Source organism: Mauremys reevesii, linkage group 7 (assembly GCF_016161935.1).
Source record: "Mauremys reevesii isolate NIE-2019 linkage group 7, ASM1616193v1, whole genome shotgun sequence".
NCBI lineage: Eukaryota > Metazoa > Chordata > Testudines > Geoemydidae > Mauremys > Mauremys reevesii.
In genome coordinates this window covers 68,720,422-68,792,510 of record NC_052629.1, presented here as the reverse complement: position 1 = coordinate 68,792,510, position 72,089 = coordinate 68,720,422, and the positions used below count along the sequence as shown (strand labels likewise).

At 46.1% G+C, this 72,089-nt stretch overlaps 1 protein-coding gene and 1 pseudogene across 1 annotated transcript in view; both read right to left on the bottom strand.

The window, feature by feature from the left end:
- Positions 1-18,621, bottom strand: part of LOC120368795 (cytochrome P450 2H2-like) — a 21,088-nt gene extending 2,467 nt beyond the window's left edge. The window contains exons 1-7 of the mRNA XM_039481346.1: positions 18,442-18,621; positions 14,476-14,638; positions 10,088-10,237; positions 4,596-4,756; positions 3,505-3,681; positions 2,997-3,138; positions 1,063-1,250 (exon numbers count right to left, since the gene is read on the bottom strand). Of these exons, the coding sequence (XP_039337280.1) occupies positions 1,063-1,250; positions 2,997-3,138; positions 3,505-3,681; positions 4,596-4,756; positions 10,088-10,237; positions 14,476-14,638; positions 18,442-18,621 (1,161 nt within the window). The remainder of the gene's footprint in view (positions 1-1,062; positions 1,251-2,996; positions 3,139-3,504; positions 3,682-4,595; positions 4,757-10,087; positions 10,238-14,475; positions 14,639-18,441) is intronic.
- A 10,400-nt stretch (positions 18,622-29,021) lies between these two features.
- On the bottom strand, positions 29,022-47,243 carry LOC120368574 (annotated as a pseudogene).
- Between the last annotated feature and the right edge of the window lie 24,846 nt (positions 47,244-72,089).

The window sequence follows — 72,089 nt, the reverse complement described above, 5'->3', positions numbered from 1 at the left end:
GAATCAAGCAGAGGGAAGAATTCAATCCACATTTTTTAACTCCCAGGTTTTTGACCTAATGAAAATACAAAGTGGAACAGCTTGACCCGGAGGACTTGAGAACAGAATAACCAAAATGCTGGTGATTAGGGCACTCAGCTGGGAGGGGGAAGAACTGCGCTTGAGTCTCTGCTTCACTGAATATTTTAGTATTGATACGAAACTGAATAGCTTCTACAAGAGAGATTGAGGCATCACCCCAGCATAGTCTATAGCCTGGTGCTTAGGATACTCACTGGGGAAAATCTGAGTTCAAGACCTGGCTCCAGAGGGGAGGTACAAATCTAGGTCTCCCACATCCCAGGAAAGTGCCCTATCCACTGTTAAAGCGTTAAAGAAGGGGGATAAAACCCACACCAAGATTTTCGAAGTAGATCAGATTTTTCCAACTTGCTGACAAATTGCAAAGATTTTCAGAAGCTAAATGAATATTTTTTCTGATTTTTTTGGCTTACTGGCTGAACTGAGCTCAGTAACTGGCATCATCCGACTAACAGTAAGAGCCCGACTCAATTTTACAGAAACCTCAGCCTTGAAGCGTGGTTTGTTTTGTGGTGTGTATTTATCTGTACTGGTTTGCATTTAATTCCAGAAATGGGCAAACGTGCGGGGAGCTCTGATCCTTTTAAAACGTATTTATTCATTACTCATTTGCATGCACTATTTTGTTTTGATTTGACCGAACAGTGTCAAGACGTTTCCCCAGAAACACCTCCCTTTGGCCTCAAAAAAGAGGGGAATGATGGCACGCATTGGTGTGATACCAAAATCTTAGCTGCACATCATTGCTAAAATTATTCTCTATTCCATATCTTACTGCTACGCAACTAGGCTCTCAAACTTCTTCCGGATGGAAACCCTGACCTGCAGACTATGAAAGTCTGTTCAGCTGCATAGAGAGGCTTGGAAAGTTTCAATATAATTGGTACGTTCCTGGCAATTATTTAAAACTCCCACCACATAAAAGCCGGCCAAACTATTTCTATTGCGAACGCAGAACTGGCCCTTTCACCGAGAACTGACCTTGGGGATAATGTATTGTCTGAAATGAGTGTCTCTATTCACAGCACGTGGGAAACCAAGAGGGGCAAGAGAGACGAATCTCTGGATCTCATGTACAACAGCATCTGTGTAGGGCATCTGGCTTCGGTACGCCATGCAGGGGCTTCGGCTTCGGCCAATCACACGGTCAATCTCTACGTGAACCTTCTCTGTCATCAAATTAATGAGATTTAACACCAAGACTAAAGAACAGGATTCCCATAGATTTGCCCAACAGTCTGTTGCTCTGCCCCCAAAACACAAGTCTCAGCAGATGGACATTGGGAATATAACAAAACAGGTCAAATTTTCTGTTACAGAAACTACTGTACTTTGTATCTATGAAAAAGGGCCAACAATGTAATTAGACGGCAGTGATATTGCTCATACCTGGTACTGTTACTAACTAGAGCACAATGTAAAATTATCACCAGTGCATCTAAATATCTACTAAGCAAGAGAGTCCCAAAGCATCTCCCACCGCAAGGCCATTTGTTAATGTGCAGGGCCGTCCTTACCCATACACAAAGTATGAGCTGTGTAGGGCACCAGAAAATTTGGGGCGTGTTGCTCCAGCCCCTGCTCTGTCTCTTCCTCAAGGCCCCTGCCTCTGCTCCGCCCCACCTCTTCCTGCCCCAGCCCCGCCCACACTCCCTGAGGACTCCAAAACTGGTCGGGCCTGCACTCACCGGTAAGTGGAGCGACCCGGCCCAACCTGCTCTGCTCCTCTGGCTCCCAGACGTGCCACCGGCGAGTGCTGGGGGGCAGTTCCCCCCTCCCTCCAAGCCTGGGAACCAGGGGAGCAGAGCAGGCTGGGGCCAGGTCACTCCACTTTCTGCAGGAAGTGGCCAGTCCCCCTCTCCCCCGTCCTCCATGGAGGCCTGGGGCCAACCCCCTCCCTCCCGTGAAGGCCTGTGGCGGGGCCACATACAGCGCCCCCCTCCCCCGCCCCCGCGGAGTCCTGGGGCCCCACACAGCCCCCCCAGAGGGGCTGCATGAGGCACGAAAATAGCTAGGGACGGCCCTGCTAATATGAAGTTGGAATTAGCACTGGATACAGATTTTTTTTAGCACTGGCAGAGCTTTGATTTAAGCCCGTACATGATCCTGTCCTCTACAAGCCCATTAAATCCAAAGGCAAAACAACTAACTTTGCCTTCATTCAGGGGGAAAGGGCCCATTTGACAGCCCCGGAATGTGAAAGCATCTGTTACCCACAGAACAGACACAGCCTGGTCAGTGGCAGGGCAGGCTTCTCTTTTACAAACACTGCAATTAAACACCCATGGCTGGCCATGTCAGCTGACTCAGGCTCGCAGGACTCAGGCTACAGGGCTGTTTAGAGGTTGAGGCTCAGGCTGGAGCCAAGGCTCAGGGACCCCAGGAAGAGGGAGGGTCCCAGAGCCCGGGCTCCAGCCCAAGCCAAAACATCTACACAGCAGTTAAACAGTCCCGTAGCCCAAACTCTATGAGCCAGACCCAGCTGACCTGGGCCAGCCATGGATGTTTAATTGTAGTGTAGACATACACATGCACTTCCCTTATCAGAGAACCTGAACACTGATCCGGATTTGAGAGAGGAATTCAATCACAACAGCCCCATTCAGCCTTTGGATCCTCTCCTCAGATGGCCAATATGGGGACAAGTAATGCCCACGGCACTGCTGTTTTTTGGATGAGAACTTCAGCCTGCAGGGAACTGGAGTAAGAAAGTCTCCCAACACATCTTCAACTCACTTGACATGAACCAAAGAACATCCACCACATGGCAGTCATGCAGGTCACTGCCAACCCAGGCCAGATGTGATCTGGTGATTTAACGGGGGAGGCTCTGCTTACATTTACTGATCTATAGAGCCAGGCACTCCTCACATCTCCCCAAGACTTAACATTTTGTGTGTGTGTGTCACCGTTACCTTCGATTTCAGGGTATTTCATAAGAAGCTTGAGTCCATGTTTCAGGGTGTCACTAGTTGTCCCTGTTCCAGCAAAGAATAAGCCTAATGTTCTTCTTAACAAGCTCTCAGTGGTAAATTCCGACTGGCTGTGATGTTGCTCCTGCAGAAAGGTTTGGTACAGATGGTTGATAATTGATTGATTGTAAAAGCATCGGATCTATTGTCACAGGCCAAAGAAGTCTCATTTTCTACCCAAAATGTGACCCACCTGGCACCGCTTTACAAATCCTACAGAAATGGGCCAGAGTACAGCAGCATTATTGCACTGCTTTGGGCCATTTCTGTTCACTAAGGTGGTTTTACATGAGTGAGGTGAATAGGGCTTTCCTCTTTATATTACAATTTCCTTGTCTCCCATTAGGGGCTTCTGAAAAGCCACGTACTCTATTGTTCCTTAACAAATAAATAGCCCTGATATGTATAACCCACTCCCCAGTAAAGGGGAAGGGCTGTGGCTATCACCTACCTGTTTTACTTTGATGAGGAAAGCATCGATGAAGTCTCGAGGGCAGCTGGGCTCCAGGGACTCTCTGTGCATCTCCACTCTCTCCAGAACAAACTTTCTCAACTCCTCAAAATGTTTAAAGATTCTCTGGTGAGGCCCAGGGATGTAATGCATGAGAGTCGGGAAAAAATTGTACAGCTGTAAAGATTGAAAGAAAAAAACATCTTGGTTTTCCTGGGCAGAGAAGCTTCCTTCATAATATTTACTCAAATGACTTAACTATAGCAGCACAGACTCTTCTGTGACATCTTATTTTCTAAATGGATTCTGAAGAACTTTGAAAACTTTACCAACTCCCATTACCCAATGCGTATATATTCCACACAAAAACTTCAGTGACATTCAGTTACATTAGCTAAAAGACTCTCCCTTATTTTCAAAATAAAACCATCTTCAGTAGACACATCTTGTTTTTGAAAAATCACACTGAAGTGCACTATCTGAACTCTGAACACAGATTTTCTCGGCAGGTGGTAGCACATTATAGATTTTCAAAGGGAAATTTATTTTAGTCGTGCTGAGGTTGAATTTAAAAGACTCACGTTCTCTGCCAATGTAACACCATTGATTTCAAATGAGTTATGCCAGCAGACAGTTTGGCCATTCATTTGATACATTTAGTGAGGTTTTCAGGAAGGGGGCATGGAGGTAAGTGGCTGTGAGCTGGAAGTGAAAAGGAGTTTATTTTGGAGGTGAGAAATATGATCACATTCACTGTCATGTTGCTTATGTGATAAGGCATGTGACATGTGATTGGTGTGGACATTAACATCTTAACTGGCATCTTCCTTGATTTTTACCGATAATGTTGACAGTGAATATCCTTAAGCAAATTAAATTCTAAGCTAATGACATGTTTTGTGTGGGAATTTCAACAATACTTAGAAACAAGTTTGAGGCTGGGTTTGGTAGTAGCTGCAGCCTAGCAAGAAGGAGACCATTATGGGAATCTGAAATAACACTTGTTTATGGAAAATTAATAGTTAAAGAAAGAAATTTCTGTCCCCTCCCACAATAGAAAGGAGAAGAATAGAATAACCCCCTGAACATACCGCTGTCCAGGGAGAGCGCTGGAGCTTGTTAATTTCATCTATGAGATTTATTAAAGTCACAAACTTCTTATCTTCATAGTCAAACCGGTCCCCAAAGACGATTGAGCAGATGACATTGGAGACGGCATGGTTGAGGAAGAGGGTGGGGTCAAAGGACCGCCCTGGAGCAAAACAAAACTAAAAAGAGTCATTTTTAATTCAGTGTCTTCACCCTCCACATCAGAGTCACTGGCAGCATGGAGATGTTGTGGATCTCCAACCACAGGGAAAGACTCAAGGTAGGACTGACAGCAATATTCCCTGGAGAGGGTGGGTTAGGGCTGCCCTAATCCCCCACTCTTAGCTCTCACATGCTAAATTAAACACTTGCCACTTTTTTTCTTGGCAATCAGTTTAACTCTGTCTGCTCTACTGCTTTCTGCCTGGCACACTCTGGTCTGACCAGGGGCCATCAGTGCCTCTCTGAGTGACACCTGCCTGTCTGACTTGGATCCCATTTCACAGAAAAGATCCCAACCCTTTCACAACAGGATCCTGCTTAGAGGGCTCTGCCTGAGCCACTTCTTGTGTTGTTGTAGCATCATCACTAACTCCCAGAGCGCAGCAATCTCCCCTTGGCACTGCCAGCCCGGGCCGTGCAGTGCAAATACACAGTTGTTGTGCTAGGGAAGGAATGAAGGCTCCCAGCACAACAGCAGGGGGATGGGTCTGCTTTCCGCCTTCAGAGTGCACTAAGCAGGCCCCACAGCTCAGCTAACACAGCTGGAGAGGCTGAATTTCCCACTGGCTCACCAGTGACATCTTAGCTTCCGTTTCAGGTTCTTCCTTCCTCATAAGCACAAGGAACACACAGGGCTGGTAACTGAGAGCTAACCTGAGGCTGCAGCATCAGAGGGAGCAGCATAACATTCCTGGGAATTATCGGCAAGAGTTCACCCCTCTGACCTGAGACCACAGTGCTCATGGGGAACATCCAGAAGCAGCATTTTCTTTATGCACCAGACCCCTGCTCGTGTTCCTCACCGTCGATTCTCTTTGACTCATTTCCAACAGCAATAGCTGCCCCTTGGCTCAGGGTGCACAAGTAGCAGCAGCAGCAGCACTAATGTAGTACTAATGGTGGGGAAGGGTCTCAGTGCATTCTCCTCTTCCACTTACAATTCACCAGACGGGAAGAGCCAACTTCAGTTTAGCCCTTATTGTTGCATTAAATATTGCAAGAGGCAGGATGGTTTGCTGCTATGGCCTGGGTCTCAGGAAATCTGGGAATAATTCCCAGCTCTGCTGCAGACATCCCAGATGTGACCTCGAGCAAGTCACTTCATCTCTCTGTCTCAGCTTTCTATTTCTTAAATAAGAGAAACAATCCTGTAATTATTTGGGCTCCTCGGAACTGGAGTACACCAAAGCCCCAAGGTACCAATAGTGCCCCAGGCATACTAGGATTCGGAGGCAAGCACTTTAGGTCTTGTAGGCGCTAGCCCTAGTGGGGCTCAATAGCTCTGGTTGGGTTGCAGGCTCTGGGGTGGGGCCAGGGATGAGCGGTTTTGGCTGCAGGAGGGGGATCAGGGCTGGGGCAGGGATGTGGGAGGAGGTTTGGGGTGCGGGGTCCCGGCAGCACTTACTGTGGCTCCCAGGAAGTGGCCACCAGGTCCTTGTGACCCCTAGGTGCATGGGTGGCCAGGGAGGCTCTGTGCACTGCCCTTGCCCTAGTGCCATCTCCTACTTTTAATGGCCCAGTCAGCACCAGCTGCCAGGGTCCCTTTTCAACTGGGAATTCTGGTTGAAAACTGGACGCGTGGCAACCCTACCAGTGACCTGCCCCCAGCTGCAATGTCTGGCAGCTTGTTCCACATGGAACTCTGTCCACAGTTCCTGGGGGTTCCTCTCTGCATACAACCTCTCCACAGCTCCTTGCTTGCCATGTGGCTGCTGCTTTCCAACATAGCCTGGCCACTTCCTGTTTCAGGATCTTTCCCCTGACCTGACCAGGGGAAAGGGAAGTGTCAAGTGCAGTTGGGAGGTGGCCAATGGGACTTGTAGTTCCCTGCTTAGCAGACCCATCATACTGCTCTCCTCTCTGAGGAAGGATGCATCCTCACACATAGTGCTAGTCCATGTGGCAGTCTTGGTGCCAGCAGAGGGCTGTGCTCTTCCTGTGGCCTCAGGTCCTCCGGTATGGCTGGGTCGTTTGTGTTTTGCTCACTCATTGGCTCGCCTCAGCCCAGACTACAGACTTCCTTCCCCGGTACTGGTTCTACCATCTCTGTTATAGGTTCACCTCCCACTGTTGCTGGTTCTCTTTGTTGTCCATTTTGGTTCCTTCTGATAAGGCCACACCTGGCTATGCCATATGATGGTTTGCCACTACTCAGTGAGACACATGCTAATGTTCGTCCTGGCCTGGTCCTCTCCAGTGCTTTGGGAGTCAACCTCTTAGCTGACTGTGGCTCTCTCAATTATTGTCTTGGCCCTGCTGCAGCAAGTTGATCATATCTTCAGCTGGGTAAGGACCCAAGTAGGTTTTAGCCTGTTGTAATGGAGGACAAAACTGTTTCCATTGAGGACAGTGGATTGTGCACAAAATACCTCTGACGCCTGGCTGACCACCCTGTATGAACCCATGTACTTTTGCTGCAACTTAGCACTCAAACTCCTTTCCCTTCTGTGGACCCAAACCAGTTCACCCTCCTGGTATATCTGGGCAGTCCCCCTTAAATCTCAAGGCTCCTTCTGTCTCTAGGTGGCCCTGGTGAGGCTTTACTGCTTGGGCAGCAGTGCTGAAGATGCCTGTCAAGTGCTAGGTACTCTGTGGGACTAGTATACTCATCTATCTTGGCTACCCCATCCAGCAATTCTGCTAGAGGGTGGTACATCACATTATATGGTGTGTACCCCAGGGACGACTGCACATTAGTCTTGTAGGCCATCATGACCTAGGGAAGAAAACTGTCCCACTTCTGTTGACTGGCATCTACAACATAGCTGCAAATGTACAGTTCAGATGCTCCACCTGGCAGAAACCTGGGTGTGGCTGGTCATGCCTACTGCTCAGAGCAGGAGTTGGTAGCCAGCATTAGGTGAGTAGGAGACCAGGGTCAGACCCAGAGGCCAGGTGCCAGAGCCAAAGTCAAAAGTCAAGAATTGGAGCCAAAGGTCAGAGCCAGGTTACTTGGAATGAGGCAAGGCAGGAGCAGGAGCTATCACAACCATGGGCAAATGCTTTGAGCAGCCGCCAAACTGTTGCTGCAGCTGGGCTTAAGAGCTGGTCCGCTGTCTCTTCCCACCAGTCAGGTGGTGTAGCTAATCAGGCAGCCTATCACAGACCAGCTGCCCTTGTTAGGTTTCCCAGAGACTGACTCTGCTGCAGCCCCTGATTCCTGACACCAACAGCCTGTCTGACCATTGGGTAGTAAGGTGTAGTACAGGTCTTATTTATCTCAAGGAGGTCACATACCCCTTAGAATAAGCATGATTCAAAATTTTCACCATTGGTCGGTATGCAAGGAGTGAGGTTAGCAACCATTTGTGCTTATCGATCAGGCAGTTGATGAGCCTCTACCCACTCAGAGAAGTAGCCTGCTCTCACAAGGGTGTGCTGACTGACTCTCCCAGAATAACCATAGTTACCATTTGCAGAGGGTGGCTTTTCTGGGTGGTAACTCTAGGTGTAGGATGATCTGTCTTATGGCCTCATAGGTATAACAAGACGTCCATGGTCCCTAAGCGACCTGCACCATCCAGGCCATCAACTTCAAACCCTTTGGCTAAGCTTCTCCATCCCCAAATGTCCCTGTAATGGGGTCAGCACCTGCCTCTCAGGAGTGCCCCCTTTTCTCTGGCCAATATGCCTCCGATCACAATGGTTTTTTGGGGCAGCACCCTCCTCTTGCAGGGGGCCCCCTTTGGTTAGTTGGTTGGTTTGTTGGGTGTGAGCCTGCATTTGGCTTTTGTTCTTATCTCAGGCTGGCACCCACCTCTCAACTGCCCTCTAGGCTCAGTCTCCTGGACAGAGCATCAGCATTCATGTACTGTTACCGTGGACGGTGTCTTGTCTGGTGCTGGAACTGAGCCAGCTGTCCCAGCCACCAGCACAATTGTCCTTGGGCATCATGGAAATTATGAAGCCCCCTGAGGGAACCATGATCTGTTCTTCACAGGAATCCTTTCCACAGCAGGAAGTGGCAAACATATTTTGTGAAGGTCACCACTGCCAGCAACTCTGCATTAGCCATGGAGTAGGTCTGCTCTGCTTTGTTCAGCATCTTGCTGACATATGCAATTACTCTTTCCTTGTCTCCATATGGCTGAGTCAAGACAGCACCAATACCAGCTTCACTGGCATCTGTATCTAGAATGAATGGTAGCTGGGGATCTCAGTAGGCCCGTATTGTTACAGACATGAGCCTCCACTTTAGTTCCAGAAAGGCTTCTTGGCAGGGCTAGTCCACTCAGACATCCACCTCGTCTCTGCCAGCTTGAACAGTGGCTGTGCAATTGTGGCAAAACAAATAATGACTCTCCAGTAGTATGAAACCAGACCAATGAAACGCTGCTCCTCAGTGACAGGACTCGGCACTGACCAGGACTGGACGGCTTCACCATCAACATCCCTTAGGATCATATGCCGCAGGTAATTTACATTGTCACACAAAAAAATTGCATTTTGCTGAATTCACCTTTAAGTTGGCTTGGAGTAGCCTCTCCAGCACAGCTCCCAAGTTCTGCTCGTGCTTCTCAAATGACCTCCCAGTGATGATGCCATCAAAATACACCAGGCAAGATGTTTCCTGCATGTCTGCCAGGATGGCATCCAGATAGTCCCCTGCTTAGCAGATCCATCACACTTCCTTCCTCCACTTTTTATTTTTCATGTCTCTTTCAGATGTATGCTGCTTGCAGTACAGAACAGTCCTTCCTATCTGTTACTATTAGCATACACACAATAAAGCCCCAATCCTGGGATCTGTACTCACTACTGGAATATAAATAGTAATAATTAGTGGGTCACTTATAAAGCACTGTCCATTTACACGGTGGTTTCCAATCATTCCTGTGGGAGCCCATCATTATAGAATGTAGGTGCCAAATTTGTATCAGATGTGTAGCAGAGATGAAAATGAGAATAAGCAACTCTAGGCTTCGGTGTCTCATTAACGCAGCAGACTGAAGATAAATGGATCCACTCTTACCTGGTTCACTGTCTTAGCTTCTGCCAGCTCTAGACAAACCTTTTGCATTTGCTCACTGGCCATATATCAGTGGGTAGGGAACAACAGCCAGAAAAGGTCATCTTTAGACCTTTGCCCACATACTTTTATATTATATTAACACAGTTAGTTATATGTGCAGCTAAAGGCTTTAGTTAGAAGATGTTTGAACCAATATCAGTGTCTGAGCCACTGATCAATATTTTTAATATCATGAAAAAGAGAAAGACTTTAACTGACTCTTCAGTTCTAATTTCCAACAGAGATAAAGTTGATCCTCACCGTGAGTGTTTTTGAGCCTTTCCACCAGGAAATGGGCTTCCTCCAGGATTCGCTCTTCAGTGCTCTTCTTCCCCATCCCAAAATCCCTCAAGGTGGTGAGGGTAAATCGGCGTAGCTGCTTCCACGGCTCCCCACTGACCTCAGCAATACCTGAAAAATGGGAGAGAATGGGAAAGAAAGGAGGGAGGGGCCAGACTTTCAAACCCACCCACATGTTGTTTATTTGAAGTTTCATAGGAACATAAGATTGGGAGGGACTGAGTCCAGTCCCCTGCTATAGCAGTCCACCCTGTCATATAATCCGGTTCTCAAATTTTATTTGTATCTGTGTTCTGCTTGGGAGACTGTTACACGGTCATCACTCAGTACTTTATCTGTTTGATATGTTTATTTACCACAATATCCTACACATTAAACTCATTGCAGTTTCAGAGCAATTCTGAGGAAGAAAAATAATTCAATTCATTACTGTAATGAGGTGCAGCTGGGCCCCTCTAGCTTCTGCTCCTGCTGCACCCACAAACCAGCCAGAGACCTCTGCCTTGGTGTAATCACGGGTGCTCTTTATTTACAGTTTACTTTCCCACCACCTTGTAGCTACAAACAGCTTCAGTCTTGCAGCCAGCAGCAATGAGTTCCCCCTCCCTCTATTCTCTGGCTCCTCCCCTTTCCTTCTCCCTTTGGCTTCCTTCCTGCCAACCTTTACGTAGCCCCTAGCTAACGAGGCCAGCCAGGCCTCGGCTTACTCAGCCAGTTCCAATTCCCCTTTCTTGACTGGAGTGGATATGACAGAGGCCTGGCTCAGAGTTTCTTAGCCAGCACCCTGCCACAATTAACATGTCCAATACCTGTAGTTTGTTCTCTAACAGAGCTTGGCCCATCACAGCAATGAGAATTCTTCCAGTCACAGTAATTAGAGCAAAGTATATGTACTGGCACAAACTAAAAATTAGAAGTAAACTGGGAAACACATTAGTTTGCCAAATTGTAACCATTTGGGCTAAAAAATTTCTGTCTGTGTGCCTCAGGTTGAACGTTTTTTGAATATTTCAGCCAAAGTGTTCATTTCCACGAACAAGGTTAGGGAAAAATATGTTGTTCTGCCCATGTTAAAAAATGCTGGGGCCTTTTCTTTGAGAAACTCTAGCACTCCCATTTGTCAGAGCTGGGATTGAAATTTGGCTAGGAGCTGGCCTGTGTGTCAATGTGTGACTTTCCCATCCCATGAAAATCTACCCAAATGTCACTAAGTTATAAGCCCTTGAAAAACCACATTTCACACATTGTCTGTGGAGACTTAGAGTTTAGTGGCTAAAGTCTCCAAAGATACTGTCATCACTGCACATACACCAGCACCACTCAGCTCCTAGTGCTGGGCCGCATATAAATATGACAACCTACTGCTGTTATCAGTTACTCCATTAGCTCAAGTGGCAGAGGTCTTTGCAGTGGATCTAAAGGTTCCAGCCCTGGTGGTGACCCATGTAGGTGTCAATATGATGCCACATGAAGGAATTTCTGGTTTTTCAGTTTGCTATTTTAAAAACCGAGAGAATTACACACCAAAAACTATGTTAAAAGAACATTAAGGTTTGCATATACTCAGTAGAGACCTTAGGGTTTAGTGCAGGGGAGATCAAACTAGGGCCCACAGGCCAGATCCGGCCTGTCAAGGCTTTCAATCTGGTTTTTGTCTTCTCAGCTCCTTGTGTTGACTATTCTATGCATGCACCATGTTCACAGAGCAACTGAGCATGCTCTATTCCAGGACTAGAGGGGAAAGCCAGACTGTCCCTCTAATTGCAGCTGGGGGGGTGGGGTCAAGGAGACTGTAACTAAGAGCTGGGGAAGGGAGAGGAGCCTGGATCTGATAGGGCCAGGAGACTGGGACAGGGAGCTGGGAGGAGTGACTGGGACTGGGAAATGGCCAGGGAAACAGGAGGGATTGGGACCCAGTTGGCAGGGATGGAAGGAGAACTCACTCAGATCAGATGGGGAACTGGGGGATGAGCAGGTGCTGTGCAAGGAGACTGGGACCATGAATCAGTGTGAGGGTGAAAAGGGGAGATGGGCAACCTATCTAAGAAGGAGGCAGGGTGCAGGGGGAGAACTGGGACTGGCTTGGCAAAGAAACAGGGAAAAGAGTCAGCGAAGGGGGAGACTAGGAGAAGGAACCTGGATGGATGGGAATGACAAGAAGCCAGAGGGGGAAATTGGGACTGACTGGGCAAGGAGATGGGCTCTGGGGGTAGGGAGAAAGAGGCAGAGTTAGAATGAGGGCAGGGGGGAGACTGGGCCTTGGACAGGGAGCCCAGAGGGGAGAAATAGGATTATCTGGGCAAGGAGACTGGGGCTGGGCTGAGAAATCTAAGGAAGGCAAGGAGAATGGGACTGGGAAGAGGAGCCAGGGATGGGACGAGAAGGGACTGGGGACAGGGATATAGACTGGAGGGGACAGGGCAAAAGTGGTCAAGCTTGGGAGGAACAAGCAGAAGGGTCTGTAACTATTACAGAACACGCCCCTTAGAGACTGGAATGGAACCCGACATGCCTGAGAATGCAAGTAATGCAAAAAACCTACAGGCCTATATCCTGTACGACATTAGCTTCAGCAAGTTAACATAAGGTTTGAGGCCTATGAACTTTGCACAGATAAACGGCCCAACAGAAAACCCGGAGTATTTGGGGAGTTGAAAATACAGTTTAAAGGGAAGTTCTGACCTCAGGTAAATAATTCAACCACAGAAGTGTCCTGGCAATGAACTGACATACATAACAGGTACACGAGATACATCTGAGGCTAGCCTGCTTGCTTGCCTAGATATCTTTTCTTATACATTTCTCATTTTCTTATGGGTTTGATTATTTGTTTTATTATAATAGGTTTATATTAGAGTATATTTTAGCTGTAACAGAAGGGACCTGCAGGCCACATCCTGTATGTTGAGCTAAGGCAAAGTTATCGTACATATGTTTGGGATCTTTCACCTAGATAGACGGTGATGAGCCAAAGCATAAGGTCCATGTATGGCTGTGACCTTTAACATAGAGGATGCATTAAAGCAGGTTGGCAAAGGGGCTTTCCTAAGCCCAGAGTCTTTTAAACTTAAGCGGTACACCACAACTTGGAACTTGGAAAGAACCAAAATAACCAGTTAGGACAAAAATAACAAATGTGATACCTAACCACAAGAGACCACGGTAACGAATGGACATATATGATAATAAGTTGAGATCATTGATGTACCAAGCTATATGAAAAAGTCACCCCAACATTAGTAAGGTGAGGAAATACAAATAAGGAAAAGGGAAGAAATCCCCTACTGAATATGCATCAAACATAGCGGCATCAGCGTAACATATTATAAAAGTGGCATCCCAGCCTAGGGGTGGTAGGAGAGAGAGAGAGATGTAGCCCTTGAGAGGTGCCAGAATGATGGTCACTGGTAATGATGAGGAAGGTGATGGTGAGGAGGAAGATGATGGCTAACATTTCAGGTTATTCTACAAGGGATGGTGTGAGTATATGGATGTGCAGATGTACATTCTGTAGTATCTATATCTACCTTACTGAGTTGGGGTGTTTGTGACAGGACTAAATGTATTAATAAACAATATTTGTAAATATAAAAGAGTTCCTATACTGTGAGCATTGCAACTGTGCACATCAGGGTTCCCAACTGTATAATCTGGAGGATGGCATGGACTGCAGCCTCAGCAAGTTTGCAGATAACACTAAACTGGGAGGAGTGGTAGATACGCTGGAGGGTAGGGATAGGATGCAGAGGGACCTAGACAAATTAGAGGATTGGGCCAAAAGAAATCTGATGAGGTGAAGGTGAAGTAGGTGATGGGCTGGAGGGCCAGTTGTTGAGGTGTTATAAGGCGAGTGGGGAGCAACAGTGAGCTGCAAGGTGAGGGATTGAGGGCAAGTGGGGTGAGTTGTGAGAGGTGTGGGGGGAAATAGGGGATTTGGAGGGTGATGAGGTGAGTTTTAGGCTGGGATGTTGCCGGGGAGGGAGGAAGGTTGTGGGCTATGGCCTGTGATTGGAAAAAGGGGCCTCCTAATCTATTCTTGGACCAGGGCCCTCTGGGGCCATGTTACACCACTGAGCAGGGGAAGAAGGGGGTTGGCATCTCCAGCTCTGGTCTCCTGGCTGTATTCTGGCCCTTCTACTGTGCAATGGCCTAGTCACTGCCTCTCACTCACCTGCAGTGAGATGTTATGACCCATTCATGTCAGGGAGTTAGTGGAGTAACAGGGAATGGAACCAATCTTTGCTACTGTTCTAAATGAAACTCCAGCTACTTCCCCTTTTGTCATCTCAGTTGTGTTCCCCACATACAGAGAATATCAGCGCTATATGCTGATGTTACTGGAAATTTACCTTTTTTGTCGGGCAACCTTTCAAATACTGGCATACGACCTCTGTCACTGAACTCGTCTCCTTGATCAATCAGTGCTTCCTTCACAGCCTCCTGTCCATACAGCACCACAACCCGCTCTGAGCCCAAATATATTGTGAAAATCGGGCCGTACTTTTCACTGAGCTGTCAAAGTTAACACACAAAACCAGCACATTTTAACATAAATCCACTTAATTAAGAATAAGAATGTGAGCAGATCAAATTACAAATTAATGAAAGAGCTCATATGTGGCTAAGATAATACTTCTCAGAGTTTACTATTCTGACTTGGGAACTGCCTGACTTATGCTTCAGTTTCTAATCTTGATGTTTTGTTAATGCTGTGTTTTTCCTAGAGGGAAAGAGTGAGTGTGAAAGAAGGATCATTCTATCTGTGTTATATAATTATCTCATCCTGCTAGCAGTTGCAATTAATACAGGTCCTTTCATTTGTGAGCTCTAGCAATTTGCATTATTTAAGTAATGACGATTCAGTTCTACTCTGAAAAATGACTGTGTACAAATGACACTTCTAACACCACAGAACTCCTGCCTCCATTTATTCATAGTAACATCTGCTGACTTTATAATGACAAGACAGTTTTTTCCTTATTCCTGTCAGCCCTGCAGAGGCAGAGAGAGAGAGTGGAGTGAGAGTCTGTTTCCCCTTTTACATTACCAATAGACTTACTGCCTAATTTCCAATCCATTACACCTGTGCAAATCAACCCAATGGGGTTACATATCTCTAACTCTTTATGGTAGGATTTGATGAGAATGAGGGTGAACAGATGTAACTGGGGGCAGAGTTTCTCCTGTTTAACTTTTATTATTTGTGATGGTGAGCCAGAAGGAAAGAAACCAACTTGGCTGTCAGATCCCAGGCTGTAGATTGCCATTCGCATGTGAGATGATGATATTTGAGATGATAATTATAGTGAAACAATAGCATGGAGCAGAACAAAGCCATTTTTTCAAAACTGACCTGCAGTTGACACCTTACCATCCCCTTGTGAAGCAGGCAAATATCATTACAGGAATTTTACAGGTGGGGAAATTGAGGCAGAGAGCACTTAGGTGACTTACTTGGATGCACTCATGGGCTACATCTTCACTTGGGCTATAGGTTTGATTCCCAACTTGAGCAGACCTAGGGTAGGTCTACGCTATGGGATTATTCCGATTTTACATAAACCGGTTTAGTAAAACAGATTGTATAAAGTCGAGTGCACGTGGCCACACTAAGCACATTAATTCAGTGGTGTGCAGCTACGGTCCGAGGCTAGCATCAATTTCTGGAGTGTTGCACTGTGGGTAGCTATTGGGTAGCTATCCCATAGTTCCCACAGTCTCCCCCTCCCCTTGGAATTCTGGGTTGAGATCCCAGTGCCTGATGGGGCAAAAATCATTGTCGCGGGTGGTTCTGGGTAAATGTTGTCAGTCATTCCTTCCTCTGGGAAAGCAACGGCAGACAATCATTTCGCGCCCTTTTTCCCTGGATTGCCCTGGCAGATGCCATAGCATGGCAACCATGGAGCCTGTTTTGCCTTTTGTCACTGTCACCGGATGTGTACTGGATGCCGCTGACAGAGGCAATACAGCAGCACTACACAGCAGCATTCATTTGCTTTTGCATGATAGCAGAGATGGTTATCAGTTGTTCTGTACTGTCTGCTGCCATTGTAAATTGGCAATGAGATGACAGTTATCAGTCCTTCTGTACTGTACTGTCTGCTGCTGCCATAGGTGCCTCTGGCTGAGGTCGGCCAGGGGTGCAAGAGACAAAAATGGGAATGACTCCCCGAGTCAATTCCTCCTTTATGGTATCTAAAAATAGAATCAGTCCTGCCTAGAATATGGGGCAAGTGTACTAGAGAACCAGTGTATCAGAGAACCAGAGAGCACAGCCACTCCGTGTCAGATCCTGCAGAAATGATGTGCTGCATGCCATTTACAGGGGGTGCCCCTGCAACAACCCCACCTGTTGCTTCCCTCCTCCCCCAGCCTTCCTGGGCTACGGTTGCAGTGTCCCCCCATTTGTGTGATGAAGTAATAAAGAATGCAGGAATAAGAAACAGTGACTTGTTAGTGAGATAAAATGAGGGGAAGACAGCCTCCAGCTGCTATGTTAGTCCAGACAGGACATTAAGCGGTGTGGGGGAGAGGAGCCCAGCATCCCGCTGCTATAATAGTCCAGGCAGAACAGAATCTTTTCTTTACACATGAAGGGCGGGGGCTGATGGAGCTCAGCCCCCAGTTGCTATGATGAAGATGGTTACCAGCTGTTCTGTACCATCTACTAGGAATGACCAGGAGTCATTCCTATTTTTACCCAGGTGCCCCCAGCCAACCTCACCTGAGGCCAGCCAGGAGCACTCACGGGCTGATGATGAGAACGGATACCAATCCTTCTGCACTGTACCGTGTGCCACCAGGCTGCTGATGACAATGGATAGCAGTCATATTGTACTATCTGCCACCAGGGAGGGAGGAAGAGGATGCTGCAGTTCACTGCCGCAGCATCGCATTTACTAGCAGCATTCAGTAGACATAGGGTGACATTTAAAAAAGTCAAGAGACGATTTTTTTCCCTTTTACTTCTGGGGGTGGGGGTGGGGGTAAATTGACGAGCTATGCCCTGAACCACCCTGGACAATGTGTTTGACCATACAGGCATTGGGAGCTCAGCCAAAAATGCAAATGCTTTTTGGAGACTGCAGGAACTGTGGGATAGCTTGAGTCCTCAGTCCCCCCTCCCTCCCTCCATGAGCGTCCATTTGATTCTTTGGCTTTCCGTTATGCTTGTCACGCAGCAGTGTGCTGAGTTCCTGCTGTGGCCTCTGTCTGGAGATTTTTTTAAAATGCTTTGGAATTTCGTCTTCTGTAACGGAGCTCTGATAGAACAGATTTGTCTGCCTATACAGCGATCACATCCGTACGGTCCATTCTGGAGCTCTTTTTGGATTTGGAACTGCATAGCCACCCGTGCTGATCGGAGCTCCACGCTGGGCAAACAGGAAATGATATTCAAAAGTTTGCGGGGCTTTTCCTGTCTACCTGGCCACTGCATCTGAGTTCAGATTGCTGTCCAGAGCAGTCACAGTGGTGCACTGTGGGATACCGCCCGGAGGCCAATACCATCGATATGCGGTCACACTAACCCTAACCCGATATGGTAATACCGATATTAGCGCTACTCCTCTCATTGGGGAGGAGTACAGAAACCGGTTTAAAGAGCCCTTTATATCAATACAAAGGGCCTCTTAGTGCGAACGGGTGCAGCGTTAAATCGGTTTAACGCTCTTAAAATCGGTTTAAAGGTGTAGTGTAGACCAGACTCTAGTCATGCCAGCTCTCATTGAGCTAGCCCACTAAGAACTGTAGCATAGCCCCAGTAGCACAGAGAGTGGCATGGCTAGCTGCCCCAAGTACATACCCAAGGGGTACAAGTAGGTTTATGCTTAGGGTGACTAGCCCATGCTTCCGCAGCTATTACTATTTTTAGCACACTAGCTTGACAGCATAAGTCTGTCCATGTGAGCTGGGAATCAGACCCCAAGCTCCAAGTGTAGCCGGAGCCAGAGTCTGTTGCAGAGGTAGGAATAAAAACCAGGTCTGACTGCCCTTTCTCGACAGAACCCATTAGACCACTCCTCCCACAGTGTGATTGTCTGTACAGCTTGCCGTGAAGCTGGGCAGGTATATTCTGGATTACCTGTGACTTAGACACCTATATTAAAAGGCATAAGTTAACATGAACAGTTTATATCTAGCATTCAAGATTGATTATTTTTGTGGGGGAAAAATTAAGACGGAACTATGAGGAGTTGAGTGACATGGGATTGCCACTCTGTAAACGCCAGACATTTCATGGAGTTCTGCTTGAGCTAGGCTCTGCTTAACCTCCACCTACAACCAAACAATAGATGAGAAACAAATACTTTTACCTCACGCACTGATTGGGGCAAGTTCTTCATATTCAGCTGCAGTGCATTTCCTATGATGGGAAAAGCAACAGGGCCAGGTGGCAGCTTCCCACTTCCAGACATCTTTTTCCATGTTGAAAGGAAAAGAAGGCAAGAGATGCACACTGCCAGGAAAATAGTTATTGCTCCCAGAGGATCCATTACAGAGTGTAGCAATTATTCTGGGTTCTAGCAGGGAGTTCACTGGTATTTCAGATTCCACACTTTATATATTGTGTGGTGGAACAGAGCATGCAAGCCAATAGCCTCTCAGTTCTGCTTGGTAAACAGATTAGTCATTGTCCAGCAAAAGAGACCTGATATCAAACTAGGAATGAGCTCCTTTGAACCTTTATTTGTATATCATGTGTGTTTGCCCATCCAGCCTTTGTTCCCCATGTATTTGTCCAGAGAGGATAAAAGTTAATCACTGATGGGGGCAAGTTCTTCATATTCAGCTGCAGTGCATTTCCTATGATAGGAAAAGCAACAGGGCCAGGTGGCAGCTTCCCACTTCCAGACATCTTTTTCCATGTTGAAAGGAAAAGAAGGCAAGAGATGCACACTGCCAGGAAAATAGTTATTGCTCCCAGAGGCTCCATTACAGAGTGTAGCAATTATTCTGGGTTCTAGCAGGGAGTTCACTGGTATTTCAGATTCCACACTTTATATATTGTGTGGTGGAACATAGCATGAGAGCCAACAGCCTCTCATGCTCCAAAACATCTGTTAGTCTATAAGGTGCCACAGGATTCTTTGCTGCTTTTACAGATCCAGATTAACACGGCTACCCCTCTGATACTTGACAGCCTCTCTCAGTTCCATTTGGTAAACTAGATTAGTCATTGTCCAGCAAAAGAGACCTGACATCAAACTAGGAATGAGCTCCTTTGAACCTTTATTTGTATATCATGTGTGTTTGCCCGTCCAACCTTTGTTCCCCATGTATTTGTCCAGAGAGGATAAAAGTTAATCATAAAGTGAATCTCTCTAAAGCTGTCCAGATTTCCATGGACTTCTCCAGTTTTGATAAATATTGCATGGAGGCATGCTGTTAGCTGAAATATTACATACTTAAACTGACAAGCAGCAAAGAATCCTGTGGCACCTTATAGACTAACAGAAGTTTTGCAGCATGAGCTTTCGTGGGTGAATACCCACTTCTTCGGATGCAAGCCGAAGAAGTGGGTATTCACCCACGAAAGCTCATGCTGCAAAACTTCTGTTAGTCTATAAGGTGCCACAGGATTCTTTGCTGCTTCTACAGAACCTGACTAACACGGCTACCCCTCTGATACTTAAACTGACAAAAAAATTGGTTAACACATAGTTAAGGCTGTCCCAAAGTATATTGTTGTAGGCCATGTAATATGTAGCATTTATACTTTAGATGTCAGAACATATGAAAAGATACCAGCTTGTCTGGCAAGTAAAGAGAACGGCCAGGTGAAAAGCTGAGCTAGCACCCTGATCAGGTGACCATCTGCATCAGAAAAAAAACTGAATTAGCAAACTAATCATAGTGTTAGGCAAGAAAGTGATTACAAATATATAATGAATAGCTTTGTAGCAATGTATGTAAGGGTAGCACCTGGAAATGGGGGTGCACTTGCATTTAATCCTCTGCTATGCCCTATTTCATGGACTGGTCACTCACTGAAGCAGCAAATAAATGAAGCAGCACAGGCCTTGAGTGGCAGGCCAGTCCTCGCCCACAGACAACCTGCCAACCTGAAGCACAGGCCTTGGGTGGCAGGCCAGTCCTCGCCCACAGACAACCTGCCAACCTGAAGCACAGGCCTTGGGTGGCAGGCCAGTCCTCGCCCACAGACAACCTGCCAACCTGAAGCATATTCTCACCAGCAACTGCACACCGCACCATAGTAACTCTAGCTCAGGAACCAATCCATGCAACAAACCTCGATGCCAACTCTGCTCACATATCTACACCAGCAACACCATCACAGGACCTAACCAGATCAGCCACACCATCACCGGTTCATTCACCTGCACGTCCACCAATGTAATATATGCCATCATATGCCAGCAATGCCCCTCTGCTATGTACATCGGCCAAACTGGACAGTCTCTAAGGAAAAGGATAAATGGACACGAATCAGACATTAGGAATGGCAATATACAAAAACCTGTAGGAGAACACTTCAACCTCCCTGGCCACACAATAGCAGATCTTAAGGTGGCCATCCTGCAGCAAAAAAACTTTAGGACCAGACTTCAAAGAGAAACTGCTGAGCTCCAGTTCATCTGCAAATTTGACACCATCAGCTCAGGATTAAACAAAGACTGTGAATGGCTTGCCAATTACAGAACCAGTTTCTCCTCCCTTGGTTTTCACACCTCAACTGCTAGAACAGGGCCTCATCCTCCCTGATTGATCTAACCTCGTTATCTCTAGCTTGCTTCTTGCTTGCTTATATATACCTGCCCCTGGAAATTTCCACCACTTGCATCCGAAGAAGTGGGTATTCACCCACGAAAGCTCATGCTGCAAAACGTCTGTTAGTCTATAAGGTGCCACAGGATTCTTTGCTGCTTCAAATAAATGACATACTTTCTTCAGCTCAAGAGTCGGTCTACGCACCTGTGCGGGCTGGATAGTGAGGAAAAGAACCAATGAACAATTGTGTCCTTCTAGAACACTGAGTTCAGCGAAACTTAAACTTCTCAAAAACCAGGCACTGGAGGGTTAAGGTATTTTAAATGCAAACTTGTGAAAACCAGGCAATATAGAGTTAAGATATCACCCACAAAATGGTAACTCCCTCCCTGGGGCTGGGAATCATCTGCTGTTGCCGAAGGCTGGGTGGAGAGCTGGTCTCTGGGTCGGGGGTGCCCAGTTCACAGGGGCTGGGTTGAGAGCTGAGGGTCAGGGCTGCAGGGGGATGGGGTCAGGGGGTGTCTGGCTCAGAGGGGCTGGGCTCAGAGCTGGGGGTCAGGGCTGGGGGGGAATGGGGTCGGGTGATGCTCGGCTCAGAGGGGCTGGGCTTGGAGCTGGGGGCCCGGGCGGGGGGCGGGGGAGGTCAGGGAGGTATCCGGCTCAGAGGGGCTTACTATGCTGCTTACTCCCGCCTCCCCACTCTCACGGAGCCTCAGTGTGCTGCATCCAGGAGTGGCCCTGGACAGCGCTTCAGCGGCCTGCCTCCATGGGACCTGAGATCTCAGCCCCGCCCCCTTACCACGTGGCTCCAAGCGGGAGGAGCTCAGGCCCTGCCCCCTTACCATGAGGCTCTGAGTGGAAGGTGCTCAGGCCCTGCCTGAGCCAGGCCGCTTTAGCTCTGTCCAGGGCTGCTCCTGGATGTGGCGCACTGAGGCACCGGGGATGGGGGAAGGCGGAGGCGAGCCTCGGACATTCTCGTGGGGGCCCCTGAGGGGCCTGGGGCAAATTGCTCCATTTGACCCCCCGGGCGGTCCTGACTACAGTGGAGTAATAGACGGCATGCATATCCCTATTTTGGCCCCAGAGCACCTTGCCACAGATACATCAACAGAAAGGGCTACTTTTCCATTATCATGCAAGTGCTGGTGGATCACTAGGGATGCTTCATTCACATCTGTGTTGGCTAGTCAGGGAAGATGAGTGATGATCACATCTTTAAGAACACAGGACTATTCAGAAAGCTACAAGCAGGGACACTCTGTCCTGACCAGCTGATAACCATTGACGATCTTGAAGTTGCAATAATGATCCTGGGGATCCAGTCTACGTCTTACTCCCTCGGTTCATGAAGACATACACTGGCCGCCGTGAGAGCCTCAACAAGCAGCTCATCAGGTGCAGAATGACAGCTGAATGTGTGTTTGGTAGATTGAAAGGGCGCTGGTGTTGTTTACTTATCGGATTGGATCTCAGCGCAAAAAATATCCCAATGGTTATAGCTGCCTGTTGTGTCCTGCATAACATCTCTGAAGCAAAGGGGGAGAACTTGCCTCGGGGTGGAGGTGGAGCAGCTGTTTGCTGAGTTTGAACAGCCGGACACAGGAGCTATCAGACAAGCTCAATGCAGTGTTACACGACATAGGGAGGCTTTGAAAGGGCACTTTAACAGCGAACCAGAGTAAAGTGCTGTGGTGCAGCACAACCTGACACTGCAGTCTGGGAGCATGTTAGCCTGCCGTCTGGGAGCCTCCACCTCATCCTCAGTGCTTAGCAGTCCCACTTCTTTTTTCCTTGTTTTCTAATTATTATTATTATGGCCAAAAAAACCTTTTACTATTGGTTTTAATTCCCTTTGCAAGGTACAACTCTGCTTAACTTTTGGCAGTTCTCACTTTATCCCTACAATTTCTGACCTCCAAGAGGTAGTTTTCCTTGCTGATCCATCCTATCTTCCATTCCTTTTAGGCTTTCTGCTTTCTCTTAATCACTTGTTTGAGATGCTTCCTCATCCAGCTTCGTCTGGAGCCCTTCCCAGCAATTTTTTCACCCCTTGCTTGGGATGCAGCCTTCAGATAGTTTCTGCAACATTGTCTTCTCCACATTCAAATCCTTGAGTTCTTCAGTCCAGTCCACTTCCCTAACTAATTCTCTTAAGTTTTTAAAGTTAGCACTTTTGAAATCCAGGGCCCTAGTTGAAGATCAATTTTTGTTTTTCCATTCATTTAGTTTAAACTGAATTATCTTATGATCACTAGGGCCAAGGTTGTCCCCTACAAACAGTTGTTCCATGAGGTCCTCACTACCCCCCAATCCCAAATCTAAATTGGCATCATGTCTTGTTGGTTCAGTGACTATTTGGTGAATGAATCTGCACCTCCCAGCTTGGTCCTAGCCGTGGAACGTGTATCACAAAACTACATGTAACCCTTCTGCCCCTCTGAGTTGGCAGCAACAAGGGCCGGGTTCAGTATCCAGGGGTTCCGTTTCAATAACACAATGCAAAACCGGCTCAATCCCCCACCCAGTGACCTGGGACAATTACATACCACCCCACCCCCTTGGGTGCCTCTAGGAGGCAATACTTCCCCACTCGCAAGCACAGAGTCCGAGTGTAGCAAAATCCTTTTAATAAAGGAGGGAAACAATGCAGCATCATGTTGGAGAGACACCACAAACAGGATTATACACAAACCATAAGCAAAACAAAACCCACCTCCAAGTACATTTGGCAATGCCCTTTCCCCCTTAGGGTCTTAAGTCCAATCACCCCAAAGTCCAACAACCCAAAAGTCTCTGTCTCTGGTCAGTGCCACCCCAGAGTTCAAAAGTTTATCTGCAGAGTTTTACCCCACCCCAGTCTGGGTGGAAATGGGGGGGGGGCACACACAGGGTGTTAAGGGGCACCTTACATGATCCAAGACCGACTGCCCTGCCTCTCCATGGAGTTCTGCTGCAGCCTTCACCATGACTGGCTCCACTCCACCAGCTGTGCCATTCCTCCAGCCGAACTGTGAACCGCTTCAGCCGTCCCCGCAAACCGCTCCGCTCACTGTTCTGTGGGCTGCTCAAATGTACTGCAACAGCTCCACTCTGCCAGCCACTTAGCGATAGATTTTCAGGCTCCCCCACTAGTTAACACTGCACTCAGTGATCTCAGCTCAGTAAGCTTAGCGCTTTTAGTGATTTCAGCTCTTAGTGATTTCAGCTTGTAGTAGGGGAACCCCAGTGCTGGTGCACCATTGGCCCAACATGAATTCAGGTCAGCAGCCTCTAGATGGACTCCTAAAGGATTTAAAATTAGCTCTGCTCTTCAACAGTGGAGAGATGAGGATGTGCAATTGGTGTTCCACACCCTCAAAAGGGGCCAATACCATCAGGTACACACACCAGTCCCCAACCCCTCTCAATTCACTAGGTTTTGGCACCCATGTCCCTTGTCTAGCGAGTGCTATTTACTTGATGGTGAGATTCTCTGTCATAAGGCAGTTTCATAGTTCCTCATTCATATAATCAGGGTGACAACACTTTATTCCTCCTGCCCCAATAACAAAGAAATTGGGGAGCCCACAGCTGTGAAAATAACCATCCTAGGCTGCTGTGAACTATGCTAAGTGGAGTGGGTTTGCCAAGGCAAATGCCTGAAATTCCTTTCCCCACTCCAATGCAAATTCCTGAAATTCCTTTCCCCACTCCTAGTAATTTACCACCAGATGTCAGGGTAGAGCTCATCCTGACTCTGCTTACATCCATAAATATGAAAATATATAGAAGTGTTGAGATGAGTTGGAAAATTAATGAGGAGCAACTTTATTAACACCGTGCTTAGTTTAACTTGCATGAACTGCCAAGAATGACCTTGAGCGTATCACTGCAGACTACGTGGCTCTGGGAAGAAGGATAAAGGAGTTTGAGGTGCAAGTGGTGTTCTCGTCTATCCTCCCTGTGGCAGGAAAAGGCCAGGGTAGAGACCGTCGAATCGTGGAAATCAACGAATGGCTACGCAGATGGTGTCGGAGAGAAGGGTTTGGATTCTTTGACAATGGGATGGTCTTCCAAGAAGAAGGATTGCTAGGCAGAGACGGGCTCCACCTCACGAAGAGAGGGAAGAGCATCTTTGCAAGCAGACTGGCTAACCTAGTGAGGAGGGCTTTAAACTAGGTTCACCGGGGGAAGGAGACCAAAGCCCTGAGGTAAGTGGGGAAGTGGGATACCAGGAGGAAGCACAAGCAGGAGACTGCAAGAGGGGAGGACTCCTGTCTCAGACCGAGAAAGCGGGACAATCAGCGAGTTATCTTAAGTGCCTATACACAAATGCAAGAAGCCTGGGGAACAAGCAGGGAGAACTAGAAGTCCTGGCACAGTCAGGGAATTATGATGTAATTGGAATAACAGAGACTTGGTGGGATAACTCACATGATTGGAGTACTGTCATGGATGGATATAAACTGTTCAGGAAGGACAGGCAGGGCAGAAAAGGTGGGGGAGTTGCGTTGTATGTAAGAGAGCAGTATGACTGCTCAGAGCTCCAGTATGAAACTGCAGAAAAACCTGAGAGTCTCTGGATTAAATTTAGAAGTATGAACAACAAGGGTAATGTCGTGGTGGGAGTCTGCTACAGACCACCGGACCAGGGGGATGAGGTGGACGAGGCTTTCTTCCAGCAACTAACAGAAGTTGCTAGATCACAGGCCCTGGTTCTCATGGGTGACTTTAATCACCCTGATATCTGCTGGGAGAGCAATACAGCGGTGCACAGACAATCCAGGAAGTTTCTGGAAAGTGTAGGGGACAATTTCCTGGTGCAAGTGCTGGAGGAACCAACTAGGGGAAAAGCTCTTCTTGACCTGCTGCTCACAAACAGGGAAGAAATAGTAGAGGAAGCAATAGTGGATGGGAACCTGGGAGGCAGTGACCATGAGATGGTCGAGTTCAGGATCCTGACACAAGGAAAAAAGGAAAGCAGTAGAACAGAGACCCTGGACTTCAGAAAAGCAGACTTTGACTCCCTCAGGGAACTGATGGGCAAGGTCCCCTGGGAGAATAACATGACGGGGAAAGGAGTCGAGGAAAGCTGGCTGTATTTTAAAGAAACCTTATTGAGGTTGCAGGAACAAACCATCCCGATGTGTAGGAAGAAAAGTAAATATGGCAAGCGACCAGCTTGGCTTAACAGTGAAATCCTTGCTCGTCTTAAACACAAAAAAACAGCTTACAAGAAGTGGAAGGTTGGACAAATAACCAGGGAGGAGTATAAAAGTATTGCTCAGGCATGCAGGAGTGAAATTAGGAAGGCCAAATCACACTTGGAGTTGCAGCTAGCTGGAGATGTTAGGAGTAACAAGAAGGGTTTCTTTAGGTATGTTAGCAACAGGAAGAAAGTCAAGGAAAGTGTGGGCCCCTTGCTGAATGAGAGAGGGAACCTAGTGACGGAGGATGTGGAGAAAGCTAGTGTACTCAATGCTTTTTTTGCCTCTGTCTTCACAGACAAGGTCAGCTCCCAGACAGCTGCACTCTGCAGCACGGTATGGGGAGGAGGTGACCAGCTCTTTGTGGAGAAAGAAGTAGTTCGGGACTATTTAGGAAAGCTGGACGAGCACAAGTCCATGGGGCCGGATGCGCTGCATCCGAGGGTGCTAAAGGAGTTGGCCGATGAGATTGCAGAGCCATTGGCCATTATCTTTGAAAAATCATGGTGATCGGGGGAGGTCTCGGACGACTGGAAAAAAGCTAATGTAGTGCCCATCTTTAAAAAAGGGAAGATGGAAGATCCAGGGAACTACAGGCCAGTCAGTCTCACCTCAGTCCCTGGAAAAATCATGGAACAGGTCCTCAAGGAATCAATCCTGAACCACTTAAAGGAGGGGAAAGTGATCAGGAACAGTCAGCATGGATTCACCAAGGGCAAGTCATGCCTGACTAACCTAATTGCCTTCTATGATGAGATAACCGGCTGTGTGGATGAGGGGAAAGCAGTGGATGTGCTATTTCTGGACTTTAGCAAAGCTTTTGATACAGTCTCCCACAGTATTCTTGCCAGCAAGTTAAAGAAGTATGGGCTGGATGAATGGATGGTAAGATGGATAGAAAACTGGCTAGATGGTTGGGCTCAGCGGGTAGTGATCAATGGTTCCATGTCTAGTTGGCAGCCGGTATCAAGTGGAGTGCCCCAAGGGTCAGTGCTGGGGCCGGTTTTAGTCAATATCTTCATTAACGATCTGGAGGATGGTGTGGACTGCACCCTTAGCAAGTTTGCAGATGACACTAAACTGGGAGGAGTGGTTGATATGCTGGAGGGTAGGGATAGGATACAGAGGGACCTAGACAAATTAGAGGATTGGGCCAAAAGAAATATGATGAGGTTCAACAAGGACAAGTGCAGAGTCCTGCACTTAGGACGGAAGAATCCCATGCACTGTTACAGACTAGGGACCGAATGGCTGGGCAGCAGTTCTGCAGAAAAGGACCTAGGGGTTACAGTGGACGAAAAGCTGAATATGAGTCAACAGTGTGCCCTTGTTGCCAAGAAGACTAATGGCATTTTGGGTTGTATAAGTAGGGGCATTTCCAGCAGATCGAGGGATGTGATCATTCCCCTCTATTCAGCACTGGTGAGGCCTCATTTGGAGTACTGTGTCCAGTTTTGGGCCCCACACTACAAGAAGGATGTGGATAAATTGGAGAGAGTCCAGCGGAGGGCAACAAAAATGATTAGGGGGCTGGAGCACATGACTTATGAGGAGAGGCTGAGGGAACTGGGATTGTTTAGTCTGCAGAAGAGAAGAATGAGGGGGGATTTGATAGCTGCTTTAAACTACCTGAAAGGGGGTTCCAAAGAGGATGGATCCAGACTGTTCTTAGTGGTAGAAGATGACAGAACAAGGAGTAATGGTCTCAAGTTGCAGAGGGGGAGGTTTAGGTTAGACATTAGGAAAAACTTTTTCACTAGTAGGTGGTGAAGAACTGGAATGGGTTACCTAGGGAGGTAGTGGAATCTCCTTCCTTAGAGGTTTTTAAGGTCAGGCTTGACAAAGCCCTGGCTGGGATGATTTAGTTGGGTTTGGTCTTGCTTTGAGCAGGGGGTTGGACTAGATGACCTCCTGAGGTCCCTTCCAACCCTGAGATTCTATGATTCTATGAACGAGCAGGGGAGGGAGAACTTTAGTTCAGTCCAATGCCACAGAAACTCTGCCTATCATAGTAGGATATTGAGCCAAAAGCATTACATCATCACAATTTATTCTCATTGGCTCTTGTTAGAGAGCTTATTCCTTCACTTTCCCACTTTTCTGGTCCTTCTCGCATGAACAGAGAGCAACAATACCCGAAGTCCAAAGGTGCAAACAATTCAATGTTTATTGGGGTGAACTTCCAGCAAGCTTAAATTCAAGTTCCTTTTTCCTTATTTTCAAATCCCAACTTACTTCCTGTTTGTCCCTAATTTATATAGTAATATTCTTAGCTATATCTTAACCAATCATTCTACTAAAATTTACCTAACCAATCCTAACATACTGTAACATGATTAGCTAACCAATTATATTGCACCACCTTAATTAGTTTACACGCAGCAAAATTAATTATACAGCAGACAGAAATAATCACAGAACCAGACAGAGATCATTCAAAAAAAACATAGCAAAGTGAGAACTACAATGACCAAACAATACAGAAGTGAGGATTTCACAACCACATCTATACCGACATAAGGGTTTCCCAGCTGTGTCTATTAAAAAGTGAGTTCTTACCAGACAGAAAACTATCAAACAAAATTTCCTTTTACATCTTCTAGGCTCTTCCCTTTCTCTGGAGGTGATAGATCGGATCACCTTCCTAACAGCCCCAGATTGCCTTATTTCAATATAACTATAAAATGTAAGGATGTGACTGCACGCTTCCAAGCTTATGGCTGCCTCTGCTGTTTAGCCAAAGGCATTGGCCTAAGAACAGGGCCTCAGACTGTCACAGTGAGAGAAGGCCCTTACACAGATTCTCTCTTTTATACCTCTATAACTAGCTAAATAATAAACATATACATAAATTCTTAAAGTATAGGCCTTTACAGCCAGGCTTAAATATCTATATCCTAACAGCTGGACACAGTTACCAACTCTCTGTCAATAAAGAAGCCTTAGCGCTTCCTAACAAAGTTTCCATAGTTGTCAACCAACCCACAAATAAACTAAAACATACCCAGCTTCTGTTCCAACCTGAGCCTGTCTAGGAACTCTGCATGATTATTCTACGTGGCTTTTTGAGTCAATTGTACAGTTATTTTTTGATATTACACATAATTTTGTTAAATCCAAGTTACATTAAAAAACTAGTAATTGATCTGTCTCTTTGAAGACAATGAGTTCATTTCTCTCACTGTGTAAATGAGTTCAGAATCAAAGACAATCAGATTAATGCACAAGTCTAAGGTACTGAGGTGACTTTTCATTGTCTTTATCGAGGAAGAACTCAGAGCTGGAATGATTTTGGTGCATTTGACATGAAGCTCGACTTGGGAGTTATATCAATGTCTTTGGGGTCAATGACAGGTTTCAAGGTAAAGTTCTGCAAAATCGTTGTCAGTACCAAAAAGAGCTCCACCCGAGCCAGACCCTCTTCCATGCAAATTCGCTTCCCTGCAATGAAAAAGGAATTTTGAGTTGATGCTAGAGATCTTTCTTTGCAGCACATTTTAAATATGGTTATTATAGGAGCAAAATCTCAGGATTAAAGTTAGATGAACAGAGTGATTCAGGGCAAGTGCATGGAGGAAAATGGCTGTTTCTCAGAGTTCAGTAAGGTATGAAAGTGTATGGGGGTTTAACAAGCCGCTCACAGATAATTTGAAGAACTGAGTTCCTATATTGCCGTTTTAGAGGCAATTTGGGGTGAAGGGTGGGAAGATGTGGGGGGCAGGAAGATGTGGGGTTTGAGGAATACGTTATCCACATTCCAAACGAGCTAAACAGTTTTCTGGGGCAGTGACATGGTGGTGATTGAGTAGAAGGGGAGAAGTAACAAGTAGAGAGGTGTAGGTGTCCTGAGTAGCAGGATGGAGGAAGAAGGCTGAAAGGCACTGTTAACAGAGTGACAGGGAGGCTCGGTAGCTTACATTCAAGTAGAGAAGTTATGTAGCCCCTTGATGAGATCAAGAAGGCTGAGGTATTTAATGCCCCTTCTGCTTCAGTCTTCACTGGGAAGGTGAATGGTGACCACATATTCAACACAATTAATATTAACAACGAGAGGAAAGAAATGCACTCCAAAAGAGGGGGAGAACCGGTTAAAGAATATTTAGATAAGTTAGACATATTCAAGTCAGCAGAGGCCAATGAACATAAGGGACTAGCTGAAGCAATCTCAGGACTGTTAGCAATTATCTTTGAGAACCCATGGAAGATGAGTGAGGTCCCAGAAGTCTGGAAATGGAAAAACATAGTACCTATCTCTAACAAGTGGAAGAAAGAGGACTTGGGGAATTGTCGACCAGTCAGCCTGGAAAGATACTGGAACAAAGTATTAAATAATCAATTGGTAAGTACCTAGAAGATAATAGGGATATAAGGAATAGCCAGCATGGATTTGTCAAGAGCTAATCATGCCAAACCAACCAGATTTCCTTCTTTAACAGGGTTACTGACCTAGAGAACAGAGGGGAAGCAGTAGATGTGATATATCTTTGTTTTAATATGGCTTTTGACACAGATCCTCATGACATTCTCATTAGCGAACTAGGGAAATGTGGTTAAGATGAAATTACTATAAGGTGGGTTCAGAACTGATTGAAAAAAAATGTACTCAGAGAAAAGCTATCAATGGTTTGCTTTCAGACTGCGAGGGTGTGTATATAATGGGGTCCAGGAAGGGCCTTTCTTGTGTCCAGTACTAGTTAATATTTTCATTAATGACTTGGATAATGGACTGGAGAATATGCTTATAATATATGGACATTTATACTGCACAACTATAAAATGGGAAATAGCTAGCTCAAGCAGTAGTACTGCTGAAAAGGATCCGGGTGGCGGAAGGTTTATAGTGGTTCACAAACTGAATATCAGTCAACCATGTGATGCAGCTGCAAAAAAGGCTAATAACATTCTGGGGTGGATTAACAGGAGTGTTGTATGTAAGACATGTAGGTAATTATCCCACTCTGCTCAGCACTGGTGAGGTCTCAGCTTAAGTACCCTGTCCAGTTCTGGGCACCACGCTTTAGGAAAGATGTGGATAAATTAGAGAGAGTCCTGAAGAGAGCAACAAAAATGATCAAAGGTTTAGAAAACCTGACCACTAAGGAAAGATTAACAAAACTGAATATGTTTATTCTTGATAAAAGAAGATTGAGGAGGGACCTGATAACAGTCTTCAAATATGTGAAGGACTGTTAGAAAAAGAACAGGGATCAATTGTTTTCCATGTCCACTGAAGGTAGGACAAGTAGTAATGGGCTTAATCTGCAACAAGGGAGATTTAGGTTAGATATTAGGAAAAGTTTTTTTAACTATACAGAGAGTCAAACTGTGGAACAGGCTTCCAAGTGAGGTTATGCAATCCCCATCACTGGAGGGTTTTAAGAACAGGCTGGACAAATATCTGTCATGGATGGTCTAGATTTACATGGTCCTATTGAGGTCCCTTCCAACCCTGCATTTCTAGGATCTCTCTCCAGCTGTCTATGCAGTTGGCTTTGTCTTACTGTATGTTTGGTACTCCCTTCAATTTTAGTGTTATCTGCACGTTTGATCATGATTAATTTATACCCAATAGACACCACACAAAGCAAGACACAAAGTTGCCAGGCAGAGCGAAGAGAAGGGAGTGTGTAGTTAGTCAAAAAACTCATTTCAGACCAAGGAACAGAAAGTGACACTCTTTAAAGACGGATAGATGCATTGCTAGCAGGAGAGACTCTGCTTCATAGGCCACCGGAAAAAGTATGCACTAAATAGTCTGAGAGACACTAGGAAATTCAAGGCAAAGCCAGAAGACAGTCTAGGATTTGAAATAAAACGGCTTATTTTACCTACAGAAAAAGGCATGAAGAAGTCACTCTTCTTAAAGGCATCATTTTCATCCAAGAAATGTCCCAGGTTAAATTGCTCTGGGTTTGGAAATTCCCTGCTGTCATATAGAACTGACTTCAGTGCAGGGAATATCATGGTGCCCTGAATTAGCAACTGCAGAAGAAAAGAGTTAAAGTGGATACTATCCAAAAGAGAGAAGCCTCCAAAATTCACTGAGCTGGACTGCAGAATCCATCTTTGTTTTTCTTCATTTCCTTGTGTAAGCAGAGTCAGGATGAGCTCTACCCTGACATCTTGTGGTGAATTATGGCGAGTGTGGAAAAGAATTTCAGGGGCTGATCGTGTTTGCATAGGCACACCCACCCCGCCTGGCATAGCCCACAGCAGCCTGGGATGGTTGCTTTGGCAGCTGTGGGATTCCCAGTTTCTTTGTTGTTGGGGCGGGAGAGGTGGAGTGTTGTCACCCTGATTGTGTGGATGAGGAACTGTGAAACTGCTTTGTGACAGGGAGTCTCACCATCAATTGAGTGGCACTCGCTAGACAAAGGAGTGGGCTCCTTGTGTGAGACAGAAGCATCAATTGTACCTCCTCTTCTACTCTCCACTGTTCAAGAGCAGAGCTGATTTTTTATTCTCTTAAGAATCTAAGTTACAGGTTCCTGAGCTGAACTCACTAAGAGCTGAAATCACTAAAGAGCTGTGCTAACTAGTGGGGGAGCCTGAAGCTATATTGCGGAGCAGAGCAGCTGGCAAAGCACAGCAGTTTGTGAGACAGTTGGAATGCCCATGGAGTGAGCAGAGCTGAGCAGTTTGCGGGAACGGCTGGAGTGGATCACAGGATGGCTGGTGGAGCAGAGCTGAGCAGTTTGTGGGGAAGACGGAAGCAGAATCCCACAGAGAGGCAGGGCAGTTGGCCCCGGACCATGTAAGGTGCCCCTTTCTACCCAGGCCGGCAGGGGGAAAACCCCTGCAGATAGACTCTTGAACTCTTGGGCTGCACTGACCTGGGACAGAGACTTTTGGGTTGTGGGACTTTTGGGACTGTGGGTGATCTTTGGGTTGCTGGGCTCTAGGGACATTTGGGGTATTGGACTTTGGAGTCTTGGGGTGATTTTGGGGTTGCTGGACTCAAGAGCCCAGGGAAGAGGACACGGCCCAATTTCCTGGGGTGGGTCTTTGCTCATGGTTTGGTCTATGAACTCTAGTTGAGGTGTTTTCCCAATTTAATGCTATGTTGTTTATCTCATGTTATTAAACATTTTCTGCTACACCAAGACTCTGTGCTTGTGAGAGGGGAAGTATTGCCTCTTTGAGGCACCCAGGGGTGTGTGTAAGATTTTCCCAGGTCACTGGGTGGGGGCTCGAGCTGGTTTTGCATTACATTGTAGGGAAGGGACCTCTATGTATTGAACCTGGCCCTTGCTGCTATCAATTTGGCCTGGCAGAAGGGTTACACTTGCATCCCCTGAACATCATGCTTTCAACCAGAAGCAGAAATATTAAAATTTCATGAGCCCAGTTATACCCACTGCACATCAGTTCACACCTTTGTACTACTCACTGGCAGATCTAAGATACATTGAGTGACTTTGGGCAAGTCACTTTTGGTGTCAGAGCCCTTGTTGCCCCCCTCTGTAAAATGGGGATAGCGATACTACCTCCTCTTGGTAAAGTGCTTTGAGATTCAGCAGATAAGTAGTATTATTCAGCATATCAGACCCAGCAAAATACCCCTGCCAGTGAGAGAGAAGCTACATCAAAGAAATTATTTTTGGGAAGTCCTATGGCCTATGTTATACAGGTTAGACTAGATTATCACAATCATCCTTGCTGGCCTTGTATATCTGTCCACTAGTATCTTTGGAGGATGTTAAGCAGAAGCTACTAAAGTTAGATATTTTGAAATCAGCAGGTCCAGGTAACTTGCATTCGATAGTTTTAAAAGAGCTGGCCGAGGCACTTGGTGGACCATGTAGATTTTCAATAAGTCTTGGAGCAGTGGGGAAGTTCCAGAAGACTGGAAGAAAGCTAATGCTGTGCCAATTTTTAAAAAGGATCAATGGGATCAGCTGGTTAATCACTGGTCTATCGGCCTGACATCAATCCCAGACAAGATAATGAAGCAGATATTATGGGACTAGATTAATAAATAACTAAAGGAGGATAATGTAATTAATGCAAATCAACATGGGGTTATGGAAAATAGATTCTGTCAAACTAACTTGATATCCTTTTCTGATGAGATTACAAGGCTGCTTGATAATGGTAGTAGTGATGACATACTTAGGCTTCTGTAAGGCATGACTTGGTATCATATGACATTTTGATTAAAAAAACAGAACAATATAAAATTAATATGGCACATATTAAATGGATTAAAAACTGGCTAATTGATAGATCTCAAAATTTAATTGTAAATAGGAAATTGTTATTGAGCAGGTCTGTTTTCAGTGGGATCCTGCAGGGACTGGTTCTTGGCCCTATGCTATTTAACATTTTTAACAATGACATAGAAGAAAACAGAAAATCATCACTAAAAAAGTTTGCAGATGACACAAAACTTGCGGGAGTGGCAAATAGTGAAGACAGGTCACTGATTCAGAGCAATCTAGCTTGCTTGGTAAAATGGGCGCAAGCAAACAATACGCATTTCGATACAGCTAAATGTAAATATAGACATCTGGGAACAAAGAAGGCAGGCCAGATTTACAGGATGGGGCCTTTATCCTAGTAGAATAATGACTTTTCAAAAGATTTGGGGGTTGTGGTGCATAATCTGCTGAACATGAGGTCCTACTGTGACGCTGTGGCCAAATAAGCTAGTGCTATCCTGGGATGCAAAACAGGGGAATCTCGAGTATGTATTTGGCAGTGGTGAGACGCCTGCCGGAATACTGTGTCCAATTCTGGCGCCCACAACTCAAATGATTAAAGGATTAGAAAACATGCCTTATGAGGATACATTCAAGGAGCTTAATCTGTTTAGTTTAACAAAGAGAAGGTCAAGGGGTGACTTGATAACAGTCCATAAGTATCTATAAGTGCATGGTGAACAAATATTTAATAATGGACTCCCCAATCTATCAGAGAGAGGTGTAACATGATCTAGTCACTGGAAGCTGAAGCTAGACAATTTCAGAATAGAAATAAGGTGGAAGTTTTTAACAGTTAGAGTAATTACCCATCGGAACAATTTCTCAAGGGACGTGGTGGATTCTCCATCACTGATAAGTTCTTAAAATCAAGATTGGAAGTTTTTCTAAAAGATCTGCTCCTGGACAAGTCCCATGGCCCGTGATATATAGGATGTCAAACTAAAGAATCACAATGGTCCTTAGAATCTATTAGTCTATTTAATATAAATCTAAGTCTATTTTTCATTATTTAGTAAACAAAAAACAAGAACTAACTGTGTAAGCTTGGCTCACTATTAAAAATATCTTAACCTTGAAGTGTAGTTTTTAGTTTTTATTTTTTTGTATTTGTATTGATTGGCTTGCATTCAGTTCCAGAAATAAGGTTGAGAGGGCTCTAATACTTTTTAAATGTATTCAGTCATTTCCATTTTCTGTGATGTTCTGCTTGTGAACTAATTGTGCCAAGAAATTTCCCCAGAAACAAAATCCCTTCGGCCTCAAAAGAAGAGAATGTTTCTGCATACTAGTTTGATATCAAAACCTTAGTGATTACCATTGCTAAATGCATTTTCTATTCCATATCGAAATGCCACAGCTAGAATCTGAAACCCTTTCCTGGACTGAAAGCCCAGTCTGCAGACTGCAAACTGCTGTTCTGATTCATGCAGAGGCTTGGAGGGATTCAATAATAATTGGTATAATATTGGTAAATCAGCAACAAAAAAACCACCACACAAAATCTAACTGAAGCATTTCTATTGCGAATAATTCACAATTAAGAAGAGAAAAAGGTAAAAGAACTCGACCCTTCACAGACACATTGAGAACTGACCTTGGGAATAACATACTGTTTGAGATGAACATCTCTAGTCGCAGCACGTGAGACACCTAATGGGACAAGAGCGATGAATCTCTGGATTTCATGTACCACAGCATCTGTGTAGGGCATCTGGCTTCGATCCACCATGCAGGGGCTTCGACTTTGGCCAATCACACGGTCAATGTCTTCGTGAATTTTCTCTGTCCTCAGATTAATGAGGTTTAATTATAATGGTAAAGAAGAGGATTCCCATAGATTTGCCCACCATTGTATCACACTGTCTGCAATTTGGGATTATAACAAACCTGGTCAATTTGGTGTTACAAAAACTTCACTGATCTGGACTGAGAGAGGAATTCAATCACAACGGCCTATTTAGCCTTTGGACCCTTTGCTCAGTCTGTCAATACGGGGACAAGTAATACCCATTGTAATGGTGCTTTTTGGATGAGAACTCCTGCCTGCAGGGAACTGGAGTAGGAAACCACCCCCACCCCCCAACAAATCTTCAGCTCACTTCACATAAACTAATTAACCACCACCATGTTACAATAACAGGCCAGGCGTGGTGCATTTTGGTGGGAGATGTCTATATCCATTTACTGGTCCATGCATTCCTCACATCCCCCCAGGACCTAACATTTTGTGTGTTTGAGGAAGGGAGACTTCTACCTTCTATTTCTGGGTATTTCAGAAGAATAAGGAGTCCATATATCAGAGTGATGCTGGTTGTCCCTGTTCCATCGACAAATAACTCTATTGTGCTTCGTGCCAAACTTTCCACATTAAATTCTGACTGGACATTCTTTTGCTCCTGAAAAAAGATTTGGTGACGATCTTTGATTCTTGATGGTAAAACTGTAGGATATATTGAGATATTCAGATATATATTCTTCTACCCAGCTGGTGACCCACCTCTGATCATTATAAAAATCCCACAAAAATGGCCCATAGCACCTGACATTACAAATGTATTACTGTGGTGCATTGGGCCCTGTTCTGTGCATTAAGATGATTTTTTTTTACATGAAAGAGGAGAGCAGAGTTTGACCATTATAATGTATGTTCCTTGGGCGGAGAGCATGTCTTCCCTTTGGGCCTTCTCCAAAGCCATGTCCTATGTTGTTGCTTAACAAATTAATCCCGATGATACGTATAACCCACTCCACAGGAAAGCGGAAGGGCTGCTGCCTTCACATACCTCTCCCATTTTGACGAGGAAAACATCAATAAAGTCTTGAGGGTAGTTGAGATCCAGAGACTCTTTGTGCATCTTCACTCTTTCCAGATCTTCTGAACTCCTGAGCATTTTTTAAATATCCTCCGGTAAGGCCCAGGGATGTAATCCACGAGAGTCGGGAAAAAAGAGTGCAGCTATAAAGGATGAAAGAAAAACACAGCTTGATATATCTGGACACAACAGTCATAGTGTTCACTCAAATGAGTCAAGTACAGCAGAACAATACAATGTTTCTTTGGCACCTTCTTATGAAAATGGATTCAACAGATCATTGCAAACTCCACTAAGTAATACTATCGAACATACATAAATTCCTCACAAAAACAGCAGTGACATTCAGTTATATCAGCTAAGGTATGCTCCATTTTTTCCCCACATAAAACCAACCCCAGTACACACATCCTTTTCTTGAAAAACAAAACAAAACACTCAAGTGCCCAATCTTAGCTCTGACCACAAATTTTCTTAAGCAGCAATAAACCATTGTAGCCTTTAAAAGGAAAATATATGTTAGACTTCCTGAGGTGGCAGTAAAAGGGTCAAATTCTCTATTGTGGTGTAACTCCCTTTATTTTGACTGAGTTATGCCAACAAAGAGTTTGGCCCTTCATTGTGCAATTAGCGAGGTTTTCAGGAATAAGGGTGTGTCTGGTGGCTGGCTGTGAGCTGGAAATGAAAGGAAGTTTGCTTTGGAGGTGAGAAATATCTTCAGATTCACTATCATGTTGCTTATATGATAAGGCATGTGACATGTCACTGGTGTGGATGTTAATATTTTAACTGGCAACTTGCTTGATTTTTACCAATAATGTTGACAGTGAATGTCCATAAGCCAACTTAATTCTGGGCTAATGAAGTGTTTTGTGTGGGAATTTAAACAAGACTTAGAAACAAGTTTGAGGCTGGGTTTGGTAGTAGCTTCATCCTAATGAAGAGAATAAGACCATGATGGGAATCTGAAATAACACTTGTTTAAGGAAAATTAATAGTTAAAGAAAGAAATTTCTGTCCTCTCCCCCAGTACAAATGAGGAGAATGGAATAAACCCCTGAACATTCCACTGTCCAGGGAGAGCGCTGGAGCTTGTCATTTTCCTGTATGAGACTAATTAAAGTAACAAAATTTCTTATCTTCATGGTCAAACCGGTCCCCAAAGACAGATGACATTGGAGAGTGCGTGGGTAAGGAAGAGGGTGGGGTCAAAGGGCTGCCCTGGAGCAAAACAAAACTACAAAGAGTCAGTTTTAATTCAGTGTCTTCACCCCCGGCATCAGAGTCACTGGCAGCACGGGGACATTGTGGATCTCCCACCCCAGGGCAAGGTGGGGCTGACAGTAATATTCCCTGGGGAGGGTGGGTTAGGGCTGCCCCAATCACCACTCTTACCTCTCACATGCTAAATTAAACAAACACCACTTTTTCTGCTGGCAATTAATTTTCACTCTGCTCTGCTGCTTGGCACACTGTGGTCTGACCAGGGGCCATCATTTTTTGGTATTGCCACCCTTACTTCTGCACTGCTACCTGCAGAGCTGGACCCTCAGTCAGCAGCTGCCACTCTCCGGCCACCCAGCTCTGAAGGCATCAACGCAGAAGCAAGGATGGCATGGTATAGTACTGCCACTCTTACTTCTGTGCTGCTGCTGGCAGGGCGCTGCCTTCAAAGCTGAGCTCCTGGCCAACAACCGCTGCTCTCCAGGCACCCAGTTAAGAAGGCAGTGCAGACGTAAGGGTGGCAATACAGTGACCCCCCTAAAATAACATTGCGCCCCCCCTGCAACTCCCTTTTTGGTCAGAGCCCCCAATTTGAGAAACACTGGCCTCCCCTGTGAAATCTGTATAGTATAGAGTAAAAGCACACAAAAGGCCAGATTTCAGGAGGGAGACCAAATTTCATGGTCCGTGATGGGTTTTTCATGGCCATGAATTTGGTAGGGCCCTAATCATCACTAAATCCTAGAGCACAGCAATCTCCCCTTGGCACTGCCAGCCCTGGCCGTGCAGCATAAATACACTGTTGTTGTGCTAAGGAAGGAGCTCCCAGCACAACAGCAGGGGGGATGGGTCTGCTTTCTTCCTTCAGAATGTATTGAGCAGGCCCCACAGCTCAGCTAACACAGCTGGGGAGGCTGAATTTCCCGCTGGCTCACCAGTGACATCTTAGCTTCCGTTTCAGGTTCTTCCTTCCTCATAAGCACAAGGAACACACAGGGCTGGTAACTGAGAGCTAACCTGAGGCTGCAGCATCAGAGGGAGCAGCACAACATTCCTGGGGATTATCGGCAAGAGTTCACCCCTCTGACCTGAGAGTACAGTGCTCCTGGGGAACATCCAGAAGCAGCATTTTCTTCATGCACCAGACCCCTGCTCGTGTCCTCACCCGTCGATTCTCTTTGACTCATTCCCAACAGCAATAGCTGCCCCTTGACTCAGGGTGCACAAGTAGAAGTAGCAGCATTAATGTGATACCAGAGGTGGGGAAGGGTCTCACTGCATTCTCCTCTCCCACTTACAATTCACCAGATGGGCAGAGGCAACATCAGTGTATCCCTTAGTGTTGCATTAAATATTGCAAGAGGCAGGTGATCTTATGGCTCAGTTCCCCATCTCTAAAATAGCAGGGGAAATCATTCATTTCTTCCACTGTTTTCATTCATGTCTATTTAAGTTGTATGCTACTTGGGGCAGGGATTGTCTCAAACCATTTGTTCCAAGAGTCTATATGCAAATGAGCCCCAACGTCAGCTGGGACTGTTAGATGTTACTGGAATATAAATAATAATTTAGGAGTGTAACTGGCACTGACATAGAAGAGCTCTGATATTTCACATATCTTGGCAGCATCCCACATACAACAGGTAGAACAGACAGAGACATTAAAGCCAGAATAGCAAAAGCCAGACATGCCCTTGTAACTCTAAATCTGATCTGGAGAAATACAAATCTTACCTTCCCAACCAAACTTCAAATATTTAGCATCATTGTAAAGTCAGTCTTACTACATCGTGCTGAAACTAGGAAACGTGTTGAGACCTTATATCTATACTCCAAGTTCTTATAAACAGCTGCCATAGACAAATCCACAATATCAGATGGGTAGAAAAAAAAACAAAGGAAGATAAAACAAAAACTGATGGGACAGGAAATTCTGGAACAAAAATAGAGATGTTAGAACATATATGGGCGAAAGACTTGAATCACATAATAAGACAGGAGTTGGACTGGAACTCTCATAGCAAGAGGCAATAAGGTAGACCTTGGGGAACATGAAATGCACAATAGAAGCAGAATTGTTAGTTATCAAATTGAAATTGGAAGAACCTAAGACTGCAGGAGGAAACCAGCAAAGATGGAAGACCCTGGGGAAGGCTCTATGTCCCACAAGGAACAGAGAGGAATAAGATAAGAGAGAATGAGAGTCATTTATGAAGTATTGTAAATTTACACCGTGATTTCAAACATTCCTATAGAGCCCGTCACTATAGAACAGTGGTTCTCAACTTGTTATCTGGGCTGCAGGGGCCAGGTGGCAGTGAAGCGGCATCAGGGACCTGACCCCGACCCTGGACCCCTGCCATGCAGGGCCAGCCGCCTGCCTGCCCCAGACCCTGGACCCTCGCCGTGTGGCTTCCCCAGACCCCAGAGCTTGCAGGGCCAGGCAGCTGCCCTGACCCTGCTGGGCTGGCCAGGAGCCCCAGACCCCCAAAACCCGTGCCAGCAGCCCTGATCCCAACACGCTGACTGATGGGGTAGCCTGAACCCCTCCGCTGGGCAGCCAGGAACCTGGGGGACCCGGTATGTGGGCTGACCTTTAGCAGACAACTGAGCTGGGCTGCAGCTGTGTCCTAATTGGGCTGAATGCAGCCCGCGCTCCATGGGTTGAGAACCACTGCTATAGAAGGTAGGTGCCAAACATGTATCATATGTCTAGCAGAGAAAAAAAAATGAGAAGAAGCAAACTGTAGGCATAGGTGTCTTTTTAACCCAGAACACTGGAACTAACCCGCTCTAATATGGCTCACTGTATTAGCATCTACCCACTCTAAACAAATACCTTCCATTTGCTCATTGATCACAGATCACAGGGGAGAAAATGTGAGAAAGAAACAGCCAGAAACGGTCATCTCTGGAACATTTCACTCATCCTTTCCCATTACATTAACACAGGTTGTTATATGTGCAGTTAATGGCTTGAGTAATAAGACGTTTGAACCAAACAATTAATATAATGAAAAACAGAAAGACTACAGTCTTTGACTCCTCAATTTCCAACAGACATGAAACAATCCCCACCATGTGTGTTTCTGAGCCTTTCCATCAGAAAACAAGTTTCCTCCTGGATACGCTCCTCAATGCTTTTCTTCCCCATCCCACAATTTCTCAGATTAGTGAGGGCAAATCGATGGAGCTGCTTCCACTGCTCCCCATTGCTGAAAATAATACCTAGAAATGGGAAGAGAACAGGAATGAAAGGAGGGAGGACAAGACTCAGTTTGCCTATTTGAAAAAATACCCAAACACTGGTGAGTCAAAGGTTCATCTTCAACATCATTGCCTGTTTTCTACTAGGGAGATGACATTACCGTTACATTGCAATTACTGTTCACAGTATTGCTGTTGCCATGTTGGACTCTGGATATGGCTGAGACAAGGTAGGTGAGGTAATATGTTGGATCAACTTATGTTGGTGGAAGGGACAAGCTTTTGAGCGGTACCAAGTTCTTACTCAGTTCTGCAGCAGTTAATTAGCACGTCCAAGCTAAAAACAAGGTGGGACAGACTGAAAAAAGGTTCACTCTTAAAGAAAGACTGTTTTATGGCCCATTACAATATTTATTAGGCCTGGTCTACACTGAATGGGGGGGGATTGATCTAAGTTACGCAACTTCAGCTAGACTAGATCCCCACTGGATCGCTCACTGCCCGCTGATCCGGACGGTAGTGAAGACATACCATAAGACACCCTGGTGACTACTAACCCTCCATTATTCCACCACTGCAGAGGTTTTAATTGGCCATTATAGGCCACTTAATTTTCAGTGGTTTCCTACAATGTGCCCAAGTTACAAGCCTTTGAAAAAAAATCACTGTTCACACATGCTCAGTAGAGACTTCTTAGAATTTAGCAGCTAAAATCTCCAAAGTTTCTGTCTTCACTAGGCATGCACCAGCACCTCACAGATCCTGGTGCCTGTCCACATGCAAGATGACAAGCTACTGCTGCTCTCGGTTACTCCATTAACTCAGATGTCTGTGCAGTTGCGTAGGGAATCTTAATTCTAGCATTTCCTAACTTCTGAGTGCTTGACTTTACAACCTCAGTAATGTTCAAGTGTTATTTTTCCAGTGTAATCAAGTAACTATACTGAAGGTTGTTTTCACAGTCACTGTGATTCTTATGTAACTACACTTCACTTAATGCAGAAATAAGATAAAAGACTTCCTGAAAAGGACTTCTTGGCACTTCCATATTTATTTTTTCCTCACTACTAAAGAATCTTAAAAACTGAGACACCTAAGTGAAACAATAATACAAATAATCCTTCACTGCTTATGGGATATACCTAGTTAGTGAGCTCAGGGGAAGAACAGGATAGAAATTCATGGTTTGTTCTGACCCTCTTGGCCTCTCCAGCCCTGCTTTCCTGGCTGTATTCTGGGCCTACTAAAGTAGATTGGCCTGGCTGTTACCTGTCATAAACTTGTACTGACGTGCTCGGAACCATTCATGTCGGTGAACCAGTGGTGTTACCCAGGGTTTTCAGAACCCAAAACTGTGGTAACTTAACTGTTTCACTCTAGGCAGTGTCAGGAATAAATCAATGAGAACATAGCAATTCCATCTGATAAATTATTGATATAAGCATGCTCTTATCTAAATCTATGATTTATTAGATATTAAGCACACAGGCATAAGCAATAGGTTTGGAACATCCAAGATATAGTTACCCACAATCTGAGATGATTTTGAGTAATCACTAGCCAGACTTCCAGGGGCCCTCTTTCCATTCAGATGATAGGGAGTTTAGATGTCAGCTCCTTTCCCAAAGAAAAGCTCCCACAAACTGATCTGAGGTATTTACTTTTACCAAATCTTTTATAGCTAACTATAACAAAGCACATAACCTAGAGTAACTCCTAGTGGGTCAACATAAAAACCTCTGCTGGGTCCTCAATTCTTCTAATTTCAACAAACTCCTCATTAGCTCAAAACATTTCTGATATTTCTAGCCATAGCAACAATATGTCAGGGGCACCTAAAACCAAGGCACTCACTTTCCTCCATAACTTTCTATCCCATCCTCCCATTCTGATTAACAAACTGCAAGTATGCAGCTGTCCGCCCTTGTCTCACAGAGGCCTGAGATTATTCCTATCTATGTGATATTTGGTTTTCAACTAGCAGTGGCTGAACATACAAAATGGCTGACTGCTGTACTGTCAAGTTCTGGGGTACACACATGAATGTAAACAGTGGCAACACTGGGCAACAGTGGCACAATAGGGAACGGGCTCTTTCCTGAAACCAAGACTATTTATCCAATTTTTATTACTGTATGAATAAAACTCCAGCTGTTTCCCTTTTGTCTTTGCAACTGAGTTCTCCTCTATATGCTGAAGTTACTTGAAAGGTACCTCTTTCCTTGGCGGATTTTTGAAATATTGGCATACTTCCTCTTCCACTGAACTCGTCCCCGAGACCAATCAGAGCTTTCTTCACAATCTCATATCCATACAGCACCACAACCCGTTCTGAGCCTAAGTGTATTGTGAAAATTGGGCCATACTTTGCACTTAGCTGTAAAAGTTTAACACAAAAGACCAGTAAGTTTTAATTTAGATCCACTTAATTACAAATAAGAATGTTTGTAGATCAGATTACAAACTGATGAAAGTGCTCTCATGCCACTGAGCTAATATTAGGCAAGTTTTATTACTGATCATTGTCCAGACTTGGCTATTTCAGCCCAGATCCTCCAAGGTACAGTATTTAGGAGACTAACTCCATTGATTTCTATAAGAGTTAGAGGCCAACATATCTTGGAGGATCTGGGTCTGCCTGACTTTTCAGTTCTTCACTTTATCTTAATACATTTTTAACATTTTCCCCTATAAATATGTTTATGCCTTCCCAATATAATTATAAAACACAGATTGAATTATTTCATTATGAGAGGAGACTACATTAATATGGGGCCTTTCAATGGTGATCTTGAGCGCTATATAAAAATGACACTTCTAACTCCACAGAAATGCTGCCTGTGTTTATTCAGTCATGGCAGCTGATTTTATGATGACAAGACAGAGTTTCCCTTCGTTTTACTCTTGTCGGCCTTGCAAAGCCAAAGAGAGAAAAGTGAGATTCTGTTTCCCCTTTCACATCACCAGCAGAATTACTGTTCAATTTCCAATTGATTACACCTATGCAAATCAACAGACAAACACATCTGTATCTCAGGGCATGATGAGAAGAGAATGAAGGAGAACAGCTGTGACTGGGGGCAACATTTGTCTTGTACAACCCTCATTATTTGTGATGATTTGCGAGAAGGAAAGAATCCAACCTGTCTGTCCAATCCCAGGCTGTGTTTGCAGAGCTCGCTAAAAGGCCAGAACATGCAGTACTACAATGTCATTTCTTCAAAGCTGAGCTGCAGTTTCTGCCTTACCATCATTTTGTAATGCAGGCAAATATCATTAGAGCAATTTTACAGATGGAAAAATTAAGGCACAAGGGGGTTAAGTGATATGGCCAAGAGCACACCTGGAGTCTGTAGCAGAGGTAGGAACAGAACCCAAGGCTCACCACTGCCATTTCCTTACATAACCCACTAGAGCGCTGTCCCCACCCTGTGATCACTTGTACCCACGGCAGTGCAGCTGCGGGGGGCACTCTGGATTAGAGGTGAATAAGATCCCCTTTAATATGAGCAGTACATTATCCCGAACAGTTTACATCTAGCACCCAAGATAGATTGTTTAATGAAAAAATAAGTTGAAATTTGAGTTGATGTGCAATTGCCAACAGGCTAGGCTTGAGCCAGGCTCTGCTTAATGTCCACCTACAACCCAACAACTGATACCGAGTGTAGCAAGGCGGTGGGATATCCCACAGCTCCGCCGAGGGATGGACCTCCCCTAACACCAATGTGGGCGGAGTCACTGGGTCCTGCGCCCGCCCCTCAGAGGTCACGGCGCAGACCCGGAAGTATAAAAGCTCACCAGCAGAGCTCAGTTGGGAACCAGCCACCGGAGAGGCCAGACATCTGTGACCGAGCTCCCTCTGGGGAGACAGCAGAAGGCCGCGGCCAGCCTGAGGTCGCACCGGGCCGGCCGAGCCTACCCCTCGCACGTTACCCTGGGGAGGACTGGCTGAGCCTACCCCGTGCTCATTACCCCGAGGAGGACTGGCCGAGACTACCCCACTCCAGCTACCCTGAGGAGGAGCCGAGCCTGCCTCTTGCCCGCTACCCCGAGGAGGAGCCGAGCCTGCCTCCTGCCTGCTACCCCGAGGAGGAGCCGAGCCTGCTGCCTGCCCGCTACCCCGAGGAGGAGCCGAGCCTACTATCCGCTACTTACCCAGAGGAACCAATGGTGTTTGAGACTGTCAGCGACACTACCACGACTCAGGTATCCTACGAGGAGGAGTGTGGAAGTAGCCTGGGGGCAGCCGACCCCAGTCTGGCTGCAACACTGCCAGAGCCTATGTCAGTGTTGCGGCCAGGATCCCCACTGACAGCAGCGAGTTTCTGCCGCTGCTAGGGCCCCGGGCTGGGACACAGTGGAGTGGGAGGGCCTGCGTCCCCCCTGCCACCCACTCCTTGGGTGGCAGACTCCCCCTTTTCCCTGGCCTGGAGAGGCTAGGATCTCCTGATATTGAACTACTGACTCAGCCCCTGCCTAAGGGCCTGAGTCTCTGACCTTTGCTTGCTGCCCCGCCCTGACCTAGGGCCTGGGCTATTAGTGAACTGCTGACTCAGCCCCTGCTTAAGGGCCTGAGTCCCTGACTGTGTGGCTGCGGCCCTGCCCCGACTTAGGGCCTGGGCTGCTCTAGAACTCTTGGCTCAGCCCTGGCTTAAAGGGCCTGTGCCCCTGACCGCGTGTCCACAGTCCCCCACTAGCGCAGAGCCCAGACGGACAGCGAGCTAGAAGAGTCGGTGGGATACCCCACAGCCCCGCCAAGGAACGGACCTCGGCCGGACACCTTTACACCGAGAAAACAGCCTTACCTCCTCTACATGTTGGGCAAATGTAGTAAGTGCAGGCCCTGATAAAGGCCCAGTATGAGGCCTGAGGCCTGAACTAAAGCAATAATCAAGACTCTGCTAATATAAAGCAAAGTTAAGCTGTGAGCCAGAGGCCGGCTTGGTTCACAGAAGTTGGCACGGAAAGGGCTGATGCTGCAAAAACATATATTCACCTAGCATAAACACAGTACTAGAACACACTATACTGAAACATTCCATAGATAACGAAAGGACAGGCCGACCCATCCCAATGACAGGGGCAAAAGGGTAAAATGATGGATAGAGTTGTTTTGAACGAACCAACATGTACAAGGTAGAAGGCGGTGCCTTAATACGTAGAAGGGTTGTAACTTGCTACGTAGAGAGGTTGTACCTCAATACGTCAGGTGTGATGTGTAACTTGTTTGTATCTGTGTATAAGAATGCATCCTTGGGGCAGTGTCTTTGTCCAGCTGTAGGGGGAGTGGAAAGTCCCGCCACTAAGCCGGGTCCTTGCCAAGAGGCACTTTCTCGTAGTATGCCCTGAGTTAGGCTAAGAAACCTACAGGGAACTGCAATTGTGTCCGAGATCGCAATAAACCTAGTCGACGTGACTTTGCACCTTACTGGACTCTGTGGTCATTGGGGGTTCTTGTCGGGTCTGCTGTGTCAGCTATCTGCAGAGCTGGGGCAGCACACAGAGGGAACTCACACACGCAGCCGAGTGATATCAACAAGGAGAAAGCAGAGCACCACACCGGTACCGCTCTGACAACAGAATGTTCTTCATATTCAGCTGCAGTGTGTTCTCTATGATGGGAAAAGCAACAGGCCCAGGAGGCAGCTTCCCACTTCCAGACATCTTTCTCCATGCCGAAAGGAAAAGAAAGGAAGAGATACAAATCACCAGGAAAACCACCAGGCTCTGTTGCTCCCAGAGGTTCCATTGCAGAGTGTAGCAATTATTCTGGATTCTGGCAAGATAAAAGAAAGGAAAAGTGGATCCTCGCTTTTTATATTGTATACAGCAGAAGTGGGTACAAGCAATTAGCCAATAGGAGCTGTCAGTTCCTCTGAGTTAAGATGATAAACTCTGGACTAACAAAGGTGACTGGAATCATCACACTTGGAATGGACTCTTGTAGACGTGCAGACTCACCCCTGCAGCGCCTCCTGCTGGTGACTTCTAGGAATTAGCTCATTCCAGCACCAGAGCGCCCTCTGCAGGCAGGTGAAATTTCCATCCAACACATTACTGGCATGAAATCCCCAATGATGAGAAAAAGCGGAGAGGCCATGGCTCATGTACTCAAAAACACGGAATGCTGCATACTGGTTTTGTTGCAAACTCTTCCAGTCTAGTGTTCCAGCCACATTGGCTTCTACAGGAACAAAGGACTGGAAAAATCTGGCTAGAAATCTGGCATGCCATGAGAAGGCAGCAAATCAACAGAGAGCATTCCATAGGTGGAAAGAGCTTGAGATGCGACTCAGGTTAAAGGCCACCATACATGATCAGCATCAGGAGAAGATTGCATTAGAGTCTCTTTACTGGCAAAATGTTCTGAAAAGGCTCATTGCCATTGTGAGAATGCTTGCTACCGAAAACCTAGCACTGTGTGGCACTTCAGATCAGCTACATGTGCCAAACAATGGAAACTTTCTTAAAATTGTGGAGCTGATGGCTGCGTTTCATGCTGTACTCCAGGAGCATCTAAGAGGAGTCACCACCCAAGAAATGTACACACACCACTACCTTGGAAAAACAATTCAAAATGAGATCATACAGTTACTGGCAACAAAAGTCAGACAGAAGATTGTGGCAGATCTGAAGTCAGCAAGATGTTACTCTGCTATTCTGGACTGCACACCTGACATCAGCCATATGGAACAAATGACTTTAATGGTGTGTTTTGTAACAACAACAACAGAACCTAGTGAAAATGTCCCTGCAATGGTGACTGTCAGAGAGCATTTTCTAGAATTTATTGATATTGATATTACAGGATCTGGTATGACAAATGTGCTTCTTAAAAAACTGGAAGATACAGAAATTGCAATAGCTGACATGAGAGGTCAGGGCTATGATAATGGTGCCAACGTGAGAGGAAAGAACAGAGGAGTGCAGACATGGATCCAAGAGTTAAACCTGCAAGCTTTTTTTGTTCCATGCAGTTCTCATTCATTGAACTTGGGGGTCGGTGATACAGCATCAGCTTCCAGTGAGGTTGCTGAATTTTTTTAAATGTAATTCAAAGCATCTATGTATTTTTCTCTGCATCAACTCATCAATGGCAAATTTTGAAGCAACATCTGGGAACATCCTCTCTGACCCTGAAACCACTGAGTGCCACATGCTCAGAAAGCTGAGTGGAGGTAATAAAGCCTATCAAAAACAAAATTGGGAAGATAGATGCCATTATGGAGGATAATGCTATGACAGGAATTGTTCATGGGAGAACAGTGGCAGACAGAAATGGAATCACAAGAAACATACATAACTTCAAATTTCTGTGTGACTTAGTGTTGTGGCATGACATACTGTTTGAAATAAATGTTGCAAGCAAGAGACTCCAAGGTGTTGACCTTGATATATCTGGAGCAATGGAACAACTGGACAAAGCAAAATCATACCGGTCAGATGAGGGATTTCAAAACATTCTGAAGAATGCACAGACATTGGCAGAGGAACTTCACACTGAAGCTATTTTCCAACCTATTCAAGAATACAAGAGTCACTGAAGAAGAAGACATTTTGATTACGAGACACAGGATAATCCCATAAGAGACCCCAAACAAAAATTCAAAGTTGAATTCTTTAACCAGGTGCTAGATTGTGCAATACAGTCAGTTGAAGAATGTTTCATGCAGCTCAAGGAACACAGCAGTAAATTTGGGATGTTGTATGATATTCCAAAACTCATCACTATACATGAAGAAGACCTACACCAGCAATGCAGGGCACTAGAGACTGTGTTGACACATGATGACATGTGCGATATTGATGCTAGTGATTTACGTGATGAACTGAAAGCCCTTTCAAGATACATTTCAGCAGGATCAACTCCAAAGGCTATTCTGGAATATATGTGCACAAATAAGATGACCACTCTCTTTCCAAATGCTTTTGTTGCTCTGTGCATACTTCTAACACTTCCTGTAACAGTTGCCAGTGTAGGACACAGCTTCTCCAAGCTGAAGTTAATAAAAACACATCTACGCTCCACAATGACACAGGAGAGGCTGGTCGGCCTTGCAACCATCTCAATAGAGCATGAGCTGGCCCAGACTGTGGACCTTCAGCAGGAAGAAGTTCAAATATTTGCAACCAAGAAGTCACAGAAAGCACTACTTTGAAACAGATAAAAATGCCAATGTTTACTATGCAGACAAGAAAAGTTACATTTGCTGTTCAGGCGTTTGAAAGTTAAGCTTCAGAGTAGCAGCCGTGTTAGTCTGTATCCGCAAAAAGAACAGGAGTACCTGTGGCACCTTAGAGACTAACAAATTTATTTGAGCATAAGTTTTCGTGGGCCCACTTCTTCGGATGCATGGAATGGAACATATATTGAGGAGATATATATACACATACAGAGAGCATGAAAAGATGGGAGTTGCCTTACCAACTCTAAGAGGCCAATTAAGTAAGGGAAAAAAACAAAAACAAACAAAAAAAACTTTTGAAGTGATAATCAAGATAGCCCAGTACAGACAGTTTGATAAGAAGTGTGAGAATACTTACAAGGGGAGATAGATTCAATGTTTGTAATGGCTCAGCCATTCCCAGTCCCTATTTAAACCTAAGGTGTTTGTATCTAGTTTGCATATCAATTCCAGCTCAGCAGTTTCTTGTTGGAGTCTGTTTTTGAAGCTTTTCTGTTGCAAAATTGCCACCCGCAGGTCTGTCATTGAATGACCAGAAAGGTTAAAGTGTTCTCCTACTGGTTTTTGAGTGTTATGATTCCTGATGTCAGACTTGTGTCCATTAATTCTTTTGCATAAAGACTGTCCAGTTTGGCCAATGTACATGGCAGAATGCATTGCTGGCACATGATGGCATATCTCACATTGGTAGATGTGCAGGTGAATGAGCCCCTGATGGTATGGCTGATGTGATTAGGTCCTATGATGATGTCACTTGAATAGATATGTGGACTGAGTTGGCATCGGGCTCAGTTGCAAGGGTAGGTTCCTGGGTTAGTGTTTTTGTTCAGTGATGTGTGGTTGCTGGTGAGTATTTGCTTCAGGTTGGGGGCTTGTCTGTCCCCCAAGATCTGTGAGAGTGAGGGATCATCTTTCAGGATAGGTTGTAGATCTTTGATGATGTGCTGGAGAGGTTTTAGTTGGGGGCTGAAGGTGACAGCTAGTGGTGTTCTGTTATTTTCTTTGTTGGGCCTGTCTTGTAGGAGGTGACTTCTGGGTACTTGTTTGGCTCTGGCAATCTGTTTTTTCACTTCAGCAGGTGGGTATTGTAGTTTTAAGAATGCTTGATAGAGATCTTGTAGGTGCTTGTCTCTGTCTGAGGGATTCTGTGGTGACCTAGAATCCTACTTTCGACGTCTCCGACTCAAAGAATATTTCCAACATACCTCTGAACAGCATACTAACCCACAGAATCCACCCTACCAGCACTACAAAAACAAGGATTCTGTGTGGACTCCTCCGGACGGTCGAAACAACAGACCGGACTTCTACATAGACTGCTTCCATCAACGTGCAAAGGCTGAAATTGTGGAAAAACAACATCACTTGCCCCATAACCTCAGCCATGCTGAACACAATGCTATCTACAGCCTCAGAAACAACTCTGACATCATAATCAAAAAGGCTGACAAAGGCGGTGCTGTTGTCATCATGAATAAATTGGAATATGACCAAGAGGCTGCTAGACAGCTCTCTAACACCACATTCTACAGGCCATTATCCTCTGATCCCACTGAGGATTACCTAAAGAAACTACACCATCTGCTAAAAAAACTCCCTGACAAAGCACAGGAACAAATCTGTACAGACACATGCCTAGAACCTCGACCAGGGGTATTCTATTTGCTACCCAAGATCCATAAACCTGGAAATCCTGGATGCCCCATCATCTCAGGCATTGGCACCCTAACATCAGGATTATCTGGCTATGTGGACTCTCTCCTCAGGCCCTATGCTACCAGCACTCCCAGCTATCTTTGAGACACCACTGACTTCCTGAGGAAACTACAATCCATCGGTGATCTTCTAGAAAACACCATCCTGGCCACTATGGATGTAGAAGCCCTCTACACCAATATTCCACACAAAGATGGACTACAAGCTATCAGGAACACTATCCCCGATAATGTCACAGCTAACCTGGTGGCTGAACTTTGTGACTTTGTCCTCACCCACAACTATTTCACATTTGGGGACAATATATACCTTCAAGTCAGCGGCACTGCTATGGGAGGGGGGAATGAGGACGCAAGGTATCCCACAGTTCCTGCTGTCTCCGAAAAGTATTTGCATTCTTGGATGAGCTCCAAATGCTTCTAGGGTCAAACACAGTGTCTGCGGTGGGTCAGGGCATAGTTCGGCAATTTGCGCACACACCCCACCCACCACCAGAAGTGAAAACAATCCTCTGTTGACTCTTTTACATGTCACCCTATCTTTACTGAATGCTGCAGATAGACGCGATGGTGCAGCACTCAACACCAACATCCTTGCTCCCCCCACGCTATGGATGGCTGATGGTACAAAAAGATGGGTATCCGTCCTCATCATCAGCCTATTGGCACATGGGGCAGTGCAAAAGGGCTGGTAACCATGCCGACTAGCATCAGTAAGGTCGATCAAGGGTGCCTGTCCCTAATTTTTGATGGCAGATGGTGCAGTATGGCTGGTAACCGTCCTCATCATTGCAACAGAGGGCTGAGCTCCATCAGCCCCCATCCTTCATTGTAAATAAAAGATTCAATTGCCCCTGGACTAGCAGAGGGATGATGGGCTCCTTCATCCACACTCCTTAATGTCCTGCCTGGACTATCATTGCAGCTGGAGGCTTCCTTCCACTCATTTCTCATAAACAAGTCACTGTGTCTTATTCCTGCATTCTTTATTACTTCATCACACAAGTGGGGGGACAATGGTATGGTAGCCCAGGAAAGCTGGGGTAAGAACGGAATGAACAGGTGGTGTTGTTGCAGGAGCACCCCCTGTGAATAGCATACAGCTCATAATTTATGCAGGATCAGACACAGAGCAGCTGTGCTCTCTGGTTCTATGATACAGTGGTTCTCTCGTACACTTGCCCATAATCTAGGCAGGACTGATTCTATTTTTAGATACCAAAAAGGAGGAATTGACTCAGGGAGTCATTCCCAATTTTTGCTTTTGCGCCCCTGGCTGCTCGGCCAGGGGCACTTATGACAGCAGCAAATGGTGCAGTGCAAAAGGACAGGTAACCATGCCCATTATATTACCAATTTATGGTATGGTTGATGATACAATATGGCTGGTAACCATCTCTGCTGTCATGCAAAAGCAAAAGCATGCTGCTGTGTAGCGCTGCTGGCCCGCCTCTGTCAGCGGCATCTAGTACACATACGGTGACATACACAAAAGGCAAAACAGTGTCCATGGTTGCCACGCTATGGCGTATGCCAGGGCAATTCTGGGAAAACGGGCTTGAAATGATTGTCTGCCGTTGCTTTCCCGGAGGAAGGAATGACTGGCGACATTTACCCAGAATCCACCGCGAAAATGATTTGTGCCCCAGCAGGCACAGGGGTCTCAACCCAGAATTCACAGAGACAGCCTAGACTCAGTTAATTGTTCGCCAAAATGTATCTTTGCAAGGAATTCACTCCCTGTTTCCCATCTCACAGCTTCCACTGTCTCCAGATCTGCCACAGCATCCCCCTCACAGAGGCTGGCAAAGATTAGGCGGCGAAAGAAAAAGACAAGGGACAAGATGTTCGAGGAATGTATGGGCTGCTACCTAGCAGAGGCGGACCAGCAGAGCCAGTGGAGGGAGACCGTCTCTCTGTGCCAGTGCTCACACAGCGAACGGGAGGAGAGGTGGCGTGAGGAAGACAAGCAGGCGACTGAAACGCTGCTTGGACTAGTGAGGGAGCAAACGGACACGCTCAGGCGCCTTGTGGATGTTATGCAGGACCGCAGGAGGACAGAGACACCCTGCAGTGTATCTGCAACCGCACTCCCCTGCCACAAAGTCCCATACCCTCCTCATCGAAAATAATCAGGAGGAGGGGCGGCCAGGGACGTGAATACTGTCACTGCACCACAGCACAGTGCTCAAGTACCCAAAAGCTCTCATATACCCTACAGTTGCCGAAGTCCTTCACTTCCAGACTCACAGTAGTCCCAATCCCAGTCCCATCCCCTACATGTCTACTTAATTAATAAAAATGCTTTGCTGTTAATTACTGTTTCCGTTCTGTTTTTTCAAAGAAGACTGTGTTTGAATGGGGGGCGTGGGGAAGGGGGTGGTTAATTGCATAGGACAGTCACCTTTCCCAGGGTACAGACACGGGGGCAGGATCAGCAGCGGGTCATACACACGGTGCAGTCAGTAGGCACCCTGGTCGGTTTTTGGAGGTGGTTTCCAGGATCTGTGTGGGCGGGGGAGATGTGACTTTGCAGCGGGGGAGGGCGGTTACAGATCTTATACAGCGGTCCTTGTCCTGGACTGCTGAGTCACGCAGCTGAGGAATCTGTATCCGTCCTCCTCCACCACAAGGTCACATATCCGCCCGCACACAGAATTCCATAAAGAGGGATGGCAGGCTCCGTTGAAAGAAGCATTCCGGCACTGCGGACCACTCTAGGAGCAGGAGCCTGTCATTCCTTGAGTTTAGAGGCGGTCTTTACATCACCGCACACCCTACCCAGCACAGCCTGCATCCCAGTTTCAACCCTTTCACGAAAAGTCATGAATAAAGAAACCTTTGTTAAGTAATAATGGGACATGTATTTTATTTTTACACGTGTGCTGGAAGTGGGGGTAACGGGGTGAACGGGGTATGTAACCGAAGAGGAGAGTCAACAGTAACTGGGTAAAGAAACAGGGGCAGGTTCAGCTTCTCTGTAAAGAAACTGAACAGTCACAGGTCACGCTGCTCGCTGGTATTTGAAGAGTTCCTTGTCGCTGTCCCAGGCGCCTGTATAGGGCTTCATGAGCAAGTGCATTAGCGGGCAGGCTGGGTCCCCGAGGATGACTATAGGCATCTGCACATCCACAACAGTTATTTCGTGGTCCGGGAAGAAACTAACTTTCTGCAGGCGTCTGAGCAGCCCACAGTTCCTGAAAACACACGCATCATGAACCTTGCCCGGCCACCCGACGTTGATGTTTGTAAAACGTCCCCTATGGTCCCCCAGTGCTTGCAGCACCATTGAAAAGTAGCCCAATTTCTCAGCAGCTGACTGTGGAAGAGGTGGACGATAAAGTGCGAGGAGGAGAAAACGGCGATGATCGCAGCGGGCTCCATGCTTGCATTGCTGTGGCGTCCGCGCTGTCACTGACCAGAAAAGTGCACGAACAGATTGCCCGCAGGCACTTTCAAGGAGGGAGGGAGGGAGGTTGTGATTGACGGTTCAATGACGACACTTACCCAAAACCACCCTCGACACATTTCTCCCCCCAGCAGGCATTGGGGGCTCTACCCAGCATTCCAATGGGCAGCGGGGACTGCGGGAACTGTGGGATAGCTTCCCACAGTGCACCGCTTCCAAAGTCGACGCTGGCCCCGTGAATGTGGACTCAGAAATTCGAATTAGTGTATTTAGTATGGATACACAAATTCAACTTCATAAGGTCGAATCCACAAATTCAAACTAAGTTGATTCGAAATAGTCTTGTAGTGTAGACAAGGCCTAAGTATCTTTGAAGATTCGGCCCTAAGTAACTTGCCCAAGGTCACAACACAGGAAGCTGGTGGCAGAGAACACACTTGAAGCCAGGTCTTCCAAGTGCTAGGTCAGCCCCAACCACCTTGCCTGGAATTTCACTCAAACTGGTCTCCAGAAAACAAGCAGCACCAGCAGTCACATAGCAAGTTTCTCCACAGTGCTCCATCAATAAGCCTCAGCCTTAGAGCAGGAGGGGAGGGAGTTCAGTTCCTGTGCAAATTCAAGAAACACCCTGGGGTGTTTTCACCTTCCTCTGCAGCATGGGGCACGGGTCACTTGCAGGTTTAAACTAGTGTAAATGGTGGATTCTCTGTAAGACCTTAAACCATGGACTTCAGTAATCCAGCCAGATGTTAGGGGTCTATTGCAGGAGTGGGTGGATGCGGTTCTGTGGCCTGCGATGTGCAGAAGGTCAGACTAGATGATCACGATGGTCCCTTCTGGCCTGAAAGTCTCTGAGCCTATGAGCTTAAGGACAGAAAGCTCCACCAGAATGTCTGGTCTGATCTGTATCAAGCCCAAAGCGCCTTAGGTTAGACATTCACGAATGAGGGCACCCAAAATTCAAGGCCACTTTGGAACCCTGGTTTTCATGACCCCAATATACTGACTGGACAAACCCACCTCGCAATCTAAGAATGGAGCTGGGGTTCTCTCCATCATTGTAAAGTCTTCTCCTCACACCTGGGTTCTTACGATGTTATACACATCACTCCTAATGATGCCAACACGAGTAACAAACTTGAATCCCAAGGCAGCGGGAGGAGAGTATATAACTCAGAGAATTGAATAGGAAATTATTGGTCTCTGCAGATTCAAAACTAACACAAGGATCCCAACTGCAGAAACAGTCATTTCCAGCTGCCTGCTTACACTGATGCAACTTGCAATCATTGCGTAATGGATGGCAACCTCCTCTGCAATTCCTGGCTTTAATCTAGAGCATAAGATTTCCATGCCCCTTTGCTCTGCTACAGGGAGAGACACGCATGCAGCCATGCCCAGCTATTTAAACACCAGTTCACCGGAAAGGAAACCACAAGGCTTCCTCTTTTTGAACAACTTCCCCCCCCAGGAACTCAGAACAAAATTCTTCTCTCCACTGGCAATCGGGGCACTGCATAGGAGTGAGGTAGATGTGGCTGGGAATTGTTTGCAATATGGTATCTTCACATGCAGGTTGCTGGCCCAGCACAGCCATACACTCTGGGACTCTGGCACAGAGTTCAGGGTGAGCTTTGGGGTTTGCCAGACATCCATACCTTCTAGATTAGCCCCCCTGTGCTCCGAACACTGGCTTACACATGACTTTCCTCAGTAACCTCCTGAGATTGAGTTCAGTTTTAAATGTCCCAGGTGATGGCACTTACACCATTTCGCCTGGGAGACTATTCCATAGTTAGCACATTTTCCCTTGGCTTATGTTCACCTCATTCCTCCCAGTTATACTCTGTGCTTACAAACACCCTTCACTGCCTTTCTCTGCAACACAGACCCTCACCTGAATGCTAACCCTAACATGGGTTTTCTAGTTCTGGGTCCCAGACACTTCCAGAGATAGGCATCCCAGTCCCACAGCACTGATTTTATTTCTTCCATAGTAAAACTGCTTCCCAATTTCCTTCCCTTGCATGTGTCTGATATATCACATGGCTTCTGGAGAACAGCTGCCTTAAAGATTTAGGTTCCTAGGAAGTGGGGGTAACCCATTGGAGATGCTAGCTCTCCCCACTCTTCTAAATGCTCTGTGTAATTCTTTTCACTCTTATCAAGATATCTGGTAACATGCTGCAAATAGCACAGCTGGCTTTCACATGTGGCTGCTCTTACTATGTCACCAAAGGGCCCTGCAATGTAGCCCCTTGAGGTTGGGGAGCAGGCACCTTGCACTAGCATAGGTAGCATCTCCTTGTGAATACGTGCTTTAAAATCTTGTAAATAACTTGTGCAACAATTAAGGGAACTGGCACAGATCCTAATAATAATAGAATAAGGAACACGTTCCTGGATCTGGGCTGGCTCTGTAATGCATCTTTAGGGGATCCTCCTAAATGCCTTTGTGAGCATGCACAGACAGTGTCTGGACTGAGGGAGTAGCCTCAGGAGCTTTTGCCAGTTTCTCTTGCATGGATCTCTTTCTGTGGGGTTGCCCACACTTTATTCCAAGCTCATATTGTGACTGTATAACACTGAGTAGCCTGTTCTATGCCGGGCACTGCTCCCTGTAGAGCAAGCAAACATCACAATAGCATCCTTCCCGCTTGCTTCTCCAAGCGCCATTGTTACAAATACGCATGGAGCCTCCTCCCTGACTTTCCATGGGACTGGGAAGGTGAGCCACAGAGCTGACCTGGGCAAAATGTTTGCAAGTAACCCTGAAACCAGAAGAGGCTTGCCTGGTTTCATCACAAACCGGGAACTCAGCCCTGGTTTGCTTGTAACTCTGCTAGAGATTGTTCCAAGAGCTTCCGAACCAGCCTCGGACTGCAAAATGTGTCACTTCCCTTGGCTCCAGTGCAAAACCAGGGGCAGGGCAACTGTTTTCACTAAGTATCAGGGGGTAGCTGTGTTAGTCTGGATCTGTAAAAGCAGCAAAGAATCTTGTGGCACCTGATAGACTAACACGTTTTGGAGCATGAGCTTTCATGGGTGAATACCCACTTAATTGGATGCATGTAGTGGAAATTTCCAGGGGCAGGTATATATATGCAAGCAAGAAGCAGGCTAGAGATAACGAGGTTATTTCAATGAGGGAGGATGAGGCCCACTTCTAGCAGCTGAGGTGTGAAATCCAAGGGAGGAGAAACTGGTTTTGTAGTTGGCTAGCCATTCACAGTCTTTGTTTAATCCTGAGCTGATGGTGTCATATTTGCCGATGAACTGAAGCTCAGCAGTTTCTCTTTGAAGTCTGGACCTGAAGTTTTTTTGCTGCAGGATGGCCACCTTAAGATCTGCTGTTGTGTGGCCAGGGAGGTTGAAGTGTTCTCCTACAGGTTTTTGTATATTGCCATTCCTAATATCTGATTTGTGTCCATTTATCCTTTTCCTTAGAGACTGTCCAGTTTGGCCGATGTACATAGCAGAGGGGCATTGCTGGCATATGATGGCATATATTACATTGGTGGATGTGCAGGTGAATGAACCGGTGATGGTGTGGCTGATCTGGTTAGGTCCTGTGATGGTGTCGCTGGTGTAGATATGTGGGCAGAGTTGGCATCGAGGTTTGTTGCATGGGTTGGTTCCTGAGTTAGAGTTACTATGGTGCAGTGTGCAGTTGCTGGTGAGAATATGCTTCAGGTTGGCAGGTTGTCTGTGGGCAAGGACTGGCCTGCCACCCAAGGCCTGTGAAAGTGTAGGATCATTGTCCAGGATGGGTTGTAGATCCCTGATGATGCGTTGGAGGGGTTTTAGCTGGGGACTGTATGTGATGGCCAGTGGAGTCCTGCTGGTTTCTTTCTTGGGTTTGTCTTGCAGTAGGAGGCTTCTGGGTACACGTCTGGCTCTGTTGATCTGTTTCCTTATTTCCTCGTGCGGCTATTGTAGTTTTGAGAATGCTTGGTGGAGATTTTGTAGGTGTTGGTCTCTGTCTGAGGGGTTAGAGCAGATGCGGTTGTACCTCAGTGCTTGGCTGTAGACAATGGATCGTGTGGTGTGCCCAGGATGGAAGCTGGAGGCATGAAGGTAGGCATAGCGGTCGGTAGGTTTTTGGTATAGGTTGGTGTTAATGTGACCATCACTTATTTGCACCGTGGTGTCTAGGAAGTGGACCTCCCATGTAGATTGGTCCAGGCTGAGGTTGATGGTGGAGAGGAAGCTGTTGAAATCGTGGTGGAATTTTTCCAGAGTCTCCTTCCCATGGGTCCAGATGATGAAGATGTCATCAATGTAGCATAGGTAGAGAAGGGGCGTGAGTGGACGAGAGCTGAGGAATCATTGTTCCAGGTCAGCCATAAAAATTTTGGCATATTGTGGGGCCATGCGGGTGCCCATAGCGGTGCCACTGATCTGGAGGTATATATTGTCATCAAATTTGAAATAGTTGTGTGTGAGGATAAAGGCACAGAGCTCAGCAACCAGATGTGCTGTGGCATCATCACGGATACTGTTCCTGACAGCTTGTATTCCATCTGTGTGTGGGATGTTTGACAACAGCACCTCCTTTATCAGCCTCTTTGACTTGACTAACGACTTAGGTTATGAGGCAAGTAATGTTGTTTTCCCACAATTTCTGCCTGTGCACGTCGGCAGAAGCATTCTATGTATAGGTCCAGACTGTCATTTCAACCCTCAGGAGGATTCCATGTGGAGTTTTTCTTCTTGTGCTGTTGGTGGGAGGGTAACTGTGTATCAGTGGGCTGTTCAGTGTTATCCTGAAAGTATTTGAGACGGAGATGGCGAAAGTAGGCTTCCAGATCGCCGCAGAACTGTATCATGTTAGTGAAGGTGGCAGGGCAGAAAGAGTCCCCGAGATAGGACAGACTTTTCTTCTGGGCTGAGTGTGTGGTTGGATAGATAGACGATAAAGGAGGTGCTGTTATCATCATGAACAGGTCTGACTACCAAAAGGAGGCCACCAGACAACTCTCCAATACCAAATTCTACAGGCCACTTCCCTCAGATCCCACTGAGGAATACACTAAGAAACTGCACCATCTACTCAGGACACTCCCTACACTAACACTGGAACAAATCAACATACCCTTAGAGCCCCGACCAGGGTTATTTTATCTACTACCCAAGATCCACAAACCCGGAAATCCTGGACACCCCATCATCTCGGGCATTGGCACTCTCACTGAAGGACTGTCTGGAAATGTGGACTCTCTACTCAGACCCTATGCCACCAGCACTCCCAGCTATCTCCGTGACACTACTGATTTCCTGAGGAAACTACAATGCATTGGTGACCTTCCAGAAAACACCATCCTAGCCACCATGGATGTAGAGGCTCTCTACACAAACATCCCACACACAGATGGAGAACTTCCCTAGCTGTCAGCAGTAACAGGTCCCTTCCCCTAACTTTGGACTAGGCAGTAGAGCAGAGTATTGCATACTGCTACTCACGTTATGAAGGACACAGAGAAAGCCAGTGGCAGATCTGAGCACAGAGTTTCTGGGGTGAACTCCTGATACCACTGAAGATCCCCACCCCCTTTCCTCTAACCACAGAACTCAGTCCCCCTCAAGAAAATAATCCAGGAGTCCTGACACCCAATACTTTGCTCTAACCACCAGAGTGTCTCTCTTAAGCAAAATATTCAGTCCCTAAGTGACTTCACTAAGTGAAAGTCCATGAAACTTGGGCTCCTAAGGACTGCACTTACAGGGATATTTAGGTGCCTGAACATGCTGTTTTGCACCTAGTGGGATTTATGTAAGCACCTAAATGGGTTAGGCACCTAAGTCCCATTGATTTCAAAAGGAGTTAGGTACTTCTAAAAATCCCACTAGGCTTAGGGGCCTTAGAAAAGTTGACCCCAGGTTACTTAGGTGCTTTTGAAATGTTTACCCTGTGTCTTTAAAAAACCACCTCCAAGATTCTCCAGTAGTACTGATCTACAGTACTTTAGAATATTTTGGACACTATCACTGCTTATTGTACATTCTTTCCTACCTACGTCCTGGCACTTTCAAATTGTATTTCTCTTCCCTTCTTGTCCTAAAGAGCTGAGCCATTTTGTTGTGCACTGCCCAGCTACTGCTGCATTCTACTCCAGAGGCGGCTGCATTTCAGTGGTGGGTGAAACGATTCTTGTATCTAGTTTGTAAACTGTGTTGGGATCCTGCAGGCTGGTTGGTGCTATATAAATGTAAGATGATATTGTAAAGAGGCCATCTCCCCTCCTGCATGATGAAATAGCGGCATTTGAAGGTTGAATTCCACATCAGGCCTGCCTATGGTACCAAATGAGGAACTCAGAAAGGGATACATTGCAAAACACTGTAAGACCTGAAGAAGAGCTCTGTGTGGGTTTGAAAGCTTGTTGCTCTCCCCAACAGAAGTTGGTCCACTAACAGACATTACCTCACCCACCCTGTCTCTCTAAACACCTTACGTCACTGACAATAAATTAAAGGATTGTTCTTTAGAAACCCAATAAATATATATAGAGAAATAATGCAACTAACAACTTGACAACCGCTTGCAGAGTTATGCTCCGACACAAACAGATCCATGTCTCTGGAAGTCAAATTCATTGACAAATCTGGCTTTTATAGAGAAATGAAACTCAATAATCTGTTCAGCATTTACAGTCTGTTGGCAACAACTGGAGACTTCAGTTACACTCCTGCTTTTAGAAAGACAAAGCCTATCAAAGCAAAGGTTAAGAGGCGATTTGATCACAGCCTCTAAGTACCTCCATGGGAAATATTTGCGGTAAGAGGACTCTAATCTAGCAGGCAAAGGCATAGCCAGAAGTTACAGGCTCAACACAAGAGCACAGGAATCCTCTGGCCTGTGTTATACAGGAGGTCAGACTATGATCTCTAGGGTCCCCCTTCTGTCCTTACCAACCAAGGAATCTATGAAACAGTTAGAGCTTCTGGTATCTATAAATCATACAACTTTCCTTCCCTTTTTCCCTTACCAAGGAGTTGCACCCCTCAGGGCCGGCTCCAGACCCCAGCGCGCCAAGCGTACGCTTGGGGCGGCATTTTGCCGGCAGGGCGGCAGGCGGGTCCGGCGGACCTTCCGCAGTCATGCCTGCAGGAGGTGCACTGGAGCCGCGGGACCAGCGAACCTCCCGCAGGCATGACTGCGGAGGGTGCGCTGGTCCCGCGGCTCCAGTCGACCTCCCGCAGGCATGACTGCGGACGGTTTGCTGGTCCCGCAGCTTGAGTGGACCTCCTGCAGGCATGCCTGTGGATGCTTCACCGGAGCCGCGGGACCAGCGAACCCTCTGCAGCTGCGGGAGATCCACTGGAGCCGCGGGACCAGGGAACCGTGCGCAGTCATGCCTGTGGGAGGTCCGCTGGTCCCGTGGCTCCGGTGCACCTCCCGCAGGCATGATTGCTTGGGGCGGCCAAATTCCTAGAGCTGCCCCTGGCACCCCTCCCCCACCCCCTTGGTCATTAATGAGAATATGGGGGCACTGGATTAAGAATAAAGGAAATGCTGTCTCAGAAAAAACCCTCTCTTGTGTTGAGGGATTTTCAAAGGCAACTAAGGGAGTCAGGCACCCCAATCTGGGCACCTAATTCCCTTAAGCATCTTTGAAAATCCCGAACGTATTCCTTGTAAGGATCCACAGGGCCTGGGTCCAGGCCTGCAGGCCACTGCTGCATCTACAACCCTCCTCTCCCCCGCACCCCAATGGCTCATCTAATTGGAGAACTGGCAGACCTAAGGCCTTCAGCACCACTGAAGGTACCACCCACAGGGACCTGATTGGTCCGGATACACTATTTAAGCCAGAAGAGACATAAGGAGTTGTCTGCACAACAGCGTGGATCCCAGCTTGCTGCTGCTACAGACCCTGCCATACGCTATTCTATTCTACCTGACCTGACCTGCTCCTGGTTTCTGTCTTGTTCCTGATCCCTGCACCTGGTCTCCAACTCCGGCTCCAATCCTTGGTTTGACTCTCTGACTCCGACTCTAGCTTTGACCCTTGGTTTGACTCCTGCTCCATCCAGTCGGGTTGACCATCCAATTCCCAGTTGTGACATTCCTCAAATAGTCTCACTGAAACTAATGGGACTATGTGATCAGTAAGGTACTATGCACAGTGAGTAGGGATATCAGAATCTGGCCCTTAAGCAGAATAGGTATTTACTAACTGTGAGCATCAGTCAAAGGGGAAACACTGGACTATGATCTGTAACATCAACTTAATCACGTGCTGTGACACCCAGATGTCTCTCCTGCTGTCATGACCAAGCCATAAGAGGGGGTGCATTAGTCAGCTATTCGTTCATGCCTTGAGTACACTGGGTAGCATAAGATGGAAGGCTAAGTGCCTGCAGCTGCTAGAGATGGGTCCCAATAGCCTGTTTGTGCATACCTTGGAGGGGCTCATTGCTATATAGAGTTCAGCTCCTTCTCTTCAAGGGCCATATTTGCATTTCAAAAAAAGTTTTAAAACACTCCGTGTCCATCCACTATGAAAAATCCTTCCTAGGAGAAGGAAAAGTAGGAGGGAGAAGAAAAAGAGAAATGCCACTGTGGGACCAAGTGTGGCTGAGGGTGATGGATGCTCTCTCGCGTGCCCACCCTCCAATTTAACCATAGAATTCTATGTAACGTGATGTGCGAAGGCATTTTCCTCTTGGTGGTGGTGAAGGCCAAACACGCATTGCTGTGAGTTGGGGCATGGCTGTGACATCATAAAGAAGGCCCAATGAGATCAAGGCTTGGGACAATCCAGGTGCTCAGCTGGACTCTGGGAAATAATAGTCCTTAGTTTGGATCAGGTCATGTTGGCTGACATTAATGATATCTGGTTCCTCTAATGGGCAACAGCACAGCTTTTAAAACACAATTTTAAAAAAGTAAGATACCAAATGATTAATAGAATCAGAGATGGAACGATATACCGGCTTTCTAGTCCAACCCCTGGTGGACAGGGGGATAGTGAGGGCTGTCCATCAGCTGGTGACTGTCTCGTTCCCCCTGTACTAAGAGTTTCACGGGATCTTTAATGCTGATGAATGGTCATGACCAGCTTCATGAGTGATGTGAGAGATGCAGGCATTGGTGGGTTGGCTGGACATTTCACTAACCCACATGCTTCAGACAAGTTACGTTTAATTGTGGGTTATCCCACCAAAAGGTATTGTACACTGCATGCCCAGTCTTTGCTCAGCAGATATTCTCTGTACCTTGGTTTGTCACCAATGTCTCTTTTGCTCCCCTGTGACCCCCAAAACATGATTTAGTGAGGTGCCTGAAACTTTTCCAGCTCAAAGCTCCAAATGTTTCAAATTTTGAAATGAAAAAAAAAAATGACAAATTTGGGGGGAAGGTGTGCAGTATCTTCCCCATTTATTGACCAACCACAAAACCACTTCCAAATTTTCAAACTTCAATATCCCAATGAAATTTCTAGTTTTTAAATTTAAAAGAAGGGACACATCTTTAACAAAATACAGTTTCATGCATGTCCCCCACCCCTAGCTTTTCTGATCAGAAATTCTGAGCCCCAGAAACACATACGCTTTGGAGTAGTTCAGAATGAAATCGACTCACTGTCAAACTGGATGTCGCGAGGCAAGTCACTGTGACAATTCGCATCGATGCTTAAAGGAAAGCCGGGATGCCACTCCTTCCATCTGAGAAAGGGAAGAGGGGAAAAAGGAAAAGGAGTGGTGTCAACCATGTAAACAGCACAGCATAGTATTTTTAATGTCATTGTTATTAATTATTTGTATTACCATAAGGATAAAAGAGCTACTATGCTGGGTCGGATGATGGTCCATCTTGCCCAGTATCCTGTCTCCAACACTGGCCAGCACCAGCACTTTAGGGGAATTGCACAGCACAGGGCAATCATGGAATGATCCATCTCTGTCTTCTCCTCCCAGCTTCTGGTATTCAGGGCTTTATGGTCACCCAGACCATAAAGCTGATCCCAAATGGGCAAGTGGCAAGAAAGAAGATGATAGAACTTGGAGGGAATAGCGCAGGTTGAAAGAAGGACGAATTTGGAAAAGGCACCAGGAAGTCAATATGTGCGCAACAAGACAATTTTCATGCACATTTGTGGGACAATACAATGAAATCCATCAATGCTCTATTATGATTCTCAGATGCCAGGCCAGATCCTCAGCTGGTGCAAATTGTAACAAGACCATGGGGTTGGCTAATAGCCATTGATAGACTTACTCTCCATGAACTAATCCAGTTCTTTTTTGAACCCACTTACACTTTTGGCCACCACAACTTCATATCACCTCCATGTTGGTGCACATAACAAAATTCATGGGGGGGGGAGGGGGGCTGAGGTGTTTGGAGTGTGGGAGGGTGAGGGCTCCAGTTGTGGGTGCGGGCTCTGGGGTGGGGCCGGAGATGAGGAGTTTGGGGTGAAGGCTGCCCCGGAGCTACAGTGGGGTGAGAGGACTCCCCCATCTCTCTCTCCCCACAGCAGCACCGGGGCTAGGGAAAGGGGAAGCGCCTCTCCCCCCGTGGCAGCTCCGGGGCTGAGGCCATGGGATAAGCGCCTCTCCCCTGGCCGCGACAGGTCCAGGGCTGGAGGATAGCATCTCTCCCTGCCTCTCCCCGATGTGGCAGCTCTGGGGTTGGGGCCACAGGATAGGCACCTCTTCCCTGGCTGTGGCAGGTCCGGGCCAGGGCTGGTTGGGGTCAGGGTGCCTCTCTTCCAGCCGCAGTAGGTCTGGGGCTGGGCTGGGCCAGATCCACAGGATAGGTGCTTCTCCCAAGTCTGCGAAAGGTCTCGGCTGGGACTGGGCTGGGGTCACAGGAGGGGCGCCTCTCCCCCAACCGCAATAGGTCCGGGACTGGGCTGGGGTTGGCGGGGAGAGGACTGCTGTGGCAGTTCCGGGGCGGTGGGAGAGGTATCTCTCCCCACTGCAGCCCTGAGCAACTGTGCGGTGCTTAATGGGCTGCTGCGCAGCCCCACAGCTTAGAGGGAACTTAGGGTCAGACCTAATTTATACCCCATCATTGTATATGTATAGATGGAATGATTTTTTTCCACTGTGCATTACTTTGCACTTATCACCACTGAATTTCATCTGCCCTTTTGTTACCCAGTCACCCAGTTTGGTGAGATCCCCTCTGATTCCCTCCGAGTCTGCTTTGGACTTAACTATTTTGAATAATGTTGTGTCATCTGCCAACCACTTCACTGCTCATCCCCTTTCCCTTAATGAATACACTGGAATGGGTTACCTAGGGAGGTGGTGGAATCTCCATCCTTAGAGGTTTTTAAGGTCAGGCTTGGCAAAGCCCTGGCTGGGATGATTTAGTTGGGGATTCGTCCTGCTTTGAGCAGGGGGTTGGACTAGATGACCTCCTGAGGTCCCTTCCAACCCTGAGATTCTATGATTCTATTTTGAATAACACAGGTCCTGATACAGATCTGTGGGGGACCCTGCTACTTACCTCTCTCCATTCTGAAAACTGACCATTTATTCCTACAATTTTTTCCTGTCTTTTAACCAGTTAATAATCCCTGAGAGGACCTCCCATCTTATCCTATGACTACTTATTTTCCTTAAGAGTCTTTGGTGAGGGACCTTGTCAAAGGCTTTCTGAAAATCTAAGTACACTATATCCACTGGATCACCCTCGTCCACATGCTTGTTCACTCCCTCAAAGAATTCTAATAGATTGGTGAGGGATGATTTCCCTTTGCAAAAGGCATGTTGACTCTTCCCCAACATATTGTGTTCATCTATGTGTCTGATCATTCTATTCTTTACTACAGTTTCAACCAGTTTGCCTGGTACTGAAGTCAGGCTTACTGGCCTGTAATTGCCAGGCTCACCTCTTGAGCCTTTTTAAAAAATTGGCATCACATTAGCTATCCTCCAGTCATGTGGTACAGAAGCTGATTTGAATGATAGGTTCCATACCACGGTTAGTAGTTCTGTAATTTCATATTTGAGTTTCTTCAGAACTCTTGGGTGAATACCATCTGGTCCTGGTGACTGATTACTGTTTAGTTTATTAATGTGTTCCAAAACCTCTTCTATTGACATATCAATTTGGGACAGTTCCTCAGATCTGTCACTCCAAAAGAACAGCTCTGATGTGGTTATTTCCCCCACATCCTCTGCAGTGAAGACCAATGCGAAGAATTCATTTAGCTCCTCTGCAATGGCCTTGTCTTCCTGAGTGCTCCTTTAACCATTTTGTCATCTAGTGGCCCTGCTGACTGTTTGGGAGGCTTCTGGCTTCAATTTTACTCTGAGATTTTTCATCTTTAGCAAGTTGCTTCTCAAATTCTTTCTTGGCCTGCCTTGTTATACTTGTACATTTTACTTGACAGAGTTTGTGCTCCTTCCTATTTTCCCCATTAGGATTTGAGTTCCAAATTTTAAAGGATGCCTTTTTGCCTCCATTACTCTTCTGCTTAGCCATGGTGGCATTTTTCGGTCCTCCTATGGTCTTTTTTATTTTTTATTTGGGGTATATATATAGTCTGAGACTCTATTATGGTGTTTTAAAGTAGTCTCCAGGCTGCTTGTAGGTATTTTACCCTTGTCACTGCTCTTTTTAATCTCTATCTAATCAGCATCCTCATTTTTGTGTAGCTCCCCTTTGTGAAGTTAACTGTTACTGTGGTGAGTGTTTTGGTATTTCTTTCCCTGCCCCCCCGCCCCCCGGAAGTGAAATTTAATTACATTATGGTCGCTATTACCAACAGGTTCAGCTATATTCACATCTTGGAAGAGATCCAGTATGCCATTTAGGACTAAATCAAGAATTGCCTCTCCCCTTGTGGGTTCCAGGACTAGCAGCTCCAAAAAGCAGTAATTAATGGTGATCTGATTCTCCACAGCTTTGCATCTTGTGTAGTCATTGACCTCTGTGTGCAGTGGGCGTCAAAGACTATGAAATGAGTAGTGTGTTTACACCACTTTGCACAGGTGTAAATGGCCATGCCTGGCAATGGAGAATCAGACCTACAGTGTGTGTGTGTAAATAAAGCACGCTGGGTTCCTTCAGAATGGAAGGCATTGTTATAAATATGTCATTATCAGTATCCCTGATGAGTCTGCTGGAAATATCATTCACGGCACTCAGGCATATGGTTCACAGCAGTGAGCAATGCAACTAGAGAGAACATTGTCAGCTGTTTTGGGCAGGGCTTATCTTTTTGTTCTGTGTTTGTACAGCACCTAGCACAATGGGATCCTGGTCCTTGACTAGAGCTCCTAGGCGCTATAGTCTAAATGCATGGATGAGACGATGGAGTAGGGAGGAGGTATTAGGTTCATTAGGAACTGCGGAAACTTTTGGGGCGGGAGTAGCTTATGCAGGAGGGATGGGCTCCACCTTAACCAAAATGGAACCAGACTGCTGGCATGTAGAATTAAAAGGTTGTGGAAAATTTTTAAAGAAGGGTTGGGTGAAAGCCAACAGGTGCGGAAGACCCCTTCCCCTTTCCAGTGGTTAAAGACAGAGCTGATTGGACTCAGCTGAGATCCTTGTTTCTGTTCAGTGATTATTAGAACTGAAATCACTGATGAGCATGTTTCGGAGCTAAGAATCAGGCCCATAACGTATATATAAGGGCACAACCCAGAAGGCACTGAAATGCCCTTTGACTTCACTAGCAGCTGCAGTTGCTTAGCACCTCTTAAGATTTGGTTAATAAGATATGGATATGCAAGTATAACATATAGGACTCACTCACCCCACCCTCTCATACAGCCAGCACTGTGATGAAACAGGCCAGTGCACAGCAATACACCACTATTTTATTAATAATAGAAACACACACTACAGATAAGGAAACACATGGAAAGGTGACATGCCTCAGAACTAGGATAAGTTCTTAGAAGTCCCTGCTGTCTCGTCCCATGCTCAGCCCACTAGATCACATTCCGCCTCTAGGCTGGAAATAAATAGTACTGTATCCAGCTAGAACTGCAGAAATCATTTAGTGGGATGTACATTTGGCTGGCATGCCTCACTCTTATGCAGAAAAAGGGTCATAAAGTTTCTAACAGCTTAAAATGCTCAGGCTAAGTTTGGTCTCTTCCAAAAGGCAACACTACAGAGACCCAGAACCCCCTTAGCAGCTTAGAAGAAAACTAACGCTACCTAAAGGAGGCACAATGCTGTGGTACTTTCTACTATACTAATGTTCTTACACTGTGCACATTTAGTTTCAAACCAAAGGAAGGTGGTTTGCAAAGAAGGAAGAACTTTAGAAAGCCTGTCAGATTGCCAATCCCATGCAGATTGCATTGTTTGTTTTCTGTCCTGATAGAGCTGCCATTTCTACCTCTGAACCTTAAACAGCCATTACCCTTGAATTCCAAATGGCTTTATTTGCATTCCCTTTTGTGCATGTAAAGCTGGTCTTGTCCAGAACATTTCCTCGGGAATTGTCCCGGTAGCTGCTCTTTCTATTCTGTTTCCCATCATTTTGAAGGAAGTCTCTGTCTCATTACAGACCAGTCAGCTTAACTTCTGCATCCAGAAAGATAATGGAGCAAATAATTAAGCAATCAATTTGCAAACATCTAGAAAATAATAAGGTGATAAGTAACAGTCAGCATGGATTTGTCAAGAACAAATCATGTCAAACCAACCTGATAGCTTTCTTTGACAGGGTAACAACCTTTGTGGATAAGGGAGAAGCAATAGATGTGGTATATCTTGAATTTAGTGAAGCTTTTGATATTGTCTTGCATGACCTTCTCATAAACAAACTAGGGAAATACAACCTAGATGGAGCTACTATAAGGTGGGTGCATAACTGGTTGGAAAACCATTCCCAGAGAGTAATTATCAGTGGTTCAGAGTCATGCTGGAAGGGTATAATGAGTGGGGTCCTGCAGGGATCAGTCCTGGGTCCGGTTCTGTTCAATATCTTCATCAATGATTTAGAAAATGGCATAGAGTTCACTCTTAAAGTTTGTGGAGGATACCAAGTTGGGAGGGGTTGCAAGTGCTTTGGAGGATAGGATTAAAATTCAAACTGATCTGGACAAACTCTACTTAGGAAGGAACAATCAGTTGCACACATACAAAATGGGAAATGACTGCCTAGAAAGGAGTACAGACACTCCCCAACTTACACAAGTGTTCCGTTCCAGAATGCCTTGCGTAACTCGAATTTTGCGTGAGTCGGGAACGTATCTCCGACAATTATACAACCCCCGCAAAAAAATCAACCAAACAAAAGTTTCTAGTTTATGGAATTTATGGAACTTTTTCTGTAAGTGCAGATTTGCATACCCAGGGAGCGTCTGTACTGCGGAAAGGGATCTGGAGGTTGTGGACCACAAGCTAAATATGAGTCAACAGTGTAACACTGTTGCAAAACAAGGGAACATCATTCTGGGATGTATTAGCAGGAGTGTTGTAAGCAAGACATGAGAAGTAATTCTTCCACTCTACTCCACACTGATTAGGCCTCAGCTGGAGTACTGTGTCCAGTTCTGGGTGCCACATTTCAGGAAAGATGTGGACAAATTGGAGAAAATCCAGAGAAGAAGGAAAAAAATGACTAAAGGTCTAGAGAGCAAGATCTATGAGGGAAGATTGAAAAAACTGGATTTGTTTAGTCTAAAAAGGAGAAGACTGAGAGAGGACATGATAACAGTTTCAAGTACATAAAAGGTTGTTACAAGGAGGAAGGAGAAAAATTGTTCTTCTTAACCTCTGAGGATACGACAAGAAGCAACGGGCTTAAATTGCAGCAAGGGTGGTTTAGGTTGGACATTAGGAAAAACTGCCTAACTGTCAGTGGTTAAGCACTGGAATAAATTGCCTCAATGAATTCAGCCTCGGTGAAATGTGTCATCTAGACAATATGGGTGAGTGAAGGGTTTTGTCTGCTCACAGAACTGGTATGGTATTTGCAGCATCCGGGCAAGCCTGACTGCACTGTCCTTCCAGCCTGCTTTAATCCTGACCTGCAGAGACCTGCTCCAGGAGCCAGAAGGATGTTTTGTCTCCATCCAGTGCTCAGCCACTCTGCAGAAGCTGCCAGCTTATAACCCTTCTCCCCTGAGGAGTCGGCAGCAACAAGGGCCAGATTCAATAGCCAGAGGTTCCTCTCAACAATACAAAACAGAACTGCCTTGAGCTCCCACCCTGTAATCCATTAAAACAACACACTATCCCTGGGCGCTACTAAGAAGCAACACTTCCCTACTCACAAACACGGAGCCTGTTATAGCAAAAGAAAACTTCAATTAAAAGAGGAATTGGAACCAGTGTTAATCCAGGAAAACACCACACCCACCATTCAAAAGTACATAACTATAAGCAAACACCCACCCTACAGTACGTAGTGCAGTATCCTTTGCTTCAGTTTCCCTACTTTGCAGTGTGAAAGTCCAATGAACGAATGTCCCTTTAACATGCCACTCCTCTTTCCGTCCACTGCTCCCCACTCTCAGCTGATTGGCTTTGGTCAGTGACAATCCAGAGTTCAGAGATGCATTTACATGGATTCACCTCCCAGCCCTGGAAGGAGCGGGGCACTGAGCAATGCTTCCACTGCTACTGCTATCTGTGCCGCTGCTCACCACTGCTGCTATTATCTCTGCTACCACTGGCCACTTGCTGTGACTGTCCTCTCTGTCACTCATACCACTGCTGCTGTTCTCTGCTCATCACCACTTCTGAAATGCCATGTTCTCAGGTTCCACCTTTTAGCTCAGCTCTTAGTGATTTCACTGCCTAGAGGGGAACCTTGCTGTGGCTGCCCCTTCATTGGCCTTCACTGCAACACTATCCCCATACCAGTTCTACAGCTTAGCCTCAAAACATGCTCATCACTGAACAGAAACAAAGATCTCAGCTGAGTCCAGTCAGCTCTGTCTTTAATCACTGGAAAGGGGAGTAGAGTCAAATATATAGGACTCTTCTAGGCAACATCCACACCAAGAAACAAAAACACCTATCATACTCTTCACTTTGGCTCTCATTGGGATTTGGCATCTCTACCTCCCATGTAGGTTTGGGTTAGGGTGACCCCCTCAATCAGGACAGGCTAAGTACAGTTCTTCTGTCCTTTACTCATACAATAAGGTAACATTTCATTACCCCAGACCAGCCAAAACTGATCACTTGGGCAAAGAAACTCTGTGTGCTGAACACCTATGCAGAGTAGGCATGTCCATGCAAATACAGACTGCTCCTGAAGTCTCTCCCCCCAGTTCACCACTAGCTCATTCAGATGCTGTTTACAAACAGGTGCCAGTCACCAGGGCTGGCTGTACAGTTTTCACCACCC